General features: G+C 37.7%; 1 protein-coding gene and 1 long non-coding RNA gene across 2 annotated transcripts; one reads left to right on the top strand and one right to left on the bottom strand.

Moving 5' to 3' along the window:
• Positions 1-39509: 39509 nt before the first annotated feature.
• Positions 39510-45640, top strand: LOC149147797 (uncharacterized). Its single transcript, XR_016262942.1, has 4 exons — positions 39510-39838; positions 40612-40821; positions 44530-44791; positions 44914-45640. It is a non-coding gene; the product is annotated as an uncharacterized LOC149147797 (long non-coding RNA).
• Positions 45641-69393: 23753 nt separating this feature from the next.
• LOC149147796 (uncharacterized) lies at positions 69394-71825 on the bottom strand. The gene is made up of 3 exons (XM_089442894.1): positions 71549-71825; positions 71140-71298; positions 69394-69446 (listed from the first exon to the last, which is right to left on the bottom strand). The coding sequence occupies exons 1-3, from the start codon at positions 71740-71742 to the stop codon at positions 69419-69421; spliced, it is 381 nt and encodes a 126-aa protein (XP_089299020.1). The 5' UTR covers positions 71743-71825; the 3' UTR covers positions 69394-69418.
• Between the last annotated feature and the right edge of the window lie 264 nt (positions 71826-72089).

Genomic DNA, 72089 nt, shown 5'->3' with positions numbered 1-72089 from the left:
GTGTTTCAGTCAAATTCTAACCTAGTGGTTTTCTCTCATGAAGACTATACACCTTGACTTTTAACTCAGTTAGATTTTATGATTCAGGTCATTGTCCATGGTAAGAACATTCATTATTCTATTGTGGATGATGGAGCCCCGACCTGCATCATGTATTTTTCTTGCTAGAAGGAGATTGGTTCACCCCAACTGAGTCAATCGACCACCACATTAAAATCATTTGATGGAAGGACATATAAACCTTCTGGGATTCTGAATTCCTTCCAAGTGGAACTAGGGGGAAAGTAGTCTCTATTGAAGTAGAAGTTATTGACGAACCTCTTGATTATAATATTCTACTGGGACGTACATGGATTTATTCTATGGTTGTCATTTTTTCGACTTAGTTCCAAATTATTTCCTTTCCTCATAAAGGCGACATCATGGCTATAGATCAACTCACATTTTTCACCTCTGATTCCAATGTTACTAGAAGTATCCCTCTTGTAGGAGAAGTCCTACATTCCTATTAGCATGTCAGAGTTGGGTTGTTGAAGGATTCATTGCTTATGGGAACCTTTTCGCTCCCTCTTCCTCCCTTCCCAGCTCCTCCCCTTCGTTTGTCTATATCAATATGATATGATCCTTTACGATCCTCACTGATCCATGGATTATATCTGATAAAACTAACATAAAAACTTTTGGCAATCGAATGCTGCTTAGCCCCGTTAAGTAAGATTACGAAGCCATCTATTCAGCTTGTGCGAACCGTACGTTTTCTTCGATTAATTGGGTAGAACGATCACTGGATTATGGCACCCTGTATGATCCTTTCTCGCATATATTCTCTACTGATGAAAACATCATGGAGATCATGATGTCAAAAGACGCATTGTGGGATGAATATCATAATCATTCCTCCTTTCTAGATACCATTGAAGATAATATTAGTGGTGTGTACCTACCTAATTTTATTGAATCCTTTACGAATTCTGTCTCCATTCATGAGATCGACTCTGAAAATAACCTTTCAAATACTGAAGAAACGATCCCTCTTGATATTTTGATTAAACCAGAAATAGTAAGAAATTTATACATATGAGTATCGTGTTCTTCATATGAAATTGAGATTTATCGAGCCCTTTTTCATGAGATTAGAGATGTCTTTGCCTGGACATATGAAGAAATGGCAGGTATCGACCCAAACATAGTGGTCCATGAAATTAAGATGTATCCTAATGCCAAACCTGTCCGACATCCCCTCCATTCGATCCATCCCAAGAAGGCTGCTGGGATTTAAGCTGAAATCGAAAAGCTTCTTCGGGATGGTTTCATATACCTCATTCCTTTAACTGATTGGGTATCGAACATTGTTCCTATCATGAAGAAACATGGCACAATTTGAGTATGTGTCAATTATCGAGACGTAAATCATGCTTGTACAAAAGAGAACTACCCAATCCTGTTTATTGACCAGATTGTTGATGACTGCATTGGCTGCAAGATTTATTCATTCATGGATGGATTCTTGGGCTATAATCAAATCAACATTCTCCTAGTGGACCAACCTAAAACTACATTTATTTGTCCCTGGGGTACTTTTTCTTATCAAAAGTTCCCTTTAGGGGCCACGTTTCAACGTGTAATGGATTATGATTTCCACGACATCAAGCATATCATGCAACCCTATTTGGACGATCTCCCAACTCACTCCAAGCATTGGGTTGATCACACCATGCATTTATGGGCCATTTTTCTGCATTGTATACATTATAACATTCAACTTAACCCACATAAATGTGTGTTATGTGTCGGTTCTAGTCGACTCCTTGGATTTGTTATTTCGAAAAAAGGAATTCATATTGATCCTTTAAAATTCCATGCAATTGTTGACTTGCCTGGAACTCCTTCCCTCGTTTAGTTACAAAGACTCTAAGGGAAAGCTAACTTCCCAAGGAGGTTCATCCCTAACTATGGAGAACTGACCAAAGGACTTAATTTCTTGCTGAAGAAAGGGATCCCCTTCCACTGGGATGATGATGCACATAAAGCATTTGATGCCTTGAAAGATGCACTGGTTCAAGCATCTCTCTTATATCCCCCTGGCTATCAGCGTGAATATTTCTGGTATCTTGTTGCCACCATATCTACTATAGCTATGGTGTTGGTCCAAGAAGATGATATGGGGACCGAACATCCCATTTATTATCTGAGTCTGAACCTCAACGATATCGAGATTCAGTATACTCATGTAGAAAATTTAGCTTTGGCGATTGTTCAAGCCGTCAAGAGATTTCACCATTACATTTTGCTATGAATAATACGGTTGATTCAGATTGCAACCCTATGACATACATATTGTCAAGTCAATTGCTGGGGGTCAAATACTCCAAATGGATCATTATTCTCCAAGAGTTCGACCTAGAATTCATCAAATCCAATTCGAAGAAATACTTAATTTTTTTCCGAGATAATGTGCGATCTCCCTTCCCTTGATGTTGAATCTACATTTGAATATTCCATCCTTGACAAGCCATTGTTTATGATCTCACCATCTGACCCATGGTTGGATATTTTCTCATCTATCTCCAGACCCATTCTAACCTAATACCTCTTTCTCTAAGTAGTGATGTATCCAGTACCAATCTTGAAATTATGTGATTATCGACGACACCCTTTACCGTCATGGTATCGATACGATTTTATGGAGGTGCCTCACTCTTGAGGAGGCCGAGAAAGTCTTAAATGAATGCCACTTGGGGGCATGCGACAAACATCTATCTGGTTACACTAGCGCACCAAAATATTTTATGCGTCGGTTACTTTTGGCTCGCAGTCTAGAAGTGTCATGCGTGCAAGATCTATGATCGAAAAATATGTGCTCCATCTGCTTCGTTTTCGTCGTTGGTCCCTTTCCGAAATGGGGTATTGAATTTATAACATGTAACCCTCACTCGACCGGGGGGCATGGCTATATCATTGTCGTTGTTGACTACTTTACTAAGTTTTGTGTTCTGAGGGAAATTGTTATAGATCACGGGAAGAATTTTTAGAATCATATGATGACCGAATTAGCTACCAAATTGGGACTTTCAAATGAAAATTTCACTCCTTGTTATCCGCAGGTTAACAGATAAGTTAAGGATATCAACAAAGTTCTTAAGACTATGCTTAAACGTATGATAGGGGTCCATAAATCGGATTGGCACTTTCTTCTCTTTGCTACCTTGTGGGCATACCAAACCTCAATTAGGACTGCTACCAGATTCACACCATTCCAGTTGGTCTATGGTATGGAAGAAATCATCCCCATTGAATGTGAAATTTCGTCACTGAAGCTAGCTATCGAACTTCTTCCTGCTACTTCCATAGAGGAGGAGCGTCTTTTACATCTAACTCATTTGGATGAAACCCGACGTGATTCTGCTTTATCTAATGAAGCTCATAAAAGAGGCATCAAAGTGAAATATGACAAAAGTGTCAAGCCTAGAGTCTTCTCGGAAGGAGATCTGGTTCTCTTATATGACCAAGAGGCCAATAAGTGAGGTCCAAGAAAGTTCTAGCTTATGTGGCTAAGCCCATACATTGTCAAGTGTGTCCTTGCAAAAGGGGCCTATGCATTAGTAGACCTCGACGGAGTTCCACTAGCGTAGCCTAGAAATGGCATGTACCTCAAAAAATACTATGCTTGATCCCATGCGTAGTACACTGTGTACATACTGTTTATAGGTGCATTGAGTGTGTTTTTCAGAGTTTCCCATGGTTTTTGTTGATTATTTTTACTTTTGGATTGTAGATGTCAATCTCCCTCGAATCGTATATTGGTTATGCCAACCGTGTTAGCCATAGTACTCAAAACCTATCCTCCACAGCGTGGGCTATGTTTTCTCCAAATTGCGAGCTAGTGAGCATGAAAGAGATTTACATTGGTTGCTCTACCAATAATATTGCTGAGTATAACGCAGTGGTTGAGCTATTATCTGATGCTATTTCATATGGTATCTGTCGTATAGTCATCAGGCTTGACTCACAGCTCGTAGTACTACAAATCACTAATATCTATTCAGTGAGAAATCCCGCCATCCTTCGCATGGTTTTGAGAGTGCGTCTTCTGGAAAGACATTTTGATTTCATACGATATGAACATATTTCTAGAAATCTAAACACATTAGCAGATGCCCTAGCTAAATTTGTTTTAGATAGACATTTGCAACGAATGTAGATAACTTTCACATTGAAAGCAGAATAAGAACTAGGAAACACTAGATATATATATATATATATATATATATATATATATATATATATATATATATATATATATATATATATCTATATATATATATATATATATATATATATATATATATATATATATGTATATGTATATATCTATATCTATATGTATATATGTATATATGTATACATATATATATATATATATATATATATATATATATATATATATATATAAAGTTTGGTTTCACAAAATGTGTGCCCCGAGACACATATGGCTATATCACCCATGTAAAAATACATGCAAAACATCTAAGTAGACAAACCAGTGGTGCTCATGATAAAATGACACTGCACAAGCTATCTTGCACAGTAATCAACCAATACGACTAGGCACTCTGATAGTGTGTCACTAAAGTCGCAATGGAAGTTGATCGACTATGGTCTCATCAATCCCATGTGTCAGTCCCTCCATGTGGCACTCCACCTATGATAGGATCTCAGCTACCTCAAGATCTCGTAGTGCATCTCGTTCTACCGCAGTGACCCGTACTGGTCCCACAGTGACCTGTACTCGTCCCACTGCCTCCTCATGTGGTTGTATCTCTATACGACAAAGATATGTAGCACCTATTGGTCGAACATGTATGATATTTGCATGAAAACATCAAATAGTTTAGTCTCGGGAACATAAAAAAACACAAAAAAAAATCATAAAAATTTCAAAAACTTAATGGTTAAGGTATCTTACTTGAAGCATCCCATTGCTCACCCTAAGGCAACTTGAGCTCAGGATCATTACAAAAATCCATCCTTGCGTAAGAATAATCATCGATAATGATGAACTGTTTTCACAACCATCCAAATAAGGCTGGTGAAAAGCTAATTGCTGATGGACCTACATGTCGGCTCACGTGGTCTATCCACCTCCTCATCCATGGGATCCTTGAATCAATGGTCTCAAGTACGATCTGCTGAGGCTGCCATAATGGTACCTGCTCTAGAGAAAAAGAGGCTAAGATTGCCCCATAGCCGAATTTCTTCAATTTCCCCTCCTTTACTTTAGTAAGTTGTTCTTTCATATTAACCAAGACACCCTCGCTCCAGTTGTATATTGTCGGCTCTAGAAACTCTATCCCATACTGCATGTATGATTTTTTTGCTACATGAGTGTTGATATGCATGCCAATATTGCGACAATGAATAAGATCTTTCTCAAGGGTAATCAGGTCATGTCTTTTATGATGATCTTTCCATCCCTAGTAGGAAGGGCTTGAGGTATGACATAGGTAGCCATATATTGTTTCACCATCTCACCGCCACTTCTTCCACCTAGAAGAGAGACCAGGGCTCCTCGCTTTAACAAAACCTCTCAGAAAGTAAATATCCTCTACCTGTATCTCGAGTATATTTTCCCCAAACCTGGATGCCTATGCCTGAATATCCCACGAACAGACAAGGTGTTTCAACAACTCTATTTGTTGCTTCATACCAGGAAGCCAAAAGAATTTCAATAACCCACAGTATTTGAGTTCTTGGATGGTAGCAGGCTCATTTTACGCATTCAAATCTTGTTCCTCATGTTCTCTTTCTCTTCAAATGAATGCCATTTTGTGCTAATGGGTACATGAAACATCAACAAGGAATCCATTAGGCTCTTTCCAATGAAAAAAATAGACAAAATTTGAGGCAAAACTAAAAGAAAACTTAGATAAATGTGCCCAGCGCACCCCAATAGTGTTTACCAAAGTGTTGCACCTCTATCTGCATTATTTCTCTACCTAGGTGCAACACATTTTTTGACATAATGGGGGTGCGTTGGTCCCAGGGCATTTTTTATGAACCCCAGGGGCCTCAAAACTTTAAAAATTTTGCATGAAAACACAAAAATGAACAATGGAAAGATAGAGAAAGGTTTTAGTTCCTACCTGGAAGTGACGACACTTGAAATGGTTCCATGGATTGGCCGCAATCAGTTGTAGAAGATTTAGGGCAAAAGGGCTCCAAATACTCACGGTTGAAGGTAAAATGTGAAATAGTGAAAATGAAAAGTCATTTTGAATATTTATGGTCATTTTCCCATTATTTTATACAATTTTAGTATTTTGATCTAGATACGCTTCATTTTTACTATGAAAAAGTATGTTTAATCCTTCTTGTGGTGTTTTGAGCAGGTTGACTGTTGTTAGCATGTTTTTATTATGTTTTGAACATGTTACTTTGACCAAAGAGTATACTTTTATCTCTTTTTTTGGTTCTATAAACCTACGAAAAAGGAACCCCCATGAAGTCCTCTTTCAGCTCTTTTGAGACTCCCAAAATATGAAAAGATTATCGAGCACTTGTCTTTTCAAACTCGTAAAAGTAAATGAAAAGATGTCTACTCAGCATAATTTTAACCCTTTTCTGGACTGAGATAGACTAACTACGAAAAAGGAATACCTTAGTCGAACATGGCTAATAGGTTCTCTTGGGTATTGTTTTCTATCTTTTCATACCCAAGGGACTACCTACGAAAAGGGATATCTGGAGTTTTCCTTTTCGCCTCTTTTTCAAACTCTCTAAACATGAAAAAGATGTTGAATTTTACCTTCGTTGGATTCGTAAAAACATCAAACATTGATGGAATTGTCAAACATGACGAGGCCAAACCAATCCTTCTTAGGGTTCGTTAAATATACTCGAGGGGATTCATCTGAAGGATGAAATTACAGATCAAGAATATGTTATCCTCCTCAAGGTTGTTAAAAAATAAATAGGTATTGACAAATATGGTTGGGGAAATTGGGAAAACAAGGGATTCCATTTTGCTAATGGTAGCGAGTCGCTCTTGAACACGACACTCTTCCACTTCATCTCTGCGGTTGTTGGGTTGGGTAGTCTGATTGTATTTTGGTTATCATACCATTTTCTGAGCCTCCATTTTGGTTTTGGGTCAATGCTGCCAACTCCATTCAATGTTTCCAATGTGTTCAAGAGAATTCATTCAGTTGATCTTTTCTACAATACTCTTAACCCTTCATTTCATGTCTTCCCTTCCTGATCCATTTCCATGTCAGCATCATTTTGAACATTCTGTCTCAATCATCACCCCCATTTCATGTCGTTGATGGGGGATACATCAAGGCCCTCCTGCGACGGGTTGCTTTCTGTTGACATCAGCACATCATCCAGGAAGTTGACTTAGAAACAAACCTTTTGTACATTGGTTCTCACATACATCAATGGAAAGTTTAATTGCTCTCGGTGACAAGTTTACATCAATGGCCTTTGACCGAAAGATTCTGTGTGGTGTTCCACATCAACTCATTCATTCACACTATACAAATTGTATTATAGTACCTTGAGATTCATTAACATCATCAGTGGTTTCTCTCGCGTTTGTTAATGACTTACATCATTGGACGGTAATCAAATGGTGTATACCATGTTCGACTTCAGCACATTGATTCACATGGTTAGACTCATACATTGATTGGTCCTGTGAATGAGATAGAAGACCCCAAATCTAGTTTCATCCATCCGAGCCGCGATTAAGGAGTTATACAAAGATCACAATGTATGATGGTCGTGATCATATAGACAGTCATCCAGTCATGGTCCACCAGTTGCATCTGTGGATGTGTCTTTTGATAATCATACATGTTCTATTATCTTATGAGCTAAGTATGGGTATGCCTCCCTCAAAAAACAAAGATGTCATGTTTTAAATGTGTTGTAACAGATGAAGCTCACCAATTTTCCTTGATCTTGACTTGTCACAAGGTAAAGAACTTCAGTCATTAGTCATCATATTTTATTTCGCTTTAAGGGGAATTCTGTTATAGGCCATTTTGTCACATCCGATTAGTGAGCCTCCTAATGGATCAATTAACATCCCATTCCCCCTTGTCACCAAATTGCACAAATGCCTAAGCATGTTCCCTTCATCCCCTAGAGTTTTAACCATAAATTGCTTCATCTGAGCCAGTTTGAGGACCAACACTCCCTGTATTCCTACTGGGGTGTGATCACCTATAGGTTGCTCCAATGTGGTCTACGTTGGTTACCAGCATGTTTCTCCCCTTTTCACCTGCATTGGTTCTAGAAATCCGAGAGAATGATCGGGATTCCGAAAGCTTCCCCTTCTAGGAGTTTCCAAAAGTTGTTTCAACTACTTACCTTGGATAAAAAATTCAGATCCCATCCTTCCCTACTTTTGATTTTTCACCACTTATCCTTTGATCCTATCCCTCCATCAAAGCTGGATCTCAAACCCTAGATTGGTAATTGGATAAGAACTCCCAACTTACTCTATTTCTCTATATATTCCCAGCCTTCTATGTGGTTGGAGGTTGGCTTTTGGAGAGTGATTCTGCCCTTATGCTGTTGTAGTGAGTTGTTACCATCTCATGCATTTAAGGTGATTGGAGGTGCATATTGTGACAAGGAAAGGACAAGTCAACAACTTGGAGGAGTTCTTATACAAGATCAATTGCTACTTATGGTTGTAATCTCCTTCAATTTATATTAATGGAAATAATTCATTTTTTTCCTATATGTGATGTTGTTATTTCATATTTTTCAATACCATGTTGATATATTGAATGAAGTACTTAGATGATACTACATATATCTCGTAGTTTCTTGGCTTGTGTTACATGAATACGCAGGTTCTAATTTTGGCATTCGAAGATAGAATTAGAGCTTCCAAGCTAAAGAAGGGGAAAATTCTGCTAAGGATTCTAGGTAGGCCTCACTCCGTCATCTATTTACTTTAAGGAAAAGCATTGTGTTCCTTCTCTCTTTGTTGTTCTAGGTTAGCCACCGACCTAGGGGAGATACTTTTGTTCGCAATCGTAAATCCCATATAACAAAGTGGATTATAGCAATTTATTAAATGTAACTGAATGTGTAAAAATCTAAAAATTCAATAGTTCATCTAGTGCAACCCAGTAAGATGTCATAGTTCAAGATAGTGGCAGGAAAGACACCTTTGATTGCACATTAGCATATACAACAGATAATTTCAAGCTTCTTGTTGGCTCGTGATTGTCTATTGTATCACAAAATGGAATAACTTATTTCCTTGGATATCAGACTCCTATTTTTAGCTTCGTAATAAGAAAATAATAGGGTGCTTATGAGAATATTTCAACCCAAAATAAGTTCAAGTGAAATTATGATGAGACGTAGTTTAACAAACATGTCAACATATATTAAAATTATCTTTTTTTGGTAATTTAGTAGGACTTTTACTTTATCTCTTTTGGGTGTCTTAGTCTAAAAATTAAATGGATCCTTCACCCACTTTATTGCATTTTATTGAAAATTTGATCAACTTGGATATGTACCCTAGATATACTAGTAATGAAAATGAGTGCAGACTTGGTGTACAATTCTGCTAATCTGCTTTCAGGCTTAACTACTTGTCCTTTTATGATTTTTTGTATGAATATCTTCTTGTATTGTTAGTATTGTGCCATATCAAATTATTTCTCTAAATATGTTAATTTAATTAGTAAAAATTTTGAATGTTAAGTTTATGCATAGCGTGGCACATTTTACTGCCTTATTTCTCTGACATGAAGGTCATCACTCAAGTTGTCTCACCTTGAGGATGAGGATAATATCATAGCTTTCCAGTTCACTTTCACTCTCATTCAAGGAAGATAAGTAATACAATAGTATTTTCAACTTATACTCTTCACATTCATGCAATAGATCACATGACAACAAACCTATCCTTAGCTCCTTAAAGCAAATTTACTTAAATAACACATCAACAATTGTACTTAAAAGTTCAATAACATTCCATGCAAATAAAATGCATCGCGTGGAACACCAAGTGTTGGGTAGCAGAGGCCCCGCGTAACGGTTTTGGGGCTTAAAGTCTATAAAGTAGGGCAGTAATATTGTAAATCTCCGAAATATGTAGAGCACGAAATGTAATAGGTTGAGTCAAAGGGTTTTCCGCCCAAAATTTTATAGAATAATAGGAAGTAAGTCATGTATAAATAGAGCGAGGCTCTAAGGGTAGAAGTCAGATTTTGGCTAGAGAACGGTGTTATGGGTTTTTGAAAGTAATTGTGCTCTGAGTCTATACGTCTGGGTCATGAAGTGTTAGTAGTTGGATAGAGGTTGCGCAGCTGTGTGCACGAAGGCTTGATAGAGTCCTCAGCTGTGTGCGCGGACCCCTGCAGCTGTGTGCGTAGGGCTGGAAGTGAATTGTACTAAATCAAGAATAATAATAAAGATAATTTGGTTCTGAAATATTGTGTGGACTCTGAAACATTGTGGTTCTGGTTAATTTCTGGTTTATATATATATTTATTTCGATCTGTGTGCTATGCTTTTGTTCTATGAAAATCTATAACATTTCTGGGTGCGTGTATTGGTTATCTCTATTAAATAGTTGCTTAAAGACTGCAAGGAGTAGATCTAAGATATAACAAACTCATAAATAATAACTATTAAGGAAGTGCCTATCAATTCACGAACCTTCCAGAACACATCTAAACATCCCAAGGGTGCGGAAACCTGGTTCCAACACCCTCCCCTACTACCTCGGGTGAGACTTCAATCTACACTCTGCGAACTGTTGCGAAAGGGCCGGTAGCGCGGGCTTTGTTTGGCCGATAACTCTTCCGAACCCGGTTCAGGCCCCTATAAGCCAAAAAATGCTTCCATTGCCAGGACTAGGATCTACCTAAGGGATGTTTGATGTCGGGACGCTGGAACCCTACGAAGAAAGAGCCTGAGGATTGATTGGATTAGGAGCAGTACGAGTTCATAGTAGGTCCTAGCACACCGACACGCAAACCAGAGGTCAAATATGACGAGTGCGATCCAGTTACTAGTATTCAAAGGAGTAGGAAGTGAAGATCCAGAACAATTTTGGTTCGTGGTAAGGGCAGTATGAGAAGCACACGGAGTTATGGACGATAACATCAAAAAGGATACCCTGGTTAGCACACTGCAGGACCGCGCGCTGACATGGTATATAAAGTACTCAAGCGATCACCCGAACGTGGGAACAATGGATATCCAGGCTGAATTAAAAAAAGAATTTAGCCGGCTGAAATCAGAGACGCAGTTGATCATTGGGTTCAAGGAGATCGCAATGCTGCTTGGTGAAACCCCGTGGGATCTGGATCAGAGATTGAAGGATACAATCCACGAGGCTAACATGACGCTGATGGATGTGTAGCACTGCACGTGGTTTGTGGCATCGTTGACACCACATCTAAGGATGACACTGTCACAGCAAAAGATCTCAACCCAAGCTGAAGCGTTGGAGATAGCGATGAGGTTGCATGAAACTCCAATACAGGATTCGGAGTTGGGAGTTCAGCAAATCCACGCGCAAATACAAAACCTATGTTTAGAGATGTAGAGTTTAAGACAAGAAAAGGTGCCCCAGCCAAAGGCCCGGGAGGAAGTGTGGTGTACAAAATGTAGAAGCCAGGGCCACGATAAGGATCACTGTCCAGTCTTTGCGAACTATATGGTAGTGGGGGGACTAACACTATTGTGACTAGAGGCACAAGCGGGGCCAAGCGCGACACCCTTGCTCTGGTGCATAATCTGTCAGGTGGGAGGAAAGCACAACACGGAAAATTGTCACCTACTGCCAAAATTTAACCAGGCCCCCCAGCAACTATTTTGCAATTTTTGCAGATCGGTGGGACACGAGGAGTGAGACTGCCATAGTTATCAATTATTGATGGACCGGTCACCTGCCTACAAAATGTAGACTGAAGCGCGAGGTCAAGATCCAGCCGTAGCGATAGCGCGCGGCGAGTTCTAGGGACGTGGACGAGGATGAGGAGGAATGGGACCAGGAAGGGGGCGCAGGCAGCTAATCTGTTACAACTGCGGAGGACCAGGGCACTACGCGCGTGATTTTACCAACTCGACCATAATATTGTGCCCCTAATGCGATCAATTTGATCATGAAATGATAGATTTCCCCACACTGATAGCACATATACGTGAGAAAATGGCGGCACAACCCACGACGATGCAGAATATCCAAATGATGAGGGCTGAACCACGCGAAGAGGACCCTAGCGTAAACATGGTACTAAGGAGTGGCACAACCATTAGAGAAGATGCAAGGAAACAACCTGGAGAAAATGGGAAGGGTTGCGATGCTTTGACAAAGGAACTTGACTTGGAAATAAAACAGGTGAAAGGGACATCTAAAGAAGCTCAAAAGAGATTCACAGAAGTCTCTACTCTAGGTAATAGGGATCCAATTGAGTCGGGAATAGATCCCTCTATGCTTACCACCTTTTTAGAGACATGAATGAAGTTTCTACGCGACAATAGAGTGGTTAAAGGACTCCAAGAGTTGATTACTAGGTGCGCAGGATTAGGGGAACCACATCTAGTCTGGAAGCTAGGGAAACATGCCTTGCGCACCGGGTGGGAGATGCGAATGATGACACAAATCGGTGAATATGAGATGGACCAGGTCATTCTAGATCTAGGGTTGGACGTGAATGTGTTACCTAAGCAAACGTGGGAATGCATGGGTAGGCCCGCACTACAGTGGTCTCCTATTCAACTACGAATGGCCAATCAGCAAAATATCTTACTGATGGGATGACTGCAAGGGGTGACAATGGACATTGAAGGAGTAAGTACGCAGATTGACTTTGAGGTAATAGAAATTGTTGATGACAGTAATCCATACATTGCATTATTAGGGATAGACTAGGCCACAGATATGAATGGAGTCATTAATTTAAAGAACCAGAAGATGATATTTGAAAAGAAGTCCCTCCGCATAGTCGTTCCCCTAGATCCAGCTGAAGGAGTGAAGTATACTGAACCCATACGCGACGATGAAGTAGATGAGGACTTGGATAATATTTACAAGATCACAGCGCGAGATCAAGAATGGGTGAATCTGACTGTTGATGAAAGAATTCCATGGGAACACATAGAAGCCTGCATTTCAGATTCAGATGAATAAGATGAACGGTGGCATAACCAGTTGCACGGAGTAACCACATTAAACTGCAATATGATGACAAGGTCGCTGTGTTGTGTAAAAGCTCAGGATCAAGAACTGCCGATGTATGATGGATTGACCGAGGTAGAGGAATTCCTGATCAAGTTTGAGCACACGGTACCAGAACACTAGTGGTTTGATGCATTAAAATGGGCGTTGCGTGCAACGCCTGTGCGGTGGTGGAGAACCCATGAAGGAACCTTTGAAGATTGGAGCAACTACAGGTAGATGATGCAAATAAGATTTGGGAATCCAAAGCTACGACTAATCGAGAAATATGATGGACGTGAAAACCCGCACACGCACCTCACCAAATGGATTAAAACCTATGGGGAAGAGCCCCAACCGGAGTGGGTACACTTATTTTATCATACCCTAGAGGTCATCCCGCGGAATTGGTATACTGAAACAGAGCTTTGACATGGCACGGGTGAATGGGATATCTTGTGTGAAGGTTTTTTGTTAACGTTCCTCTTTGAAGATCAATGGATGGATATTGTGGATGACGCGTTGCAGGTTGTGAAGGGCGCTATTTTTAAAATACCACTAGAACCAGAAGAAATTGTGCAGCCAGAATGGTCGTGACAGTTGAGCCAGGCCTTGGAATGTTACAATGTGCAGGTAGAAGATGATGAGGATGACCCTAGAAACATCAATATTCCAGAAACAGAGGGGAGTCGTGAGGTTCGCGGACCAACAATCGAGGATCTAGACATCACGTGCTGCTGAAAACGAAACAAGTAAACATTGGAACAAAGGAAGAGTCAAAGTATGAAACGCTTGGGGACTATTAGGACGATGCCACTGTGGAAAAGGTCATCGAATTGCTTCGATAGTATCAAGATTTATTCCCGACTAAAATCATGGAGTTAAAAGGGATCCTCGGTGACCTGGGAATGATGAAGATAACCCTAAAGCTGGATGCGAAACCAGTTAAGAAACGACCTTATCGATTGAATCGAAATACAAAGTGAAGGTCCGCGCAACAGGAATAATTGAACCAGTGGAGGAGTCCGACTGGGTAAGTCCTATGGTTGTGTAGGAGAAAAAACAGAAAGGTGAAATTCACATCTGTGTGGATCTCAGGAAGCTCAATGATGCATGTGTTAATGATCCATTTCTGACGCCATTTACAGATGAGGTACTAGAAAATGTAGGTGGACAGGAAGCCTACTCCTTCACGGACGGTTTCTCGAGGTACCACCAGATCAAGATCGTGCTAGAGGACAGGAGTAAAACAACTTTTGCCACTAAATGGGGCTGTTTTTAGTACACTATGATGCCATTTGGACTGAAGAACGCATCGACGATATTCTCGCACGTTGTGGTAGCTGCATTCAAGGAATTTATACATAAGTTCTTGGAAGTATATCTTGATGATTGGACCGTATTTGGGTTAGTCAAGAAACATATCGTGAGCTTACGATTAATGTTGGATACTTGCCGACGACACCAGATTGCGCTAAACCTAAAGAAGTGTACTTTCCTCGTCCCTTTTGGGAACTTGCTCGACCATGTGGTTTGTAAGCAATGTTTGATGGTGGATCCGACAAAGTTTGCTGTTATACTCAATCTGCAAGTGCCGCAAAGTGTCAAACAACTGTGCGCCACACTGGGACACACTAGTTACTATCGAAAGTTCATAAAAAGCTACGCACAGATCACGACACCAATGGAACAGTTGTTGAAAAAGGATGCTACTTATTTTTGGAATGAGGAATGTAACAAAAGTCTGGAGACGCTCAAGGAAAATATGGCATCAGCTCCTATATTGGTTTTTTCGAAATGGGACATCGAATTTCACGTGCATGTTGAGGCGTCGTGTATCGCGTTGGGTGTAGTACTCACTCAAGAAGGAGCAGAGGGAATTGATCACCCAATCGCGTTCAAAAGTCGACGATTGTCAAAAGCTGAGAAGAAATACTCCACTACTGAGCGTGAGGGATTGACGATGGTATACACGCTCCAGAAATACCACCACTATCTGCTCAGAGGACACTTTAAGATGTATACTGATCACTCTGCGCTAAAATACCTAGTGAATAAGCCTGTGTTGGGGGGGCACATTTGTAGGTGGTTGATATTATTTCAAGAATATGAATTCAAAGTCGTCGTAAAGCTAGGACGTCTAAACACCGGCCCAGATCACCTATCCTGAATTGAGAACGGTGAAGAGCCCACAAACTTAGCCGAAGGACTACCAGATGCACAACTGTATGCAGTGCGCGTTGCAGATGGCCATTTTGAGGATATAATCCACTTCTTAACCACATGAACTGTGCCGCAGAGATATTCCATTCAGCAAAAGAAAGAATTGGTGATACGTGGAACATAATTTACTGTTATTGCAGGGCACCTCTACAAAATGGGCAACAACGAAATATTACGCAGATACGTACCTGAATTCGAGCGAGGATAGATCCTGGCTGAAGCACATGGGGGGGTTGCTGGAGGACATTATGTGGGCCGTGACACAACATAGAAGATTCTTTGCGCTGAACTATGGTGGCCAGCTCTACATCAAGACTCGAAAGCGTATTGTCGGGCCTGCGACGTATGTCAATGGACTAGGAAACCATCACGGAGGGATGAAATGCCACTCAAGCCACAAATGACGCTGCAATCGTTTGAGAAATGGGCGATCGATTTTGTGGGGCCTATCACACCTCTAGGAAAGACGGGGGCGTGCTATATCATCACGGTGACAAAATACTTGACCCGATGGGCGGAAGCACAACTGGTTAAAGACTGCACGACCACTACAGTTGCGAAATTCCTGTTTGAGAATGTGTTAACACGATTTGGATGTCCAAAAATTCTAATGATCGATCATGGAATGCATTTCCTAAATGAGACTATCAGTGCACTCACTGAGGAATTTCAGATATACCATCAACAGAGTACGTCGTACCATCCGCAAGCAAATGGGACCGTTGAAGCGTTTAACAAAATTTTGGAGACAATGTTGACCAAGGTATGTAATGTGCAGCGAAATGATTGGGATTTGTGCATATCTGTTGTGCTATTGGCATACCAAACAACATGCAAGAAGTTGACATGCCAGAAACCTTTCCGGTTAGTCTATGGCAAGGAAGCCATCATGCCAATGGAATACATTGTACCTAGTTTACGAATAACAGTGGCAATAGGCATGTCAGACCATTGAGCTTTGGAAGAAAGGATCGTGCAACTGGAGGAACTTGAGGAGGAGCGATTTCTAGCAGGATTCCATCAACAAGTACAAAAGCAGCAAGAAAAATCTTGGCATGATCGCCATATCAAGATGCACACGTTCAAAGAAAATGATCTAGTATTACTATATGACAGCAAGTTTGAGAAATTCCATAGAAAACTCTGAATGCATTGGTTGGGACCCTATGTAGTCAAAGAAGTCACAGATGGAGGTGCAGTCCAACTTACCAAGTTGAATGGAGAGCCTTTCCCAGGCAGAGTAAATGGCAGTCACCTGAAGCTCTACAGGGGTGGGCCAACCACCTGACTAACCGACCGCAGGATAGTCTCACTGCTCCAGGTAGTTGAAAGAGAGTGCGGGCATTAAAGCAGTCTGTGGGGGAGTTGCGTGACAATCAGGGGACGTGCAGAATTGGTATGAGGTCACGATTGCATAGAAGGGGTTGTGCTACTGCGTGGACAAGCAGAGAGGTGACCATTGCTAACACTATTCATGACAAGATGTCTGAGTTATGGCAAAAGGGAGCAGGCGATGGGAAATTAAGAGATGGGGCACGAGCCAGATCTGGAATGATCTGCTGTAGGCTTAAGGTTACAGCACCAGAAAAGGATGGAACCAATGAATTTGAATTTTGAAACACTTATAAATCACAGGGGGGCATCCACCGAACGAGCTGCACTTCTAAGAAAAGTAAGCTATTGTGCCTTCCCACCGCTATGGAACTATTCATTATCTACGCTTAAGGAGTAAGCCTGAGGGTTTTGATATGGCCAATGGAGATGTAGGACTTTCTAAATGGTATGGTGTTGACGGCTGCGGGCACCGCGCAGAGTTCAGCATCAATGGTAGGGGATGTGGCGAAATTTTTTAGACACGAAGCAAAACTGGTCCAGATGTCGCTGCCTAACCCATGGGCTGGACGATGAACCATAAAAGATAAGGGAAAGGCTGTAAATATGGAGACAAATGGTGGAATTGTAGTTAACAAGTTGTCTCTCATGTGCCTTGAAGATTGGGATCTCGCGGATAGCAGCAATGGTCTTGCAAAATTTCAACACAAGCTGCAGCAGACAGTGCGTATAGAAGATACGAAATTGGAAAGTGGGTGCGTTGGTACGAAGAGGTCCCGTATGCGGCACCCCAACTTGAGCTAAAATCCTATGATGGGGTGATCTGTGTTAACCGAGCAGAGCAGAATGAGCATCATTAGTTGTGCGAACTAGTGGAGGCAGTGGAGCAGGAGCGAGAAGAAGAGCTGCAGGAGTCAAAGACGGAGCAGCATAACAGAGTGCGTCACTCATAGGGATGGTGGACTGCGAAGCCTAGGCAACGCGTATCGCCACATTGACAAGTGACTCGGGATGAGTCACGATGATTGTGTTGGGGCCCTGTTGGGTAGCGAGGCCTCGTGTAACGGTTTTGGGGCTTACAGTCTATAAAGTAGGATAGTGATATTGTAAATATCCGAAATACGTAGAACACGAAATGAAATAGGTCAAGTCAAAGGGTTGTCTGCCCAAAAATAATATAGAATAATAGGAAGTAAGTCGGCTTGCCCATGGTTCACGGACCATGGGAATGCATAAATAGAGCGAGGCTTTAAGGGTAGAAGTCAGTTTTTGGCTGGAGAACGGTGATATGGGTTTTTGAAAGTAATTGTGCTCCGAGTCTGTACGTCCGGGTCGTGAAGTGTTAGTAATTGGATAGAGGCTCAGCATCTGTGTGTGCAGAGGACTAATACAGTCCGCAACTCTGTGTGCGAACCCCTGCAGCTGTGTGAGAAGGGCTGGAAGTGAATTGTACTGAATCAAGAATAATAATAAAGATAAGTTAGTTCTGAAATACTGTGTGGACTCTGAAACATTATGGTTCTGGTTAATTTCTGGTTTATATATATATCTGTTTCGATCTGTGTGCTATGCTTATGTTCTATGTAAATCTATAACATTTCTGGGTGCGCGTATTGGTTATCTCTATTAAATAGTTGCTTAAAGACTGCAAGGAGTAGATTTGAGATATAACAAACTCATAAATAATAACTATTAAGGAAGTGCCTTGTTCCAGATCTACGTGGGAGCAGAGTGGCGCGAGGCCGCAGATCGGTTCGCGAACCTTCCAGAACACATCTAGACATCCCAAGGGTGTGGAAACTTGGTTCCAGCACCCTCCCCTGCTACCTCGGGTGAGACTTCAGTCTGCACTCCGCGGACTGTTGCCGAAAGGGCCGATAGCGCGAGATTTGTTTGGCCAATAACTCTTCCGAACCCGGGTCGCAAGCCAACGCCAAGAGTCAGTGTAAATACCCACTTCAATATTTCATTGATGGCAAGCACATTTTACAATATTATATTGGCTCTTAGACATTCTCTACGAAAAGATTTTCTATTTATTCACTGCAATTACATATCAACTACAAATTATATGTGTTACATATAATTTTAAGCTTCCCTCTCGATCTCTTCCACTCCATTTCCTATTGATATGCTTTGTCTTTCACTCTCTTCAAAAACCCTGCAGTGTGTCCTTCAACCTGCAATGCAACCTTATGGGGTGTTAAGGCGTTTAGTCTTCTACAACCTAATACTGTGGCACAATGCGGGGGCCTCCAACTAATTAATCTTTGTCTACTTTTATTTCTGTAGCCTGATGGCCTAAAACTTGACCTTGTAGGGTTTCCACAGGTTTACAACTGCACCTTACAGTTCCCACGACTTATTTTGAAGCACTAGCCTGACACCTAACAATGAAGAACTTGTAAAGGACAAAAACATACTCTTGTTATTCTCAATTATAATCCCACAACTTCATTATGTTTGCGACATATTCCTGAGGGGCACAATATACTGACAAGAAGTTCAAGGAATGTAGAATTTTTAATGCACACATTTGTCTTTGCTACATAATCTTGTTACATCATGTATTGTTAGAGTGCATAATTTTTCACGTGATCCTAATGTACCCAACTTTATCATGTGCGTGTTGGAATCACAATTGGAAAATGAATTCAATTCGTATTAAGAATATTGTACATATAAATACAATGTTGAAACAATTGGATTCAATTTCTAGGGTTTCTTGGACTTTAGTAACTGATAACATAAGGCACCATAACCCTAACGGATAAGGTGTCCAACTTTCCCCCCCTTAATTCAAAGAGGCATATGAGATTCCAAGAAGAGAGCAAAAATGCAGAAATGGATAACATTGAATAACTGAATGTGCTCTTTGAAATGGTGGTTTAAGAAAAAACCACAAACCAAAACAAACCAAAAGTTGGGAGAACTTGAGGTATTAACCTATGGTGGTTTAAGGCTAACCACCAACTCTAGAACTAAAGCTCGAAGCAATTCTTGGAACAATTCCAAATTTGGTTAGAAGCTAAAATCTTCTACTAGTGAAAGTTCTCCCTAGTAATGGTTTGGAGATCGCCACAAACTATAGAAGAAACCAAAATATTCTACAGGTGGTGGTTTAAGGCAGGAAACCAACCAAAAAGCATGTTCATGGAGGATGAATTTGTCTCTGGCTATGGATGAATCTGGCTCCTCTGGATACAACTTTGAACTTGGCTATGGCTAACTCTGGCTCTAGGATCTGGCAGTTGGCTTAGGTTTAGGTTGTGGCTTAGGCTTGCTTGATAAATATTCGAATGATGAATCTTTGAAGCCGGTAACTGACCATTAATTCCCCCTTATCAGATGCAAGGTGAGAATATGAAGAAACCTTCACTACAAGGCTAGTCAATACTTGAGAATAAATTATGTTGTATGATCGATGTATCTTCTTGGTCGTTGAAGACCATTGCCAAGAAGTGATCCATCGAAGGTGATTATTCATTCTTGCAAGAGTTTTATTTCTGGAAAATATATCTGAATGATGAGTGTGCTTACCACAATGCTCACAAGGGTGAAGATCAAAACACTGATATTTCATGTGGTGAACTCCATCACAATGTTGGCGTTTGACAATTTGTCGCTGTTGTGCAACAAGAACAAGTGAATATGGATAATCCTGAATGGATCCAAAGCTGAAAAAATGGATGGGATTGGAATATTTCGGAATATGAAAGGACACATCCTTGTCATATCCGATACCAATCCTATTCTTATTATTTACAACTTCTTCCCAAATTTTGATAAAGGTCATGGGAAGTTCAGGTTGAACCTTCACACCTACATGCAAATCTAATCCTGAAATGGCTGCATTGTTCTAATCAATCTCTGAACAAGAACCAGTTTAGAATTACAAATCTTCTTTTGTAGTTCATCTTGTTGTAGCTGTGACTCAAGCTCCAAAAAATCAATCTTGTATTGAGCATTTTTTAAACAACTTTGAATGTTAGAGAGAGTGTCCTTGTTGATTTTGATTGTGCTATGAACAATAGACATCATTAAAGTATTTAGTAACTCTAATACTCCCTCAAGTTTGGCCATTTTCCTAAAAGACAAATAAAACGAAACTTTGGAAAGGGTGTCAAGTCTTCAAGGTGAGAATATCGCTTGTACGAAGTTAAAAAAACTCTGTATTTTTCACTACTTTAATTCTCATCAACTGATTGGCCCATTTGAATATGTGACTTAAATTCAAACACCAAATAAAATAATTAATAATTTATTTCACAAGAATGCATCAAAACCTTACTAACACTCCATTCTCAGTGTTTTTCTGCACTTATTCCATTGCACTTTCACCTTTAAGATTCGCTTCTTTTAAAGTTAAAGTGGTGAAAAAAAATAAAAGAAGCTCATTATTTTCTTCATAGACCTCCAAGTCCTCTTGTCAACTTGTCCAACTATATTGTGAACCTCAAAATTTCAAAAAATAAATTTTGACTTCCTTTTGCAACATCAATGAAAATACCAATTCAAAGCCACATCTAATCAATATGAACTACTCATGGACAAATTAGGGTAGAAAAATATTGATGGCAAAATTAATGAAGAAACTTTAGTCATAACATCAAAGTTATGGTACTGCGTCATAGTTAATGGAACCTCATCTACACAAGAACAAACTGTAATATCGACATCAAAAATTGTCAAGCCATAAAAAACACAACTTATTTTGACATTTCAAATTGCAGACCCATGTAGGAAATATCAAATCCAAAGGCCTTGAATATACAATGTTCTCCCTTCAAACTTCCATCTAAGAAATGCAGCTGGTATAAAATTTCATTGGATTTCTTCAATTAAACTACCTTAAAAAAATCCAACGAAATAGGTGAAGGTAATTTTTTTTCATTTATAGACAAAGACAAAGCATCAATACCAGTCTGTCATGACTTAAAAGTATAAGTCTTCTCCTCTATGTAGTTTCTTCACTTTGCTAAGTACCACATTTTGAGCCATAAAAAGAAGATCATTCAGAGCATACATTAATACAATTGTAGATAGGCCCGTGAATAAACTCCATGATGGAAAAATTAGGTGCCTCTACCCTTGCATTGATTAACCCTTGCTTCGGGTTATCTCTGACTGCCCGCGGTGTGGCTTAACACATTTCAGTCCAATATTCCTTAGGCAAAGTAACCTTGCGTGGAGTAATAGTTCAATAAATCCTAAGAATTAAAAAGAAATAAAATGAATATAGTTACCATCGTGGACGTTTGTTGATGAATAATCAAGCCCAGTTCTCAAGCGACACTCCATATATTCTTGGACCCACACATGTAAACCATTAGTATCTTTAAATCGTAGAGATTGTTGTCAAACAAGGCAAGAACCGAGAGCTTTAATTAAGTCTTCATGTTCTTCAAGAACAATTTGCTAGCAACATCATATTGGCCTCATTCAAAAAACATAATCCACACTTGCATACTAAGCAGCACCGTCCTCTTCTTTTCTCCACGAATGAAGCTCTATGACCTCTTGTCTCTCTCCCACTATGAGATGTCTCCTCTAGGCATATATTGTGACACCCTCCTCCCACATTTACCCAAGCTCATCAGTCTACCGGGGTAAATATGTGACACAAAGTTACTGACTTCCCTCAGGTGCTATAGGACCCCCAAGAGCTAAACCACCCTTCCAAGTGTCCAAACCATGATTTAAAATTCTCTTTCATTGACCTGAACTCCTAGTCACATGCATAAGCTTGCATCCATGTGACTGTAGGCCTCTAATCGCATGCACAAGCTTGCAAGGGAGAGACTACAATCCCTTTCAACCAGTTTTATGCCTGCAACTGTGAGTTTTGAGCCACTTTTTCAGGCCTAGACTCCAGATCACTGCCCATAACTTGATGAAACTTTCCAAAACAATAAATGACATAAAGACAAAGCCTCTAACACAAAAATTGATCAAGGACTTGACCTAACCAAGTTCAACCATGACAAACATTTCGTCAAACATATGGAAAACATGTAATCTATAGGTCATAAATATACATCTGAACATAGAGGTCTCATACTTATCTGAGAATCATCAAGAAGGTCCAATGCCCTCACATAATAGCTACAATAACATCTATTAGTCCATGCATTCATCAACCATTCATATATTCATCAAACATATCAAGAGCCATAAAAAATATACATGATATAACCAACAAATAACCAGTATATAAACCCACAAATAACCAACATATAACCAATGGAAACTCAACCATAATATCACCATCATAATCAAAACATATGAACATATATCACAATAGAAAGTAACTCTTATTAACATATGAAAATGCCAACCAAGTCAGGGCCTCCCACGTACCACCCAATCATAGATTGGGTTGAACCAAATCTTTCTTTCATCTAATCACCCCCACACCATATTCCAAGCATGAATGTGGAATCTCATGGAATAAACCAAGCAAAACCAAACCAAGGCTTCCAGAGGCCAAACCACCTCAACCCTCAACCAGTGATTTCAAATCACGGTCAAACATCACTAACCATCACCAGATTGATCTCTATCCAAGTTGTCTAAGGCTCTAGAGTGTTTGTTCCAAACTGGCTTCCAGGACTAGTAACTCAACCCACAGTTGCCGCTGAGCTCTAGGCGTTTGTCCAACTAAGGCTCCTAGGACTAGTAACTCAACCCACCAAGGGCTCTAGAGTGTTTGTCCAACCAAGGCTTCTAGAACTAGTAACTCAATCCAAGTTGTTATTAGGCTTCCAGAGCGTATTTCCAACCAAGGCTCTAGGAACTGATAAATCAACCCACAACCATAATGAACATGAGAACCAATTAGAAAACAATTGGGAAAACCCACAACATGATGGCTATCCAGGAAATGACAAAGCTAGGAAAAACCACTGTCAATCCAGGCAATCCTCCATGCCAATGATAGATCATAACCAAATAACCACATGCATGTACCATGCATGCTAATACTAGCAAGGAAATCATACATGCAACTTGATATCTGTAAAGCAAACCCATTGTAGTTGTTGATCCCATTGTCCTCTTGCTCTTTCCTACTTTTCCTTTGACATCTTTCACCAAATCCAAAGTATGCCACAATGCTCCAAGAGTGCACCAAGAAAACTCTAAGTGTGCAAGAGTATGAGAGAGAGAGGATAGAATAGAGAGCTCCAAGCTAAAACTGACAAAATTTTGTGAACTGATCCTCAGAAACCTTTTTACTAAAGACGCCTCTATTTTCTTCAATTTCCATTATTTTCCTTCAATTTCCTCTTCACATGCAACCTGCGACCTTTTATCTTCATTTTCTTCTATTTTACATTGTTTTCATAAATAAATGCCAATTAATTCCTCTTTGCCTTTATAAAGCCTTTGCTAATTTCCCTTAGCCATAATAAACCAAATGAACACCCACTAGGATGTTTTGCCTAACATTCAGCTTAGAATACATGTCTCATGACCTTTGTCTTTATTAACTTTTATTACATGAAATTTTAACTCGGGGTTGTTACAAACCTCTCCCCCTTAGGGGAACACTGTCCTCGATGTTCTATGAGACCTACAACCAACAAGACTGATGAAGACCAAAACATACTACTCATGGAGCTTTATAACTCAGGTCGTTGCAGTATTTACAATGACCATTGCTGAAAAATGACAATCATACCGTTTATTGGAGCTTTATAAGACATCTCATTGCGATATTTACAATAACAACCACATAGACTTATGCACATTTTATTCAACCAAAAAATAATCATACTATCTATGGAGCTTTATAAATCCAGCTCGATAGAATATTTAAAATAATATGCACATATACATATGCACATTTTGTCTAACCAAAAAATAAAAGGATATGATACTCGCATTAGCAACAAGGGAATCCAGAGGCTCACTCCTCCACCCTCAGGAGTAGTACTAGGATTCACTTGCTTCCCAGGAAGTCTAGAATCCATTACTAAAGTCAAATCTGCATCTAATGTCTAGCGCTATAATCCTGCACTACTATCCTCTTAGTGAACAGTTATCGATTCATTGTTCCAGGGCGCACTACCAATGTGCTTCTGATTCCATCTAGCAATGCTAATTACCAAAAAAAATTCGTTCCTCGACCTTCCATTCTCTTCTACACAGTCCCTTGGGAAATTCGGTCACCCCCTTTTGTGCAGTCACACACCTTCCAAGTTTAGTGGGCATCCCCTTCTCTGTTACATAGTCCCTCGAGCGACCCCTCCCCTAGCAAGGTTTCCTCTCATCGAAAGGTCCAAAACCAAGGCATATACCTGCCTCAAAACCATCATACTGGTCATAACATGCTCATGAAAATCAATGGACACTATTCGGTACCAGTGTCCCACAATTTCCCTGCTCCTAAAGTGATTTGCCAACATATTGCTGCCTATGCAAATTCCTTCCATTACTGCTACTAACATTCTTACATTTAGTTCCAACCACCCAATCGGGCATTTCCATGCTTTCCTGTGCTAAGCACATAATTTCCATTAGATTCAAAACGAATTGAAATAAACTCAAATCATACCTCATTGATATCCTGTCAATAAGGTACACCTACAACTTTGTTTACTCCGAGTCACAACAAATCAAACTAGATATTTGTTCAAATCATCATGTAAAAATATATCACATCTAGTTAGCTCAAAACACAACCATCATAATCAAAATCATGAATTGCATGCAATCATCATAATTCAAAATCACATATCACATGCATAATTAGAAACTCAAATAAAATACTGATGCTTATCCTTTAATCGGTCCTTTTATTCTACCTTTTCTCTTTCATATACACATCAGATTGTCTGTCAAACCCAGCAAGCACCCAATACTTCTATTCTCTTCAACCACGTACACATACATATAGTGTACACCACATGTATACAATCACACACAACATACAACACAACACATATACCTACACTTAGTGTACAACACAACACATACACCTGCACCCGACATACAACACAACACATACACATGTCATGGTACCACGACTACGTAATGCACATACACAGTACCACACGTGCACAACACAACATGTACGTCATGCACTCAATACCACATGTACACCAATATCACATGTAAACATGTACACAGTACCACCTGTACACAACACCACCTGCACAATGTGTACACAACATCACATGTACATGACACTACTTGCACAACATGTACAGAAAACCACATGTAAACCACACCACCTGTACAATGTGTACACACCACCACATGTACATAACACCACATGCACGACATGTACACGACACCACATGTACATAGCACCACATGCACAACATGCACACAACACCACTTGCACACAACACCACATGTACAACATGTACACAACACCACATGTACAATCATGCACACAGTGCCATATGTACATAGCACCACATATACAACATGTATATAGCACCATATGTACACAATGCCACATATCCAACATGTGCACAACACCACATATCCAACATGTACATAGTAACATTTATACCCAACACTACATATGCAATATGCACACAACACCATATACGAAACAGGAACACAACACCATATGTACACAATACTACATATGCTACATGTACAGAACACTAGTAATGCCCATCCTAAGACCACACTGTCCTTATCAAGCAACCTTGCTTCTAGTGCCTTATCCATGCTTGTCCAAGCATGCCGCAAAGCACACTGCTTTCATTCGGCTGATGTATCCCTAAACATTACCTGTCCATCACATAAACCAAGGCATAGTATATACACATAATATCAATTCATATCCACATGATACTAACCTCATAAATATGTTAGGGCTAATCCTCCACTTGATTCCTCATAAGACCAGGAACCTCTTCATGCCATTCACCTGCCTAAGCAATCTTTCCTCCACAAGAATGATTCCCAATGACCCTTTTAGACAACAACATACATACATGCATATATACATATAAACTGTTGAAAAGTGTAACTAGGTTCGGTCTTCATAATGACATGTAAATCTGATTTTATATAATGAGATGTAAATAAAGAGAAATGAAATTACTTTATTAACTTGCTTCATGGGTTTCATGAGCAAGGACTTTGTTTTTGAGTCAAGACTCCAATTGAGAGTCTTTAGGATTTATTTGTCATCTAGTCATAAAATGTAAGAGTCATTGTCATGTAAATGAAGTCATGTTACACTTGGAAAAAGGTCAATATTATCTATGTAAAATATCCTCCAATAACTTGTCACTAAACCTCTTCAGGTTAGCCTACGAATGATGAGGAAGCTGCTAGATCAAGTCAGCTTAACTCCAACTGTCAAGTTGGCCTAAAGGGTAGCAAAGGAGATGTATATATAGCCTAACTCGTCCTCCATTTGAAGACAAGAACTCGACTCACTTGAGACAAGTAGAAGTGTGAAAGAAGGAAGAGAAGCAACATTACGAAGAAGGAAGAGAAAGAGAAGTATGAAGAAAGAAAGAGGATTCTTCTGGGTAATACGAAAACAAGGTTTCTTCTAGGCCAGTGAAAAATACATTCTTCTGGGACAACGAAATTTATTCTGGGTAGTAGAATCTTCTAGGACAACAAAAATTCTTGTGGGTAGTGAGAAGTTCTGGGCAGTGTGAAGTTCCAGGCAACATTATCTTCTAGGAAGTGCGAAGTTCAGGAAGCAAGAGAGGGATTCTTCTGGGAGATCGAAGTAGAGATCTAGAGACCGAGTCTCTCCAGAGGAAGTCAGGAAAGACCTAAAGGCCGAGATTCTCTAAGGAAATATGAGGAGAAACAGTAAGAATAATATAGACTAAGTTCTTTAGAAGGAGTTGAGGAAAGAATCAAGATAAAGGTAGAGCAAAGTAAGAGGCAAAGTATCAAGGTTGGTGACAAAGTTCTTGAAAGGATACTAGAGTCAAGGCTCTATGTTATGGTATTGATACTTATCAATTGAAGATCTAAGAAGAAGAATTTGGATCAGGTTTTCCTCTCTAGAGGTGAGAGGTTTTGACCTGGCTGAAGAAGCCTATATAATGTGTCACTTGTCTCTTTTATTATTATGCATACTAGCAATTGTCTTGATGAAATAACACACTAATAAGCTAACAAGGAATTGAATAGAAGAATAAGAAAGTAAAATAACATCACAAGAAATTATCAAGAAGAGAAATTGTTATCTACTACATGCCCTACATTTCTCAACATGGTATCAAAGCTTAGGTGCTAAAGACAAGAAAGGGAAGTCAAGGCAAGTGAGCACACAAGAGACAAACTTTAAAGAATGCACATATGTACAATCATGCACACAATGCCATATGTACATAGCACCACATATACAACATGTACATGGCAACATATGTACACAACCTTGCATATCCAACATGCGCACAACACCATATGTACACAACACCTTATATCCAACATGTGCATAGTACCATCTATACCCAACATTGCATATGAAATATGCACACAACACCATATATGCAACAGGAACACAACACCATATGTAAACAATACTGCATATGCTACATGTACAAAACACCAGTAATGCACATCCTAAGACCACACCGTCCTTACCAAGTAACATTGCTTCTAGTGCCTTATCCATGCTTGTCCAAACATGCCACAAAGCACACTGCTTTCATTCCGTTGATGTATCCCTCAACATTACATGTCCATTACATAAACAGAGACATAGTATAAACACATAATATCTATTCATATCCACATGATACTAACCTCATAAATATGTTAGGGCTAATCCTCCACTTGATTCCTCATAAGACCAGGAACCTCTTCATGCCATTCACCTGCCTAAGAAATTTTTCCTCCACAATAATGATCCCCAATGACCCTTTCAGAAAACAACATACATACATGCATGCATACATATAAACTATTGAAAAGTGTAACTAGGTTCGGTCTTCATAATGACATGTAAATCTGATTTTATAGAATGAGATGTAAATAAAGAAAAATGAAATTATTTTTTTAACTTGCTTCATGGATTTCATGAGCAAGGATTTTGTTTTTGAGTCAACACTCCAATTGAGAGTCTTTAGGATTTATTTTTCATCTAGTCATAAAATGTAAGAGTCATTGTCATGTAAATGAAGTCATGTTACACTTGGAAAAAGGTTAATATTATCTATGTAAAATATCCTCCAATAACTTGTCACCAAACCTCTTCAAGTTTGCCTACAAACGATGAGGAAGCTGCTAGATCAAGTCGGCCTAACTCATGCTGTCAATTCGGCCTAAAGGGCATTGAAGGAGGTGTATATATAGCATAACTCATTTGCCATTTGAAGACAAGAACTCGACTCACTTGAGACAAGAAAAAGTGCGAAAGAATGAAGAGAAACAATAGTACGAAGAAGGAAGAGAAAGAGAAGTATGAAGAAAGAAAAATGATTCTTTTAGGTAATACGAAAATAGGGTTTCTTCTGGGTCAGCAAAAAATACATTCTTCTGGGATAACAAAATTTCTTCTGGGAAACATAATATTCTGGGACAATGAAAATTCTTCTGGGTAGTGTGAAGTTCTGGGCAACAATTTCTTCTAGGCAGTGTGAAGTTCCAGGCAACAATATCTTCTGCGAAGTGCAAAGTTTAGACAACAAGAGAGGGATTCTTCTGGGAGGTCGAAGTAGTAATCTAGAGACCGAGTGTCTCTAGAGGAAGTCAGGAAATACCTAGAGGCTAAGATTCTCTAGGGAAAGCCGAGGAGAAAGAATAAGAATAATAGCGACCAAGTTCTTTAGAAGGAGTTGAGGAAAGTAGCAAGAGAAAGGCAGAGAAAAGTAAGAGGCAGAGTATCAAGGTTAGTGACAAGGTTCTTGGAAGGATACTATAGTCAAGGGTTTGTGTCATGGTATTGATACTTATCAATTAAAGATCTAAGAAGAATAATTTTGATAGGGTTTTCCTCTCTAGAGGTGAAAGGTTTTTGCCCTGGCTGAAAAAGCCTATATACTGTGTCACTTATCTCTTTTAGTATTATGCATACTGGTAATTGTCTTGATGAAATAAAACATTAATTAGCTAACAAGGAATTGAATAGAAGAATAAGAAAGTAAAAGATCTTCACAAGCAATTATCAAGAAGAAAAGTTGTTATCTACTACATGCCCTACATTTCTCAACATGGTATCAAAGCTTAGGTGATGAAGACAAGAAAGGTAAGTCAAGGCAAGTGAGCACACAAGAGACAAACTTCAAAGAAGGATCAAATCAAGTTGAAGTACTCCAAGCAAGAAATCTAGATCTTCATCAGTCTAAAACCCTAGATCTACATCTACTATATTGAAGTCATATTCAAGAAGGAAAACAAGAAGAAGGATAAAAAACCCTAGAATCTCTTCTAAGATCATCACTCGAAGAAGTCAAAGCTCTTCAAATTGAAGGAAGAATAGAACACTCAAGAAGGATCGTGAATCAATCTCTCTCTCACAAGAAACAGATCCTGTCTCAACATCAAGGAGGAAGCATACAACAAACTCTCAAGTAAGTCTATGACTACATACGATAATATTAAAATGTCCTTTTGCAAGGAAATAAATAAATTGGTTGGGGTTGCAAATTACCTTGCATGGAAGAAAATGACATACCTGAATCTTATTGAAAACGAGGTCATGAATCACATCAAAGGATCAATAATAAAACTTGCAAAGGAGGATACTCAAGAACATTCTAAATACATGAAGGGAGAAGTGAGAGCACAAAGGATTCTTATAGAATCTATAAAAGACTCTCTAATCCCATATGTATCAAAGTTCGAAACAACAAAATCTATATATGACAAATTGGCAGAGTTGTTTTTGGTAAGTATTGCGGGAGAAGTAATTTCTATAAGGCAAGAACTCTACAAAATAAAGATATAAAGGAAGACGGAATAACCTCATACTTTATGAGGATATCAAAAATTCAGGATCAACTACAAGAATTATGAGAGGTAATGTTTGATAGTGAGATGACCATAGTGGTGCTGAATGCACTACTGGAAGAATGTGGTAACTTCACTTCAAGTTCATATGGGAAGAAAGACACTACTCCATTTGAATATCTATGGTCACTTTGTAATATCGAAGAAACGAGACAGAAGGCAAAGTTTGATGTTGGACCAAGTGAGCAGAATCAAGCATATGCTGCTACAACAAGAAGGAAAGAAAAATTTGGAAGGTTTGGTCCTCAAAAGAAAAGGAGGAACATGGATAAATTAAGATGCTATGGATGTTAAGAACTAGGGCACTATAAAAGAGATTGTCCTAAACATGGTAAGGACAAGAGAAATAGGGAAGAAGCTCACATCGCTGAAGAAGTGAAAGAACCCGAGTCTAAGAAGTCGAAGAATGAAGAAGTAAAAGATCTCTATTATGACAGAGATGATCTTCCTCACAAGAAGGTAATTTTCACCTGTAAATTATAGATAAGATATAATACATCATCATAACATCATGATAGAAGCATTAAAAGTAAGAGCTTATGGCATGGGAAGGAAAGTATGTATGTGATAAATCTTATAGTTTACAATAGAATAGGAAGCTCTTAGGAAACCTCAGTGATATGTATAGAAAGAAAATGAAGGTCATCATAGAATAGGGTCATCGTACTGAAACTATAAAGAAATTTTTTTCCAGGTGAGGATATGAAACATCATCAAGCCTCTTTGATGGAATTATCATTAGAGGATTCACTAATCAAGAAATAAAGTGAAAGGTTTTCAACAAGAATTCCATCTCGTGAGATTCAAGGAATTAATATTTGATGACATCACAGGAATAACAAGATGAAGTTCCCTCGTTCAAATGAAGCTGTTATAGGAAGTTTGGATGACCAAAAGAAAGACAAGGTATGTATGCTTACACAGGTTATGGTAAAAGTCATATAATTGTAGATTATATGGATTACCATGGTCTAAGAAAAGAAAAGGATCTCCTCCTCCAAAAGTTTGCAGCAAAACACAAGTCGCACTAGATGAAATCAAAATAATATGTTCTCATATGAATCATGAGGAAGCTGACTATGGTCAGGAATTAAGATTGGAAACTCCTGGGAACAAAGTGTGAAAATATAGGAAGAGATCGTGATGATATGAAATGAATATAAAAGGCATTCAACATTCGAAGTCCAAGAAATTTTGACTAAAAAATCTCTCAGAAAGATGTGAAGATTCTGATGAAAGTCGGAAAAAGATAGAAACCCTTGACAATGAATATTAGTGGGAGATGTGTCAATATGCATGAAGGATGCTGATACTTAAAGAAATATGTCATGGTAAAGGTAACCTTGATTTGATATGTTCATTGATTATTTTTGAACTAATAACTGGATGAGCTTATGTAGGTGGACCATATAAAAGGATGTAATGTCCTTTCGAAAAATATGGTATGAAAGCAGAATAAGATGAAGCAAGGGCAGATGAAAGATATGATGAATCACTTTCTGATGAGTTGAAGACATGAATAACTCATGAATAAAAGTGATGAATGAACTGTTCCCTATGTAGAAGTCCCCAAAGTTGAAGACTCCTTAACAAAGAAGAAATTCATGGCATTAAAGGAAGGAGTTCTTCAAGTAGTTGATTGTTCTAAGATCTCCATAAGAGAAGCCACGGAAAATCCCTAGTTAAGAGGGAGCATGATAAAGTTTTCTTACTTGGAAGAAACTTGGAAATTCCTAAGCAGGAAGCTTAGGTACATTCCTTTGTGATGGAATGAGTACATTCCTTTAATGGAATATATCCTTCTGGTTTGAAAAGGAGAGATAAACATGTTGTTATGTTCTTCACCTGGGAAGGAAAAATGGAGGATTGTGTAATCATTTGGAATCTGATACTTTTTGAGGAGATAGGGCATCCAATAGTAAGAGTAGTCGTGGAGGACCGATATTATTTGAGGTTTAGGGAGTCCAAGATAAGAATAGTCCTCATGGAGAATACCTTGAGAGAACCTGGCTGGGGTATGTTCTGAGAGAGACAATGACGAGTATGTCTATAAATCATTGATATCGCCAACATTGTGCTTTGATCTTGTGGAGAGATAGATCTGTTAGTCAAGGCTTTGCTATGTGACAATCCTGGTTGGTATGATGCTATTACAAATGAGTTACAAATCCAAATTCTTCTTAAGAGATTCTTTAGATTGAGAAAGTCCAAGGTACCATTATGAATACCTCCCTAGTTAAGAGGGAGTGTTGAAAAGTGTAACTAGGTTCGGTCTTCATAATGACATGTAAATATGATTTTATGTAATGAGATGTAAATAAAGAAAAATGAAATTATTTTATTAATTTGCTTCATGGGTTTCATGAGTAAGGATTTTTTTTTTAGTCAAGACTCCAATTGAGAGTCTTTAGGATTTATTTGTCATCTATTCATAAAATGTAAGAGTCATTGTCCTGTAAATGAAGTTATGTTACACTTGGAAAAAGGTCAATATTATGGACAAGCTTGAAAGGGAGATACTGCAGTCTTTTTTAGCCAGTTTTGGGCCTACGACCACGAGATTTGAGCCACTTTTTCAGGGCTAGACTCCAGATCACTGCCCAAAACTTGATGAAACTTTCCAAAACAATAAATGACAAAAAAACAAAGCCTCTAACACAAAACTTGATCAAGGAATTGACCTAACCAAGCCCAACCATGACAAACATTCTGTCAAACATATGTCGAACATGTAATCTATAGGTCATAAATATACATCTGAACATAGAGGTCTCATACTTATTTGAGAATCATCAAGAAGGTCCAATGCCTTCTCATAATAGCTGCAATAATGTCTATTAGTCCATGCATTCATTAATCATTCATATATTCATCAAACATGTCAAGAGCCATAGACAATATACATGATATAACCAACATATAATCCAACATATAATCCAACAAATAACCAACATATAAATAATGGCAACTCAGCCATAATATCACCATCATAATCAATACATATGTTCATATATCACAATAGAAAATAACTTTTATTAACATATGAAAATGCCAACCAAGTTAGGGGCTTCCACGTACCACTTGACCAGATATTGGGCTGAACCAAATATCTCTTTCAACCAATCACCCCCACCCCATATTCCAAGCATGAATGTTGGATCTCATAGAATAAACCATGCAAAACCAAACTAGGGCTTTCAGAGGCCAAACCACCTCAACCCTCAACCAGTGATTCCACCTCACGATTAGACATCATTAACCATCACCAGATCAATCTCTATCCAAGTTGTCTAGGGATCTAGAGTGTTTGTTCCAACTCAGCTTCCAGGACTAGTAACTCAACCCACAACTACCATTGGGCTCCAGAGAATTTGTCCAACCAAGGCTTCCAATACTAGTTACTCAACCCACCAAGGGATCTAGAGCGTTGTCCAACCAAGGCTTCTAAGAATTGTAACTCAACCCAAGTTGTTACAAGTATTCTAGAGCATTTGTCCAACCAAGGCTCCAGGAAGTAATAACTCAACCCACAACCATAAGGAACATCAACACTAATAAGAAAACAAATGGGAAAACCTACAACACCATGGTTATCTAGGAAATGGCAAGACTAGGCAAAACCACTGTCAATCCAGTAAATCCTCCATGCCAATGATATATCATAACCAAATAACCACATGCATGTACCATACATGCCAAGACTAACAAGGAAGTCATACATGCAACTCGATACCTGCAAAGAAAACTTGTTGTAGCTCCTGATCCCGCTGTCCTCTTGCACTTTCCTGCTTTTCCTTTCCTTCTTTCTCCAAATCCAAAGTATGCCACAAAGCTTCGAGGGTGCTCCAAGAAAACTCACGAGTATGAGAGAGAGAGAATAAAATAGAGAGCTCCAAGATAAAATTGACAAAAGTATGTGCACTAATAAAGCCTTTTTCTTAATGAGGCCTCTATTCCCAATTTCTATTATTTTCCTTGAATTTCATCCTCACATGCAACCTGTGACCTTTTACCTTCCTTTTCTCCTATTTTCCATTATTTTTATAAATATATTCCAATTAATGCCTTTGCCAATTTCCCTTAGCCATAATAAACCAAATGAACACCCACTAAGATGTTTTTTCCAACATTCAACTTGGAATATGTGTCCCATGAGCTTGGTATTTATTTTGCCTTTATTAACTTTTATTACATGAAATTTTAACCCAGGGTTGTTACATATACAAGGAATAGGAACAATGCTAATTGATGAATGGAATCCTCTCATGCCACTTCAATTTCATTTTTTTACACTGCTACCACCATCTAATTCTACGAAGAGGGTTTCCAGACCAAAGTCTGAGATGGAAGAAATGCCCGAAATTTTTCTAGAGAGATCGCAACATAGGCCCACACGTTTCACCCACTGTGCCACTACAATTTCCGTGATTGCTTGCATGGCTTTTCAATTATAGTGGCAGACACAAAATGAAAAAATAGTTTCAATATTAAACTTGAAAGACTTAACGATCAAGATTAAACCTTGTAGCAACACATTGATTGAGATCATACTGCAAAAGGTTGGACATCATTAGCAGTTGTAGCACAATTTCCTCGACGATCATTCTTCTCCATTTTCCACTGGACAAAACTACCATCGATGAACCTCCGCTCGTTTTGTAAACCTTGCAAAGTAGAGCAATGGTAGATGCACAAAGTTAACTGGCTTTAGAAAGCGTCCAAGAAGGCCACAAAAACTAGTGGCTCAAGCTATTCAACAGGAAGGCCACAAAACTAGTGGCTCAAGTTATTCAACAAGGCATATATACCTTTGCTCTGATACCATTGTTGGAATCACAATTAGAAAATGAATTCAATTCATATTAAGAATATTGTACATATAAATACAATGTTGAAACAATTGGATTCAATTTCGAGGGTTTCTTGGACTTTAGTAATTGATTACATAACACACCATAACCCTAAAATATTAGGTACCAATAGTACGTCGGTATATTAGTTGTTGAGCAATAAATGCATCTAGGAACTTGGTGCAACTGTATGGGAGAAGCTGCTCGATCTGGGCTTCAACTAAGCCATTAAAGCCATCAAAGCATAGAGGATTTTTGCAAATTGACTGCCATACCTGTAGCAGTACAATAGATATCTAGGATTTCTTTTAACTTGCATCTATCCATATACTATCGCCAAAAAGCATAACATTGACAAAAAGAAGATGGAATAGATGTCAAAAGTAGTGTTCTGCCAATTCTAATACCTCTTAGGGGCTAGAGCTCCTTTTCTTTTTGCCTCTGTTATGGCCGAGTCAATTTTAATACCTTTTAAAGCACCTTCTATTTTTGGCTTCTATAATATTCTATTTTTGCCTCTGTTATTTGTCCAAAATAATTGGGGCTTCATGTGAGATTTCTCCCGATTGACTTTGTTCGATGAAGAATTTTATACCATATTATGTTTGGTAAATTTGACTTGCTGAAAGAGTTAAGATTGTTAAGTTAATAGTGGTGGTTTTGGTCTCTTGACACTAGTGACCTTTGGTATTACATGCAATTAAAGTTTTTAAAAGGTTTGGGGACTCTCTATTGTAATGTTCTAGAGTTGAGTCGAAGGTTCACTTCACTGGGGCTAGGTGTTGGTCGACTTAGCTTCTTTTAAGTCGAGGAGTGATTGCTAGCTGGTTTTTCCCCAGTTGGAATTTTCCATGAAAAATCATGTGTGTCATTGCTATGTGTATAATTGTATTTTAATTATTTTCTTCCCCTATCAAATTTAATTATTAACAAGTGGTATCCGAGAAGCTGCTACTTGGTGAAGAATGCACTGTAATGTTTTGTCAAGCTGCAAAGGGGTTGAGAACACCGTATGGATGGCCCATCTAGAGACAACATGAGATTGTTGGTTTAGAAAGTATATGTAGAAGCAAAGACAAAAGCCAACATAGATGGAAACTATATCAGGATGTTGATTTCCATAAAGTGACATGAGGAGAGCACCTAGTGTGAGCAAGTGTGCGGAAGTGAGATAATGTTAGCTTAAGTGCTGGGACGACAATAATCGGGAAAAAAATAAATTACTTTGGAGATGGAAATTTGTAAACTACATGTAAATGAGCATATGTCTATGAGTCCTAGTTAGGCATGTATACCCCTACCCTTAAAGTCTTTATGTAGACCTAGGGGGCTGGGGAGGAGAGCATGTGGTTTTTCTAGATTGAATCCGAACAGTTTCCCTAGTAAAATTTAAAGGTGGGATTGTAACAATTGTTAGGTAGACTTGACCTAGTGAAAGAGTCAAGGTTTTTAGGTCAACAATGGTAGTTTTGGGCGTATTGGTGGCCCATAATATTAAACCTATGGTATTACATGTGGTTAAAGCCTTTTAAAGGCTTGGAGATTCTCCCTTGTAATGTGCCAAAGTTGAACAAAAAATTCACTTGGCCAAGGCCAAGGTGTTGGTCACCTTGGCTAAGTCAAAAAATTGTTGCTTTTAAGCCATGAAATAATATATCTATTGTTGAATTTATTTATTTATTTTTTCCAGGATAAATCATATGTGTCGATGTTAAGTATATTATTATTTTTAATTATTTTCCTCTCACATCAATTTGATTATTAATAAATTCATTTCCAAAATGCGGAAATTCCCTGCTCCCTACATGAAGGCTTATGGACAAATCAAGGCTTCAATAACTGCCATGTTGCCTTCCAATGCACAAGAGTCTAACTCAAGAATGGAATGGAGTCACTTGCAACAGTTTCGGTGAGTTGCATCAGTTGCATTACTATTTTAGGATTAATTGCAGTGAGGGGCAAACATTGATCCTTATGTCTAATTCATTGACGGGGCCTTTGACTATTTTTTTTTGCTACATCTGGCTCCCTAAAAGTTTTGTACTCGTCAAAGGACAATCTCTTTGGTAAGTTCCACATTTTATATGTCACAAATGTGATTCATTGTATGTATTTAACTTAAATGATAAATATCTAGATTCAACCTTAATACCCAAAGATTTATTAGCTTAAAATGCCTTCTTTGGGTGTGTGTAATTGAGAAGTTACAATCTGATTTTGACTTATTTTTCCTTAATGACATCAATATTATAGAAGCAGGAAAGGAATAAATCTCCAGCCAGTTCTTTAAAAGAATTAATATAAGTAAAGCCTTGGAGACCAAGGTTCAAATCTCATTGAGTATAGTGTCCTGCTATGATCTCGGCTCAAGGAATAAAATCCCCTTATCCGTGAGTCTCGATTCTCGTTAAATTATAAGAATTTGGTATATCTGGCTTGCAGGTTGTCAGATATACTCTTGGTGTTATAGTGGCAGCAACGAGGGTTGACCCTGGGTCTCCCTTAGATTAGTCCAAGCAGTTACTGATTCACCATATGATAAAAATAAAATATAAGTAAAGCCTTCCTCCCAACCAATTTGTGCTAAAAGAAATCATAAGGCTTACTATGCTTTGTCAATTGGAACTCTATTATAGTTATCATAGAGGAGAAATCCCTCTAGAGTTTAGAACCCTCGTGTTCCTTGAGGTATTATTTATGTGCCTAACGCTCGTTCAAATGAGATTCTCTATGAGCATGCAAGATTGAAAAATTGGTATCAAGTTTCTATCACCCAAAATAATTTTTTTTTTTTAGCAAAAAAAATCAAAGGAGTTTGTCAATTTTTGGTATCCCACGTATATATCTCTATACAGGAAAATTTTAACTTGATCATTACCATAAAAAATTGGTAGTTTTTCCAATCTCAATACCATAGATATATATCAGAGAATGGTTTTATTGGTATTCTTCACGCTTCCTGATTTATCTGTTAAAAAAAGGTAAGTTGGTTTTCTTTCTTCCGCAATATTTCTTTACAGGAGAGATTCACAACATAAAATTCTCTGTCCCTATTCGCTGTGAATGAGAAAACAACCATCGAAAGGCCCCATCAAAGGGATATGGATGCACGTAAATTTGGATATTTTCGCACGATTTTGAACTTTATTTATTTTTATCAGAAAATAATTGACTTACCCCGCAAGCAATGGCACGCGAGTTTTGCATTGACGCAATGGCACGCATATCGCATTCTCTCACATTAAAAATATTGTGGCCATTTTAATTACCACCCTGCTTGGTTACTGGAGATTGGCATATCAGTGTGAAAGAGTCCATAACAATTCGTTGCAGGATTAATGGAGGCTGAAGTAATCCCTAATAATGGCACGCGAGTTTTGCTTTGACGCAATGGCACGCAGATCACATTCTCTCACATTAAAATATTGTGGCCATTTTAATTACCACCCTGCTTGGTTACTGGAGATTGGCATATCAGTCTGAAAGAGGCCATAACAATTCGTTGCAGGATTAATGGAGGCTGAAGTAATCCCTAACCTTCCAAGGGATGTCGGGTGCGAGTGTAATGCCCCTTGCTTTGCACCATATCGTAAGACAGGTGTCCAAAGAGTGGGAGAGAGAATTGAGGAATCCTCAGTTTTATGTGGACAGAATAAACTCGGAAAAGAGCGAAAAACTCATATGTATTGTTCCTCAGGGGAAAAACTCATATGTATTGTTCCTAAGGGGAAATCGAATGACCCTGAGGAAAACGTTTTCACTCTGTATGATCCTCAGGAGAAATCCTGGTTTTCAGTACCATATATTCCGCAGAGCGGAAGAGCGAAAAACTCATATGTATTGTTCCTCAGGGGAAATCGAATGACCCTGAGGAAAACGTTTTCACTCTGTATGATCCTCAGGAGAAATCCTGGTTTTCAGTACCATATATTCCGCAGAGCGGAGAGCCGCTCTGCGGAATATATGGTACTGAAAACCAGGATTTCTCCTGAGGATCATACAGAGTGAAAACGTTTTCCTCAGGGTCATTCGATTTCCCCTGAGGAACAATACATATTAGTTTTTCTCTCTTTCCCGAGTTTATTCCGTCCACATAAAACAGGACAAGATAAGCTCACTGTGAAAGAAGGCACAAGATAAGCCATCATTATTACTGTATTGTAAGATACTTCAGTGCTGTGTAAAAGAAGGCACAGCAGGACAAGATAAGCCATTACTGTGAAAGAAGGCACAACGAGACAGATAAGCCAAAGGCATTGATGCAGCTAGGTTATGAATTAAGGTACTGACAATTCTTGCTGTATTCTAATTTGCATTTCAATATCATAAAATCTCATTTTGTTCCTTCCAATTTTAGTCGCTGTTTATGGATGGACAGAGCGTCCATCATTGAACCCATCAGTTTATTGACCAAAGCCAATCCAGTTGTGATTCTGGTAGGTCCAAGATCTATACCGTCAGTGCCCATTAGCCCTTTGCTTTTTGAAATTAATTGGGAAACAACAAATGGGCTTGTTGTTGATTGCAAAGATTCTACTATGCAGATTAGATGCTGGAGTCTGTCTGTAGATTTATAGGCCGAGTTTGGTATTGAAAGAAAAAATAAACCCAGTGACTTTCAAGTAGGTATGTAACATCCACGACTTCCGGATTGAGTTCACATTACAAAGGGTTTTCTATCCAGATTAATGTTGGCAACAGAATCGCCATATCTCACAGTTTAGGGCGATATCATATCTCTGTGTCGGTGTCTGCTATTCCCTAATTCTTCGTATTCATGAAAGACTGAAAGAATCGCTTGATATAATGTTTGTAAATGCCTTTCAGCTGACCGTGCTAGATAAATTTCAATCAGGGTTTTGATTCTTAGTGAATATTCCAATGTAGAATTTCCACTTATCTGTGTCAAGAAAATAACCCATGGCCAAAGTAACGGAGTCCGGTCCTATTTAGAACTATTTACTAAATATTTCTTAGTATCTTACTTCTAATTTGTTTAATTTTGTCCTCTCTCCCAATATTTTATGTTCATCTAAATATAGGGTTGTTTGCCAGGTAGTTGCAGATTGTTTGGCTTTCCACCAGTGCGATTCTGCATTTCAGGCTTTCTTCAGACTCTCTATTGAGAATACCTGCTCAAGCAGCATCTTGGTTGACTCTAATATCCATCATACGAAAAAGATAATTGCAGTTGTTACCAGTCAGGGCTGTGGGACAATCATATTTGTCCTAGGGATTCCAGTTTGCTTCGAGAAAATTTTCAAGGTACTCATTCTGGTCTTATGTCAATAAATGCTGCTACTTGGAGATTCCTATTTAGCAGGTCTATTTAATGGCAGGCTGGTTAGCTCTTTATTTATGACAAAGACATTTTCATACAAGGAGAGGTTTGTGAAAAACCTTATTTATGACAAAGACATTTTCATACAAGGAGAGGTTTGTGAAAAACCTTATTTGCACTGATAAGAAATCGATGTGCCTTCGCCCTTGCTACAACCCATCCTGGTGCCACCGACGTTGTCGCTGTCTATCTAGCAACTATATTATCTTTCTAATGAAAACCTCCAATGCCCAAGGTTTTATATTTAGCAGCTGGGGTAGCTGCACTGCGCAAAGGGCCTGAAAATTGATCCAAAGATATATACACTCCAAATATTGTGGCAAGTACCGTGTATACTGTCTACAAAAACATTTCAATTTTTAAATTTAACGGTTTGCAGAACCTATGCATTTTACTGAAAATTTTAGAAAAGTAAGCCTGTCTTGTCCCATTCAAGACAAGTCACATAACACAAGATCATGCCAAGCTCTATCATATGTAAGTGTTTCATTCTTTTAATCAAACAAAGCTCTCCCAGCATCATCACTCCCATGTCATATCTTCTCAAATCATTTCAGTTTCCTATGTTTGTCAAGGAGTTGTCGTAGCTTCTAAATCTGATTTGCTACAACTGCCCTGACCTCTTAAACTCAATGTATGTCTGTGTCCTATGTTTATTAACTGTGATCCAGATGTCATATTAGCATCTACACAGTCCATCTCTTGAAAACATGGATTTTTTTTATTTAAAGTTCAACTTTAACGGAAAGGAAGAGATCAAATCACTGATATGTAAATGCAATTGATGATTTGCATAAACATAACAAAACAGTAAAGGGGACTAGCTCAGTCATCAACTGCAGAACCCACCTCCCATTTGCTGAAGTGTTAGTAAAACCAGGTTAGCTCTTGTTCTTCAAATCTTTTGTGCTGGATTTTCTTGATACAATGTAACTGCTGTATACATACCATCATGTGTTGTCTTCATGGAAAAAACATAATATTTTATAAAGTCCAATAACAGTTTGTTAATCCAAATAAGTACTACTAGTGCAAGCATTGGCAAAATATTAGAAATACATACACAGCTAACTGGATCTATTCGCTAAGGTGACACAATACTGGCATTGAGTGGAATTAAAGTGAACAGGCATAGGTGTATTAAAGCATAAATTTGTGTATATTGCAAGTGCAGACTGAAACATACAACACCTTATTGTCAATTATGCCATAGTTTTTTCTTTTTCTAAATGCAAATTATTTGAAAACCTCCAATGCCCAAGGTTTTATATTTTCTATTCCGCACTAACAAAAAATAGGCAGATTAGATCAATCCCCCGAAGAGTCAATCCTGAAGTCATTTTTCTTAAAAAAGGTTCTAGTTCTAGAAACAAAACAAAGGGAAGTGAAGTTTCTTTTTTCTTTGAGGTTGAGATGAAAAGTTCAAATCAATTCACTAACGCTAATAAAAAGCATTCGATAAAGAACTGGATAATCCATTAAACAATCAATGTGGGGTATAAAGAGAATCTTTTAGGGGAAAAATTGCCAGTGTGTTGATTGGTATATGACAATTTTGCAGTTCTTGTGTATTTTTCTGTTGACTGTCCTCTAGGACTAAGACACCCTAGTCTCCATGTCGAGAGTCAAGAGGACTGTTTCCGCTTAAGATAGAATTTTGTAGTTCTTGTCTATTTTTCTGTTGACTATCCTCCAGAACCAAGGAATCCTAGTATCCATATCAAGAGTCAAGAGGAGTGTTTCTGCTGAAGACGTTATTTGCCCTTAAAGGAATTGGTGACTGGAAATAGGTTTATAACTCTATTACAATTTTGTCATGTCAATTAAGCTGATTGGATCCATGCCTTCTTTACTTGAAAGGTGATGGGTGGTAAGGTGGACATTTATCTGAAATGAAATTTTATTAGCATCCACGGAAAGCCCTGAACATCTACATGAGGAGTAAAGCAATTACAGTTTTACGAAGAATTTATCTCCCCTTTAACTCCAATCTATAAAGGATCTAAAAGTATATCCGGTTACACTGTATATATTCCGTGTCTAAACTGTCTAAACATGTTCTCTGATATTGCAAGACATCTTTCATGTAGATGGCAACTTGCTTGGCAGACAAGCAAAGCAAACTCTGTATAGTCTTCACATCTCACTTTATTAAGCGTTTTTCTCTTATCTGGTCGTCTCTTGCAGAGTTCAACATCACATGTACATTATCTTCAATTATTTCAAATCTTAATATTGCTATAGAGATGAAAGTACACGCTAGATTTGTAGATATCTCTTCGTAGATAATAACAGATAATAGCATTTGAGCTCTTCTGCAATAATTATGTGGATTGACAGAAGAATTTCAAATTGAATGGAACAAGAAGGGGCAGCTTATCTTCCTTTTCATACAGGCTAGCATCATAGAAAGCTTGGCATATCCTTCCAAACATGGTTCAAAATGGAGGATTGGGCAGTCATGTATTAGCAAATGGATAAACTCTGAATATGCGGAGTCATCCCATTCTTTAGCTTCAGTTGCAAATAAATATGATGTCTCCGACATGCAAGCATATTGAAGAGGCGAGGTACATAAGAATGACCACAATACATGTTATTGAAGCAAATCAAGACTCAAGTACTGTGCAGCATGCCAAACCAGACAGCTACCAGTGTCTTGGGTGGTTCTTCAATCCGGAGCTCCAGACAGAAGAACCAAGTCCAGCAAAAGCATTCTTTATGGATGATGGACTATAAGTAGCTACTTTGGTTCATATTTTGTGGAGAAACATCTCAGTATAATGAGTTTCATCAGTTATAACTCATAAGGCTATGTAGTATGAAGCAGTTGTAATTGCCTTACAATTAGATATGAACCCAGAGACAATTAACAGGAATTAGAAATTGCATACATGGAACATAACATGGTTGAGTATGGTCCCCAGTAAAAGTAGTATGGAATCTTGAATTATGGCATTCTGTCTAGTTTCTAGGATCCCTGGATCCGGGAAGACATTTGTACATCCCCTAAAGTCCCTTATACAATTATTCCAACTAATATCTGTTATATCGCATCTATACATACATGATTAATCCTAAAGAAAATTGCCCCATCTGGAATCTCTCCCCCCCTTCCACCATAATCATAAATAGAGATGAGTTATTCTACTTCTGTCATGTTAGACAGAGGGTTAGCCTCATAGCAGGTTTCTGAATGCCTGGATCCTCATAGAGCAGATTCTGAAGATTGATAGAATTAAGATTAGCCACAAGGTTAAGCCCTTTAATTAATTAAGGATCAGGTCATTTTGAATCCCAGTTTAGTCTTTCGGTAAAGGATCCATAACTATGTTTTAGAGGTTTTGAATTTTGAGCTATTTCAATTTGATGTATTGAAGTGTTTTAAACAGATACCCTGAATCTTACCTATTACATTAATGTATTGAAATGTTATACTCCAATAGATACTTGAATTTTATTGCATATTTAATTCATTTTAATATAACAGAAGAAAATGGTTATACTCATCTGATGGAGTGAGTTAATATGTACACACTACAGAAAATTGCACTTCAAGTGGTGTTCGATATTTATAACATGAATTGTCGCTCATATGTTTAGTCAATATTCGTGTTCCCTCATTTGTATAGGGATTTGAAGAATGAAGAAGTGGGACTTGATCAATGAGTTGGAGGTTGAGGACCCAAAAGGAATGACAGAGTTTTCGGTGGAAGATTTGACATGGACGGAAGTAGCAAGAGACCAAGTCGCGTATTGTCGACTTGAGGATTTTATAAGTGGAGAGCAATTGAGGGAAAGTACACCTACTCAATTTGTTGCTAAAACTCGATGAATTAAAGATGTGAAGGATATCAAGAAGACAAATTCTTCAACATATCTAGAATATGTTGTGTGAGTCTCTCTCTCTCTCTCTCTCTATATATATATATATATATAATATTTTGATTTTAAGTTCACTATGTCAAACATGCATAAATATTTTATTTAATTTTTGGTAAATTATTGATCACCAGATATTGGTGTGCCTATGGTCCAAATCGTGTACAAGCCAGCAATGTAGCTGAAGTTCGAGTGTTCTTTTGAGGAGATATATCAAGATATGGGGCACTCCTTTGAAGCCCAAACACAGTATCTACAACAAGAAATTGGGCGTGCTTGTGATGGGAGTTATAACCAGTAGCAGGGATAACTTAACAGCAGAGGAAAGGTGCTGATTTGATGCTACTTTTGGGCCTGTCCACATTCATTTATGACAGCAGAGGAAGGCACAGTACTTGAGATGGTTATTTCAATTATTTTTGGATCTGTAGTCCTGCTGGTATAAATAGTTACAACCAGCATTAGAGGTTCATGAGGGAGTTAACTTTACTGATTACATGAAGGGCACCCTCAATGAGGAGTTACATTAGGGTGACTTGCTGGAAAGTCATTATTTACTTGAGTTATGCCAGCCAGGAGGGCACACTCCTTGGCTGTTACTTTAGATCTGATAGCGTTTAACTATGAGCAATATTTTAATTGAGTGACAAAGGCATTTCTCAACTAGTTGTAAAAGAGGAACTTAAATGCATACTTAATAAAGCTTATGACAATATAGTTTTGTGCCAGTGTCATAAAGGAGTTTCTGTGATGTGGGAAACAACTTCAGTTGCTGTAGCTTGGAAAACAACTATTGCAAGTTTTATCACTGCTTAATGATCACCAAAAAGTCCCCCAAGGCATGCTTAGTATTTGTATTGAGGGAATTAAAATATAAAACTCTTTTAATAAGAAAGTTCGATTCACTATTTGAGAAAGGCATGGAGAATTTGTTTTTGTGTATTTACATGGGTCTGGAATGTGCATGGAAATAATCTTGGATATTTGATGAGGAGCTCTACTGATCTGTGGGTGTTGTAGTTCTACACATTGTAAGGGGTGTTTTTTTGTGGCCTCATGAGATTCTTGAATGTTAGTTTAATGGTCATATCATGTTTTTATTATAAAGTATTGATGTTTTGTATTAATTTAATAGTTGATTGGTTATAAATTAATTGTTAAATGATTGTAAAATAAAAATGTTTTAATTGAATATATATAAACAGTTACCCTACGTAACAGCAGAAGTACATTGTTCTTTGAAATTCCAGATAAGCTAGGCATTCCAGCTCCATGTCTAAAATTCCCAGCTTACAAAAGACTGCTAACAAAGATTTCCAACAGTTCACACAAGTATAAATCCTGTAAAAGCTTCCTAGTATTAGTAAAACCTTGAAATACATCAGAAAAATAAAAGATGTTACAGCTGTCAGCTTCTTCCATTCCTTGGGTAGAGTGCACTGGTTCCAAATCTCCTATTTCCATGGCTTCAAAGAGCTGCCACACAGTGTCTTCTTCCCTGATTTCTCCAATCTCTGCAGAGTCCAAGTTTATGTGATTGGAAGCACCTGAAATATCATTCTGACTTTACTGTGTGCTTCTTAGGAAAGCACATTCCATTTCCAACTGCATCACCCTTTGATTCAAATGGGGCAGAATCCCCATAATAGTATCATTTTGTGAAGAAATTTGGTGATCATGAGTCTGTAATTTCACTGTAATTGTGCCAAGGGCATCCCTGTTGTCCTTGATTAACTCCTTGTGCACCTGAAAGTCTCGCTTTACCTCTTGATTATAAATATACAGGACAGTCTCAGAATTGATGTGCTCAGACAAAGGAGAATAGGCCTGAAAATGCAGAAAACCTGACCCAACTTATATGAGGGTTTGCCACTACAAATTTAAGTCTCCCAATGCAGGATGGGATGCCACAGATAATGCCAAGGGCCAAAGAATGGAAAGATTCCTCTAGTAGTCCAATAAATTAGAAAGAAAACCCGAAAATTTGGAGGAACTTGTAGTCAAAATGAGCCAGAGGTGAAATGTACAGAGGTAGCCAGAACTCTGAATAGAGCTTAAGATGAAAAGGACAGAATCCCACTTGAAACCAAAGCCTGGTTGCAGAGGATGACGAAGCAGAGTTATTTTTGTTGGTGAAGAAGGGGAAGGTAGATTATTCACGTTAGGGGGTATGTGATGACAAGTATGCAAAAGGGTAGAGGCTATAAAGAAGAGATTAAGGATTTTGAAGATGGAAGAGCAAGCATTGCCTGCCAACACTCTGATTGAAGCACTTGATGCTTTAGAAGAGCTCATAGAAGCAATATTGAAACAATGAACCCAAATGAGGTGTGAAGTTTTACTTTCTTGAGGAGATTTAAAACCTAGATGTAGTAATAGATTGGGTTCAAGAAGCAATAATTTGACATTGAGGACATAGTTGAAGATTGACCCAGAAGAGTAAAGTTTGTTGAGAAGAAGATTAAGTCCCAGACAACGAGTTGAGGGAATTATTAGGCCTTGTTTAGGTGATTTTATAATTTAAAACAAAAGGATATGTCAGTGCAAGAGTATAGAGAGTAGTTAATGAAATTGCAAATTTTAGGGGAGGATAGGTAACCTATACTGATCAGGGCCTTAAGAGATGAACTTGAAAGGGAATATAAAGTATGAAATCTCTTTTGAATGGATGGGACCAAAATCTTGTGACTTGAATCTTGGGAAATGGAATTAAGTGATAACTCTTATCGACGAGAAGTGGGTTCCTTTATGGGACTTGGATGTTGCACAACTCACATGAATAGAAAGGATGCCAATAAGTTTAGAAGGGAAGTAATGGCTGAAGGGGTTTAGATTCCTTCTTCACCATATATGGACTGTCTCCTAATGGTAGAATTGGATCTCTCTAAATAAGATGGAAGAGACAATACACCTACTATGTGGCCATGGACGACCAAGGAAAATGTTGGATGACGAAATTTGGTGAAGCAGGAATACCTCTATAACTAAGTTGCATGATATGGGGAAATGGAAACCTGAATTTGAAACAGAAATGTGATGGAAATGTGACCCCTCAAATTAGGAAACAAGGAAATTTTGAGTTTTAACATTATGGTTTAGAATATAGATTCATGATTTAAAAGATACTTTTTTTATTTCAGATCCAAAATTCTGGTCACGCAGTTTTTACTCCAAAAGTAATAAGCAATAAGATACTTTTTTATTTCTAGAGGCTTCTAGAGATCTCCAAAAAATGTGATTAAAACCTAATTACTAAAAGAATTAATATTTAATTACTTTAAAATGAATTTTAGTGGGCTGTGGGCCAAAAATAGGACACATAAGCGCATTGTATGGCCCAACACACATTGTATAGATGCTGAAACACATCACACAGATGTTGAAACTTGGTCTACAGCACCTGAAACAAGTTTCAGCTGGGCTGAAATGTGTTTCCACAATGTGAAACAATAGGCCACACAAGTGCGCTGGATGGCCCTACGCACGTACAAACATTGACATATGTCATATGGATTTTGAAACTTGGTGAATGACGTTTCAACAATGTGAAATGTGTTTCAGCCTGGGATGAAACATGTTTCAACAATGTGAAATGTGTTTCAGCCCCACTGAAATGTGTTTTAATGATTTTTTGCCCCATTGTGAAGGACAAATTTTAAAGATGCTCGACCCGGATTTGGGCGGCATGATACTTCAATGCACAGTGTCCACTTTTCCACCATTCCGTGAGCTTAGAAGCACTGCATAGTGACAACAACAAAATAGATTCATGTTAGAATACTTTAATATGATAAAATATCCTGATTGAAATTGATTATTTTTATTCTACCTCAAGTTTGAATGCACATCCTTGAAAAATAACACAAAATCAAATATCAGTGATAAGACTTTGGGCATAAAGAGAGCATCTTTATTTTTCTATTAGCATAAAGAGTTAATAATGCACGCACATGTTAATAATGCATGCATGCTCATGAAAATGAGGATGTAGCATGACAAGAAGAAATGAACCATTTAAGACAAACCTTGTCATGCTATCAAGGATTCTAAGGATTTCAAAATATCATCTTTTAGTAAGATTGACTAAAGAAACCCTGGAAAATGGTTTTTCCTGTTACATTTTCAAAAACATTGCTATATCCAGCGATTTCGATTGCAGTTGACTGTTAGTGTTTTCCAGAGCTACTGCTGACATCTTGAAAGAGGGATTGCATTGGGTGGAGGGTTCCAAATAGAGAGAACACTCCTATGCTTATCCAGACCTCCATCAACAAGAGGCAATATCCAAGAAGTCCCAGTAAGATGGTTTTTTTTGTTGGAGTTTGGAGTTTGGAGTTTGGTAGTTTTTGTGGATGTGTCTACGTATGAGGTCTTGCTTAATGAGTTGGTTAGCTTCTGGCTTCATGCTTGCTATATGAAGATGGGGTCTTGCTGCTTCATCTGGGCGCCTGCTTCATCCCAACTTATTAGTTTCTGATTGGGCTTGAGAGGAAGGGCAAGGACTCTGGAGGGCTGAAGGCTTGGGATCGAGAGCCTCCTTATCTTGTCCAAGCGTTATGAACGGGTTCCTTATCTTATCCAAGCGTTGGGCCCGGCTTACTTATAGGAAGGATAAGCTCATATATAATAGGTTGGTTTCGACAGGGTATTGACCTGAAAACCCATCCGCTTCTTATTCGCTCTCTACTCTACTCCCACCCACCTTATGAATTTCAGCGCTGGTCCATAATTCTCACAACCTCTGGCATCAGGTCCATTATCTCTCCTGCTAGTCTTGGCTGAGCAAAAGAAACGTTCTCTCTATCTTATCCCACTAGATTATCCCAGCTCGGGAAAGAGATATGTCACAAGCCCTACCCTTCCTTCTAAAGCCCTACCCTAAATCATGTGTGCTAAATGTTTCCTCCTATGGCCACACAGTGTGAATCATCAACTGGTATACTTATTTGATAGGATTGCATCTGTAATTTCAACAAACATTTTTGGTTGAAGTGATTCTAATGTCTCCACAAATAGTTAACACAACTTTCTCTTCTTCCTTTTGATTCTAGCCATTCCAGCCTATGGATGGTCTCCATATTTTTTAATTCTAGCCATTCCAGCTTATCAGTGCTCCTTTTGCTAGCTAATGCTCTTATATGATGGATGAAAAATAGTAATCCTTCTGCTCCAAGGTGCTGAACCAACATCTCTTGCAACAGCCCTAAACCCAAGTGAGTTTAGTTGATTGTGTTTTTTAAAATGCCCTCTATTATGTTGGAATCTCGTGCTTAACCTCCACTTTTCATGGAATTTGTAAGAATTTTCTTATTTCTTTCATCTAGTTAATCAGAATGAGATCTCTATTGGATCTAAGTAATAAGGTCTCAACAGTCAATTTGATTTGAGGAGTCAGTGTGATCAATCAATGAGATCTAAGATGGAATGAGTTACATTTATTTAATGTTTAAATTTGTGATTATGAATTAATAAAAAATGAGAGTGTGTGTTTAGTGTTCTCCATTTTTAAACTTTGTCCCTCAGTATTCATGTTTTTGTTTTTCATGTCTTCATTTTTACATCGTATCAGTGCATATGCTGACCATGCTTCCACTACACTGGTGGTAGCAACATTAGCAACATTAACATCAATTTCTCCTTTTATCCTTTTTTTGGATGAGTGAGCATCTATGGTTGGAAGTATGTCCAACTCATACAAGTCTGCTGCAACTTTTTGGAGGTGATGCTTTCAGCTTATGAAGCTACAAGCTGTCAATGTTGCTCAAGGAAAATGGGTCATGGAGCATTGCAAGTAGTACTAAGCCCAAGCCTTTACCACCACAAGATGTTGTAGAAACTGAAAGGTTAAGAAGTGAAAAGCCCATGCAACTACTGTATTGAATATTGAAAATTCGATTGTAGCTCAAGTAAAAGGGCAAAAGAAGCATATGACAAATTAAAAACTTTCTATGAGAACAAAGATTGGCCTGTTAATTTTTCAAGTAAAAATGCTAGCAGAAAGCATGTTGGCAGATGTCATTGAGCAACTAGTAGATGCTGGGTCCAAATATGAGAAGGAATATAAAATTTTAATCCTCCCAGATAGTCAAGCGAAAGAATGGATATCAAATGCAACACATACAATGAATTGGGAATTTAGTATTGGCAGTTACAATCTCACAAGAATGTAAAATACAATCATTTTGTCATATTAAGTCGACATCTAGACAAGGATTGTAGGAAAAAGTGTACAGGAGAAGTAATGCCAAAGTGAATCAAATTAAAATGGGAATTTTACTCAACTCATGGAAACAACTTTCCCTTTTGCTGGATGCATTGGAACCTATAAAAGATATACTATTCTGTAAGTTCCTTTTAATGCTAAAGTATTCTTTATGTCTGATTACTAATTAGCAATGGTGGGTTGTTTAAGGCATTAGGGTTAGTAATTTGTATAAACTTGAAAATGTAGCAGACGATGAATGTATATATGTGTGCTAAATGTTGTACAAAAGTAATGAAATTATCCTGTTCCTTTAGCTCATGGGAGGTGGAAAGAGCAGAAGGGTGACCTTAAGAGTTGTCGAGGCTTCCTAACCCTGAGCGTTTACACTTGCAGGTCCCGAGGAGGTTGAGTAGACTTAGGTTGGACAGTGGACTCAGATTTCTCTTTAAAATATGGTTAATGCACTGCAGAGATCCATATTTTATTTTAACCAGATTTAGTGATGCCCCTATTGTGGTTGGAATTCTACATCGAATATATGAAGAGAACAACAACAATATTGATTCTGTTGAACAGCGCAGAGTATAATTTACCTATTAAAAATGGAAGAGCGACCTTGCCTGATCAACAATATCTTCACTTGTCTATATATGCAAGAATGAGCTTGCCGGGATTCAGCACTGTGAGCGGACCTGCGAGGTGAGCCAGCGCCGTGAGCGGGATGCAGTGTATGCTCGAGAGGGGTTGCAGAGGAGCTTCGACGGGGGAGTTCATTTGGAAATGCGCCAGCACGACGGGTGCCAGCTCGGAGGTGGTGGGTCCCTCGCTCCCAGAAAAGTTTGATGCGATGGGCAGTCAAGCTCCCGGAGAAACGATGGATGGCGGATGGAAGGGCATGGGCATGGATGGTAAAGGGGGCCTCCATACGGGCATTTAATGCCCTATGGCAGGCTAGTTAGCTCCTGCCTGGATGGTAAAGGGGGCCTCCATACGGCATTTAATGCCCTATGGCAGGCTGGTTAGCTCTTGCCCAAATTTACACCATTAACAATTAAAAAATAGATGAAAATTCAAAATAGTGTGAAACCATTCAAATTTACACCATTAACAATTAAAAAATAGATGAAAATTCAAAATCGTGTGAAAACATACAAATTTACACCATTAACAACACGCTCTTAGCTTCCGTATAGTTTAGCATCTTTTGAGGGCTAACACTGGGTTGTACAGTGAACGACCAAGAAATTGCTTTATTTAATAAAATAATGAAATTTTATTTAACAAATCGTTTTTTTAATAAAATTATATTAAGAAATTTATTTTTTAAATGAATAGTGAATTTAATAATGAACTTTTATTTAACAAATAATTTTTAGTAATAAAATTATATTAAAAATATTATTTTTAAAATTTATATGTTTAATGAGTATTTATTTTGGTTATTAATAAATATATGGTTAAAAGGGATATCTATAGACATATCACTCTTAACAGTCATACCCATGGTAGACTTCTTAAGGATTTCTCAGGGATATATCTATAGACATATCACTATTAACAGTCAAACTCATGGTAGACTTCTTGTACCATGGGTATGACTGTTAACACTCACAAAAAAAAAGTGATGATTATCAAATCCAAGAAGACACTTACCCTAATTTTATGTATGAGAATAGTAACTTGGAGGAAGTGTCTTCTTACAAGTACCTAGGAATTCATATTCATCACAAGCTTAACTCAAACTATAGCATTGAGAAAAGGATTAATGGCGGCTTGAAAGCTTATTTTGGTCTGAAAATAATTGTAAATTGACAAACCTCGTAATGTGGGATAGAAAGAAGTTCCTCTTCGAAACTTTAGTCACTCTTGTTATCTTATATGGATGTGAGGTTTGGGGTTGCAGCATCTCTAAAGAATCCTTGAGAAATATTGAACAAATCCAAAAGCATTTTATAACGTATAACCTCAAAATTAAAAGTAATACACCCTATCATATTTTCCTTATAGAACTGGGTCTTTCCCCTTTGGAGAGCCTAGCTATGACTAGGGGTTTGTTGTACAAGCACAAGCTCAATAACATAGGAGACCATAGACTTCCTAGGCTAGCTTAAAATTCCAGCCAAAACCACCTAAGGCTCAAACGAGGTTGGTATAAAGACACCAGGCTTGGTTAAACCATTGGGAGATCGACGAGAATGTTGCATTGCAAAACATTAATAACATAAAAAATATTATTACTTCTAAGTTCAAAGAAAAAATGTGGTGTGAGAAAGATTTAGCAGCTAAAAGAAAATTAAGATATTATAAGGAGGTCATCAACCCTACCCTAGAAAATCAAAAGTATCTCTTGGTTTTAACTAGCTCAAAGAAGAAAATTAATATAGCAAAGATTAGAATGAACTCTCATGAGCTTCGTAGTGAAACGGGTCGTTGGGCAGTTCCTAAAACACCATGGATAGAAAGAATCTGCCATCTTTGTGAGAATATGAACATCAAGGATGAATATCACTTCCTCTTAGAGTGCCCCGCGTACAACCACATTAGATCTCAGTTTCATAATCTTTGTTGCAATACTGACCTTCCTAGCCTTTTACGATGTCAAAATTATCGGAGGCTTCTCTTGAAGATTTTTGAGCATCGGAAGAAAATCTTAAATCCAACTAAATAATTCGTTTTCTTTTTACGATGTCAAAATTATAATGACCTCCGGAGGCTTCTCTCCAACCTTTTTGAGCATAGGAATAAAATATTAAATCGAACTAAATAATTCATTTTATTTAGCTCCGATAGACCAAAGTTTTGTCTCAGTGGATGTTAACCACCACCACCACCACCTTCATCATCATCATATATATAAGTTAAATAGCATCTTTGAAAGTGTAAATGGATTAAAATCTTCAATTAAAATTTTAAATTGTATCTTTGAATGTGTGGATTTAAACTTTTAAATTTGTGAGTTTAGAACATCCGATCTAAATATTATTTTTATATTTATCTTCTTAAAATTTTTAAATCTTGTAATAAATAAGAATCGTTAAAATTTAACTATAAATAAAATTATTAATTAATTTAAAATGATAATTTTATTATTAAAAAATTATATATATATATATATATATATAATTTTATAATTTTGTTTTGTTATATATATATATATATATATATATATATTTCATTTTATAATTTTGTTTTATTATTGTAAAAATATTGTTATATTTGATTTTATATAGAAAAATTTTCAATATGTGTTAATGTCCAATATATCACCTAGATATGGAGCATTTGATCACCATCTATCCAAGACTCCTTGGATTTTATTATTAAAAAATTGTATATCATAAATAATATTAATTTTTAAGCAAAATTTCTGGGTAGAAATCTTATATCTTATGTCATTTCTACGATAAGACTTTGCTTAATTCATTATGGATCACAAAAGGTTGAATACATAAAATTTATTTATTTATTTATTTTTTTTTAATTTGAGGTTTTAGTAATTTATATTGTTATTATGAAAAATAAATTAATTCCTACTCATTTTAAAGAAATTACACCCAAAAAACCCACATGAAATGCTTCCAAAAAGTCTTACTAAAGACAATACCTATAATTATTATGAAAAATAAATTTATTTTAAAATAAACAACAAATATTTATATATAGTTTTAAAATATATTTAATAAAATATATATTCAAAAATGGTATTTCATCAAAAATGTTATTTTTATTGATTTCAAACAATTCATCCTCAATCTTCACAAAAAATTAATAGAAGACTTTTCTACTATTTAAATATTGAGTTGTGCCATTTTTTGAAAGTTTTTTGGTGAGTTTTTTCGGTTTAATTTCTCTAAAATCTCACAGGAATTTATTGAAATCCCAAGTTTGATGGGTAACCCTGCACAATCAAAATGCCCTAGGTGTTTTTCAATGGGCTGAATCCATATATACAATCAAAATATCAGTCTAAATAACTGAAATTTAGATTTCACCTCAAATTTTTTGGGCTGATTCACATACCAGAAAATCCAAAAAATCAAAAACAACTATAAATATTATAAATAAATTTAAATATTTAAATAGAAAAACCTTTTGAGCACACCACTCACATCTCTAGAATGTAGTAAAGCTGAATACTTAACTTTTTTACGATTTAAATGTAATAAATAATTTGTGATATCATGACACACCACGAGCATATTTGGCCTTCATCAGAGTATTCAGCTTAACTCGATGGCTTTCGTCAATTTTTTTTTTTTTTCTTCGACGACGAAAGCCATCGAGTTAAACTGAACGGCCTGACTTCATTCCATATATATATATATATTTTGACGAAAGCCATCTAGTTAAGCTGAACACTCTGATCATTGGAATCCATTTATGCAAGTTGCATGCATGATTAAGAAAGCTGTACTAATATGGTGAAATGCGATTCGGTAATATGGATGTGGCACGCAGCAGGAGGGAACGATGAAAGGTGGCAGCAAGGCGCAGAGTTTAGACCATAGCTCCGGTACAGGCGAGGAAAGGTGGTATGTAAATTCATTCTCCTATCCTAATGCTCTAGAGATAGATAGACGTAGGAATTTCTGTTATTCCTCATAGATGTCCATGAAAACGAAGTCGAAAGGTAGATGTAGGCAGGTTATAGGCATTCCCAGATATGGGAAGAAACGTCTTTACTCCACCAGAAGTGCTGGTGTCCCGGGAAGAAAGAACTATGGTTCTCTGAGGAAGGAAAAACCCAAGCCCAGGAAAGGCTGCAGGGTGGGGAGGGTAGCTAAGTCGGGAAGATTAAGGATTCCTGCTGGCGACAGGAACCATGACACTGTCTACCATATAGGCAATTCAAGAAAGGCCAAGAGTAGAACTCCACCAGAAAAAAGGTGGGAAAACAGTTTCCCCCGACAATCGGGGAGAAGAGTTAGTATGGCTAATTACATGGAAAACCATCAAGAGGGGCATCGAGGGAAGTACAGAGAAGCAGAGAGTGGAGGGAAGGAAAAGGGCCGACTTGCAGGGCAGGTCGCGGAGTGGTCTGGGACCTCTTATCATAAGAAAATTTGGGATCACCAGATTAATGCAAGGGGGGTAAGTGAGTGGGTTGAAGTAGAAATTCTCAACAGAGTTACTGACTTGTGGTCTCTTGTCTTGATAGGTAGGCAAGACACAATCAAGAACAGGTTCCAGGCAAGCAACAAGATGGCTCCGAAGAAAGAGAAACAAGTTCGGACCCAGGAAGAAGGATCGAGCAGTAACCCGAAGCGGCGTGGAAGGAAACCAGAGGCCGAGCAGAGAATGTATATGATAAATGCTTACATGGCCGGGAATTCCCCCGAAACCCGGGAACAAATAAATGGGTGGGAATGGGAGCTGAGATCCATCAGCTCGAACAAGGAGATTCCACGGGGTGAATGGGAGGATTTAGTACCAGATCCAGGAAACACTTGGAGCCGCAATTCTCTGTTTAATAAGTCGATCCAACATTATTGGATTATGAAGCACGTAGTAGCCCGTGCTATGGAAATGAACCAGGCAGTCCGGGAGGAAGAGGAGGAGGAAAGGAAGCAGAGGGAGGAGCAGCTAAGGAGTCAGACACAGGAAGAATTGGAAAATATAAAGTCCACGCTCCTGAAGGAAATTGCTGAGGTCCAGACCCAGGCCTCGCGCAATAATCTAATTCTTGGAAAAATGGAACAAATGCTGCAGGAGATGAAATGGGTTTTGGAGCATAAGAACGTGACTCCTGGTACAAGTGCCATGGTGCCCGCCCCGGTTAATTCTTCAGATGAGGACTGATGAAGCAGGTTTCTCGGTTAGTTTTGTTTGAAGTACCGTAGTAAAAGAACTGTTTCTGGATGTTTTATTATAGACTAATAGATAGAATAATTAGTAGAGTTCGAAAGAACAGATATGATAGAACCAAGGATATGAACATTTTCAAATTTTGGTCTGGATATAATGCTGAGAGATGGCTGCCTGGTTTCTGCGGGCAAGATAGCCCTCGTTCCATTTTTTAAATATATATCCATTTAATTTATATAATTAAATTAATTTTAATTTAATTAATATTCAATATTATTATTGTAAATAAGACGTAAAACTGACATTCCTATGATCTAATTCTCATATTAAACCATAGAAGTTGATTGGAAACGTGGATTCCAATTAAACATAAATACGAAGACTCCGAAAAACAGTACTACAAATAATGACAATATTAATTTTATAAATAATATTCCCATACAAAAGTAAAATTACAAATTCAAATCCATTCCAGTAAAAAATTACACATTCAAATCCAAAAAAGAATAAAAATAGAGTATATATACCTCTATTCACAACTTAACGGTTACCTTTTAATGACTATCTTCAAACACTACAGCAGTTTTGGTTTTTTTTTCGAAAGATCGTAAAAATTTATCCTTTCTCAGGTTTCAATACCATGGGTTTCACCAAATTAAGAATCACTTCCACAGGCCGGATGCAAACCTCACCAAACTGTTCTACCTACAATATTTTCTTGAAGTTGATTTTATCCTGTCGCAAAATAAAACTACAGCCTAAGCATCAATGAATAGACACGCATGTCACCAATACTACCAACATTCCTCTTCAGCCTCTGCTACAATCAGGGCAATGCGCTGACAAATTTCATAATTATCTGGAGACTATGGAGATCCCAAATCGCATGCCTTAAATTTTAAGACTTTTGCTTCAAGAAAAGTAACCTTAAACGCATTGAAAGTGCTTTTTTATACAATACCGAAAACCCTGTAACACAACCCAATGAAGCCAAAGAAATTTAAAACTTTAATTGGAATGTTGTAATAAAAATGAGAAATATTCCGGACAAACACGCAGGAAGAACTGAAAGAGGTTTGTATACCTTGAAATTTCTTCAGGAAAAGCTGAAAACATGCCTTCAAGCCACATGGTTATCCTGGCTGAAAGAGGATCTAAAACAGGCACTAGGCCATAGGTTCATACGCTGCTTCAGTTTTCTTGCAACAAATTTCTGGTTATGGCTGTCCATAGTGGCCTTTGCTGCTCCCTTTAAGTTTCTAGCTGCCTGCTTCAAGATTTCTTTAAAGGATTCCTCCCCTAGTCTCCGAAAGGACCTTTTCAGCTTATCTTTAAAGCTTTCTTCGATACAAAACTTGTAACTCCGAAGAAATGCTTGTCTGGCTAAATAATTCTGATTTCCCCTGAACCTGTAACCGAAATAGTAAGCGTCGTCTTCAGTGGCATCAAGGAGTCTCACGGAGTCCATGCTTGAGTGATACCAGTTTCCGGAGGACACATATGTTTCATACACTCTCCCGACACACATAGTTTCTCTGTTCAGAGCCATGGAATCCTTCGATTTAAATGACCATTTCAGTGATCCTCCATAACCATAAGGTCACCGTCAATTTGGAGAATATTTGACGACTCCAACGAGGAAAAATAAGTAATCTCTATACCCAGCTAGGCGATCAAAATTTGACTGTGTAGTGACTGGAAATTTAAAACTATTAATATCATCTGCAAAAAGATACAGTCAACTAAAATTTATTTGCCGGACAAACCATAAATTGACTATCCATCATCAAACTTGGAGGAATATGACGAGAATAGAGCGATGAAGCAAAAAAAATAAATTATATGCTGACACAGGATTCCGAGCCTGTAACGAAAAGAAGTCAGAATCGTTGCCAAAATTCTTCCCAAGAGTTAATAATGAACGCATACCCTTTTAACAGACATTTTTGCCAAAAAATAAATTGCAAAGAACTCATCTTATGAACATCTAAACTACTTTCACCGTAGACTCTAAAGATTTTCTGCGTCATGTAAGTTGTACATATAAAATACATTCTGGTGCTTATTTTACCTGGCTTACAAAGACTGACCGACAAACTTTTCAGTATTTTCAAAGCCGGCCAAATATGCGGAATAATCTTCTTTCCATTTCATTTCTTTAGCTCCTTACTCTCTTTCCATTTACAAGGCCCAAAACTGAAAAGAACGACAACAAAATTTGATTTCACCTTTTAGCATCTTTACTGGAGGCCAAATATGCCAAATGTTTGCTTTCCATTAATTTACTCTTTTTCCATTTACAAGCCTGTACACCAAAAAGGCAAAGCAAAATTACATTGCACCTATTAAGCCGAGCGACTTCCAGAATTCATCCGAACAAAAGCTCCGAGTTTCAGCAAAGGAATTCCTCTTTTTCTAGCCTCCTCTAAATTTCAAGGTGTAGGTTGAAGTTTTTTTGGCATCATTTAAACTGCTTTAAAGCCCGGAATTCCTGAAATTTTGCATCTGGTGAAACACGGCATTTTTAATTTGAGAATCCTCGTTTGGCAGCCAGCGACGGCACCGGTCCTTAATCCTAAAGATACTAAACTTTCCTCATCATATTTTACTTTGGGATTTGAAAGGCATTATGCTCTCTGTAGACTTCAGGGTGATTTGAAAGGCATTATGCTCTCCGTAGACTCCAGGATGATTTGAAAGGCATTATGCTCTCCGTAGACTTCAGGGTCAATCGCATGCTCTGTGCACGCATTTCAACTACCTTTTATCACACGGCCTTTCGCGGTTTTATATTCATTTAAATGTCTTTAAGGTGTGCATCCAGAAGGGCGGATTTTATATTCTGAAAAACTCATCGGGGCAATAACGACAGTAGTATCGTTGAAATAAATTGATAAACTAGAAATTGCACCAAATGTTGCAATGGAAAAATAACATTAATTAATGTTTCTCTGACAATTTTTGAAAGGCAGAAAAATATCAAGAAAAGGCAAGGACCATGCTATAATGAAAACTTACATCTTGCTATCTTAGAGTAGGACCAAGCTCTAATCCTTGAACTCTATTGGAAAATTTCAGTGAGCACAGAGTTTCTCCTATGTCATTTTCATGGGGACTAATTTGTACAAATAAAGTCTTTGTGCATCCTCCTGAGTGAACATGCATCATATTGGTGTTAGATGTTGTGCAAAGACTTTGAGACAAGACAATATCATACCATCTCTATAGGAGCTCATTCCTTCTACCATCAGCTGCCAAAACATGGCTCCTCCACCTACTCTTCCCATGCTAGCAGAAGAATATATACAGTGAAAACTTACATCTTGCTACCTCCGAGTAGGACCAAGCTCTAATCCTTGAACTCTATTGGAAAATTTCAGTGAGCACAGAGTTTCTCCCATGTCATTTTCATGGGGACTAATTTGTACAAATAAAGTCTTTGTGCATCCTCCTGAGTGAACATGCATCATATTGGTGTTAGATGTTGTGGAAGGACTCTGAGACAAGACAATATCATACCATCTCTATACATTCCTTCTGCCATCACCTGCCAAAACATGGCTCCTCCACCTGCTCTTGCCATGCTAGAAGAAGCATATATTTGTTTATAAACCATATCAAATAAATTGTCTCTCTAGTCAATGCCGAATCTTGGGTCTTTAAAGGATTTCTCAAAATCTACAAACAAAAATAGTTTCTTCAATATTCTACTTCCATCTTCTAGATGGTTCTTTATCCAACCTAACCGAACAGTTAATAAATAAGGGCAAACTTCTCTTTGTATTCAGACTGATGCCCTTCCAAACGAACTTGCTTTATGTACAGACATATGCAGTGAATAATTAGGAATATGTTAATAAACCCCAATTATTCTCCAAAGCGATAAGAAAATAAGGGCAAACTCATTTCAGAAATTCTTAATGCTACCGTTCCATCTTCACTTAGATTGTGGTGGAAATAAGAAGCTTTCCCGAAGGATTACAGGAAGAAAATGAGACAACATTAAGAAATTCAGTTGAATTTGGAGGAGATGAATGTGATGGCAAGGCAAATCTATTAAACTTTAATAATCAAATATGTTGAATAAATCTTCCACCATTGGAAGAGGAACATTTAATCCCATGAAGCCATTGATGCATTGGGCTGAAGGTCCCTCACCAATTTGAAGAATATATGGCTCTCTAATGATATTTCTCAAAGGAAACCAAGAAAACAATGTTTTGAAACCATAGGGCGTTTATTATTAGCTCCATATTTGCTAAAATTTGCATTTTCTGTCTTACAAACATTCTAAAGCTAAGTTGTCTTCTTGCATAGACGCAGACGAACAATTTGCAAATGATGAGGAGAATTAGGGATTTAAAAATATAAATTTGCATGCCTGCTAGTTCCTAAAGAATATCCCAATAACTCTAGCACATATAAAGAGAAAATTCTTTCTAGGAAAAGAAAAGGAAAATCTGTTAAACTTAAATGATCAAATATGTTGCATAAATCTGCCACCAACGACGTTGAAACAACACATTTACATTAGTCTCACGAAGAAGCATGAACCTGCCAAGTTCCAACACTAAAATATTTTTTAAAACATATATATGGAAATGTGTTCATCTCTTCATTGGATGCATTGTGCATTTGATATTCATAAGTTCTCTTCCTAGGTGCACTTACTCTTTCTTGGCACACACTTGTATTTGATTCTTGGTGACATGCTTGGTTTTTTCAACACATGGATATTTGCTTGTTGGCACTCTCAGTCTGCTGCTGAGATTTGAAAAGTGGAATGACAAAAACCAAAAGTGGAATTGCGTGGGGGTGGTTCCCTAGTGGTGAGCTTCACCAATTCAAATATGCACCTAGTTGACTTAAAACCCAAATAAACCATACGCCAAATTGACTTGAACAAAATTTCATATTTCTGGCACATTTATGATCCTCTTAGGTTAGCCATTTTCTTGGCTATTTTCGAACTTAGTTTTTACTTGTCTCTTCCAGTTTTCTCTGCAAACCATTGCACAAACCACTACCATTTAATGGCCCCTCAAACAGTAGATTCGATGAACTTTTTACGAAGCGAAATCATACCAATTTCCAAGGCTAATTTGTGCTAAAATTTATTGTGTTTTGGTTGCTGCTTCCCCAGCGAAATTGTGCCTCTGTCAACGACATTTCATGGCCCTTCAATATAGTGATTTGATGGGTGCCTTTCCAACTAAAAATGTGCTCCATTTTGTCGCGACTTGGTTGGTAAATTCTCAGCAAAATCATGGATCTAATCCTAGTGAATTCGTCCTCTTTTTATACTGCATTTTGGTCACCAAAACACCCAGCAAAAGCGAACCTCTTGGCTCTGTCAACCGTGTCTGCAATTGTAAACTTGTGATATTACCTCTCTGACATTGCATATTACATTTTTTTCAACCTTCACTAATTTCATCTTACTGGGCCCTGGTTGTCCACACATCTGCCTCTACCCACAACTTAGCAATATTTTCATTATTGGTTTGATCAAATATCACTGGTGATATGTTTCTCCCACTGTCATTGTTCATTGTAAGCAGATTTATTACATCTGCATTCAAATATTTCAAGGTAATGTCCTATTTTATTGTAGAATCGATTGACAGAAAAGAGACACTTGCAGTCACTATAGGAAAAGCGTATCATCATTTGATATATTGATTGATCTAGATTCTATAGGAAGGGGAAGCTGGGTAGAATGTACCATATATGTGAGCTCTAGCTTGAATTTCACAGCCCCAATATCTCAATGCAGCATTAACATATATACAATTACTAAGGTCCATGGGTCTGCAAATGCTCTTGATCCTTTCTATAACATATTGTCAAGCTTCTCAAAATTAAGCAAGTTGAGACAAACAAATAACAAATGCGTCATCCTTTGAACCTTGCAATGTAACTAAGTTTGTAGTCGGAATCATGATTGGCCTTTGGAAAATGTCCTTTCGACCAGTGAATTCAACACCAAAACTAAGGATTGTAAGAAGATACATCCTTGAGTTCTCTCCACTGGTGAATGACTAATTAATTAGAAGTATAGAATATCTACTTCTATTTGGCAATAAAACATATTCCTAAGGGATCTTTGATATGACCAATGAGGAAGTTTAATCTAGTTGCCACCGACAATATCACAATCATAAAACGAAGTCCAAATAGAAAATTGCTTGCCCATCCATTCACTATTCCATCTCATTGCTATGAACATATATGCCTCACATTCATTACAGAGCCCTGACATTCTTATGACTACAATTCAATGACTTTTGTTGATGCAATTAAAAACATTGTATGATAGATGCAGCAAAAGGTGATAATTCCCATGTCATAGTACTCACACTAAGGTATGCCATTGATAATCATTGAGTAATACAACCCTATAATATCTTGAATACAGCTCGACTATGATGCAAAGAATACAGTGAAAAAATCTTTGGGCCATATACCAATTGTTATGAGAATAAGAACACCCAATAAAGCTGGTGGATTTCTGGAAAAGCTCAAAAAGTTTAACTGTATTATTTTGCCAAGAAAATGTTACAACATCCCCAATCCAATAAATCATTCATGGGAGTTTAAACACCCTAAGTAGATAGAAGCTTCCATCTTTGACCTGCTTCTCCAATCCATGAATGCCTTGATAAGAATTTCTTCTAGGGCTTCATCTTCCTCAACTTCTTTGGGGAAACTCTATGTTCTGCTCCTTATTACTTACATAATGAATATATGTTGCATCACCAATTCCCTACATCCAGAAGCTTCTTTCAATGGTGCATGCATAATTGCTACCAAAGGACAGGCTAGATATGTGTTCAACAAAATAGCAACAAATTCTTCATTGGCATGTATGCAGAGGATCTTTAGTACAGATAATGAGGAAGACGAACCCTTCATTATGGCCTTCTCCTTAAGAATGTGTATGTCTAAGCTGCGTTGTCTTTTGATTTGGAAACCTTTTCAAGCACATGACATTCTCACAATAAATACCATCTAGAGGATTACTACACATTCAAAGTCATTATAGCCATCCACTCATCCTCCATAACTTATATCTTTATGGGGAAAAGAAAAGATGATACCTCCCAAAAACGAAATCAAGAGTTGTTCCAGCCTTGTACATTAAGAGCAGCTACTAGATCTTCAACATTGTTGCCAAATACAACAGAATTATTACACTGACCATCATCGATAACAACTTCATGACTTCCCACAACCGCATTCAATCTGAAGAAACAAAGTTGAATATCTCGAACAATTGCATTAAATCATCAAACTGGGTGTAAAAATGGTTCCATTATGACATAAATTAAATTGTGTAATTTGTAGGGATTCAAGACTAATTTCCAATTAGCATGAGGCCTTATTATGAATGTAAGATCAGCAATTTTCAAGCATAAATTTCTATGATAAAATAGTCACTGCCATTCAGGGTACAAATAGGTCTGCTAGGAAACTTGACTAGAAATCACTATTAGCAAATTTCACACGAGTGTTGTGCATAAGAAAACTATTAAGTATCTTAAAAACACGATTACAAATAGCACGGGAAGGTAAGGAATACATCAACTGAATAAGATATTTCCCTTGATATCATGCAAACAACATATCCATACTCTGCCATTGCAGAAACAAGTGTTCAATTTTTCTTTCTTTTCTAAAAATGCAAAGAATGTTACCTCATTTTTAAGAGCTGAGTCACATTTTGTAAATGCTAGACCTGGGATCGATAGCACTCCAGAGAACTCTGTTGAAATCAGTAATCACAAATGTATCAATGACATTCCTTTCTTCTGCCTACAAAGATAAGCACCCCCAATCACACCTGTATGAAGCCACTGGTGTGTTGGGTTAAAGGTCCCTCACCAATATACGGCTCTCTAATGCTATTGTTCAAAAGAAACCAAAGAAAACATTGTTCTGACACCATAAGGCGTTTATTGTTACCCCCATATTTGCTAAAATTTGCATTTTCTATCTTACAAACATTCTGAAGCTAAGTTGTCTTCTCTGAGCATAGATGCAGATGAACAATTTGCAAATGATGAGGAGAATTAGGGATTTTAAAATATAAATTTGCATGCCTGCTTGTTCCTAAATAATATCCCAATAACTCCAGCACATATAAAGAGCAAATTCTTTGTAGAAAAAGAAAAGGCAAATCTGTTAAACTTAAATGATCAAATATGTTGCATAAATCTGCTACCAACGACATTGAAACAATACATTTATATTGGTCTCGCGAATAAGCATGAACCTGCCAAGTTCCAACACTAATTGCTACCAAAGGATAGGCTAGATATGTGTTCAACAAAATAGCAACAAATTCTTTATTGGCATGTATGCAGAGGATCTTTAGTACAGATAATGAGGAAGATGAACCCTTCATTATGGCCTTCTCCTTAAGAATGTGTACATCCAAGTTGTGTTGTCTTTTGATTTGGAAACCTTTTCAAGCACATGACATTCTCACAATAAATACCATCCAGAGGATTACTACACATTCAAAGTCGTTATAGCCATCCACTCATCTTCCATAGCTTATATCTTTATGGGGAGAAGAAAAGATGATACCTCCAAAAAACGAAACCAAGAGTTGTTCCAGCCTTGTACATTAAGAGCAGCTACTGGATCTTCAACATTGTTGCCAAATATAACAGAATTATTAACTGACCATCATCAACAACGAATTCATGACTTCCCACAACCACATTCAATCTGAAGAAACATAGTTGAATATCTCGAACAAGTGCATTAAATCATCAAATTGGGTGTAAAAATGGTTCCATTATGACATAAATTAAATTGTGTAATTTGTAGGGATTCAAGACTAATTTCCAATTAGCATGAGGCCTTATTACAAATGTAAGATCAGCTCTTTTCAAGTATAAATTTCTATGATAAAATAGTGACTGCAATTCAGGGTACAAATAGATCTGCTGGGAAACTTGACCAGAAATCACTATTAGAAAATTTCACACGAGTGTTGTGCATACAAAAATTATCAAGTATATTAACAACACGATTACAAATAGCACGGGAAGGTAAGGAATACATCAGCTGAATAAGATATTTCCCTTGATATCATGCAAACAACATATCCATACTCTGCCATTGCAAAAACAAGTGTTTAATTTTTCTTTCTTCTCTAAAAATGCAGAGAATGTTACCTCATTTTTAAGAGCTGAGTCACATTTTGTAAATGCCAGACCTGGGATCAATAACACTCTAGAGAGCTCTGTTGAAAGCAATAATCACAAATGTATCAATGACATTCTTTTCTTCTGCCTACAAAGATGAGCACCCCCAATCACACTTGTATGAAGCCACTGATGCGTTGGGTTAAAGGTCCCTCACCAATATACGGCTCTCTAATGCTATTGCTCAAAAGAAACCCAAGAAAACATTGTTATGACACCACAGGGTGTTTATTATTACCTCCATATTTGCTAAAATTTTCATTTTCTGTTTTACAAACATTCTGAAGCTAAGTTGTCTTCTCTGAGCATAGATGCAAATGAACAATTTGCAAATGATGAGGAGAATTAGAGATTTAAAAATATAAATTTGCATGGCTGTTAGTTCCTAAAGAATATCCCAATAACTCCAGCATGTATAAAGAGCAAATTCTTTGTAGGAAAAGAAAAGGCAAATCTGTTATACTTAAATGATCAAATATGTTGCATAAATCTGCCACCAACGACGTTGAAACAATACATTTATATTGGTCTCACGAAGAAACATGAACCTGCCAAGTTCCAACACTTAAATATTTCTTAAAACGTATATATGGAAATGTGTTCATCTCTTTATTGGATGCGTTGTGCATTTGATATTCATCAGTTCTCTTCGTGGGCGCACTTCTTCTTTCTTGGCACGCACACAATGTTTGATTCTTGGTGACATGCTTGGATCTTTCAACACCTGGATATTTGCTTGTTGGCTCTCTCGGTGTGCTAGCTGAGATTTGAAAAGTGGAATGACAAAAACCAAAAGTGGAATTGCGTGGGGGTGGTTCCCTGGCGGTGAGCTTCAGCAATGCACAATATACACCTAGTAGACTTGAAACCCAAATAAACCATATGCCAAATTGACTTGAACAAAATTTCATATTTCTGGCACATTTATGATCTTCTTAGATTAGCCATTTTCTTGGCTATTTTCGAAATTAGTTTTTACTTGTGTCTCTTCCAGTTTTCTCTACAAATCATTGCAGAAACGATTGCCATTTAATGGCCCCTCAAACAGTAGATTCGATGAACCTTTTACCAAGCGAAATCATACCAATTTCCACAGCTAATTCGTGCTAAAATTTACTATGTTTTGGTTGTTGCTTCCCCAGCGAAATCGTGCCTCTGTCATTGGCATTCCGTGGCCCTTCAATACAACGATTTGATGGGTGCCTTACCGCCTAAAAATGTGGTCCCTTTTGTTGTGACTTGGTTGGTAAATTCTTAGCAAAATCATGGATCCAATCCTAGTGAATTTGTCCTCTTTTTACACTGCATTTTGGTGACCAAAACACCCAGCAAAAACGACCCCCTTGGCTCTGTCAACCATGTCTGCAATTATAAATTTGTGATATTACCTCTCTGACTTTGCATATTACACTTTTTTTCAACCTTCACTAATTTCATCTTACTGGACCCTGGTTGTCCACACATCTGCCTCTGCTCACAACTTAGCCATATTTTCATTCTTGGTTTGATCAAATATCACTGGTGATATGTTTCTCCCACTGTCATTGTTCATTGTAAGCTACTTTTTTGCATCTGCATTCAAATCTTTCAAGGCAATGTCCCAGTTTATTGCAGAATCCATTCACAGAAAAGAGACACTTACAGTCACTATAGGAAAAACGTATCATCATTTGATATATTGATTGATCTAGATTCTATGGGAAGGGGACATTGGGTAGAATGTACCAGATATGTGAGCTCCATCTTGAATTTCCCAGCCCCAATATCTCAATGCAGCATTAACATATATGCAATTACTAAGGTCCGTTGAAGGTTCTTCTTCCCTCAAGCATTGGATGGACTGAATTCAAAGATAGGAAAAGGGTCATTTGAAGGTTCTTTCCCTAAGCATTGGATGGACTGAATTCAATTTCTTAAGGATCACTTTCATAATTTATCTGGAGAATGGAACTATCAAGCTGATTATCTGTCCAAGAAAACTCTTCTGAAGGATGGTCACATCTTCTTTAAATAATGAAGAGACATTAGGTTATTCAGGAGGGTATCAGTTCAGATTCCAAGTGATCTTCACTTGGCTCACATCCTTTTTTATGTCAAGAGGTTCTTTCCTTTCTGTCTGCTTATGAACAGTCTAATTTTGTTTATAAATAGTCAATCTTTCTTGTAATATGGAGTTTAAAATGTCTCAGTCTATCTGCTATGTATCATTTTCAGCAATTTCATTCAGTTTTTGCAAAGCTTTAAGCTATTCTTGTCATATTTGTTTTTGTCCATACCAGACAATTTTGTGTGGGTTACAGTAGCTGACTTTGAAGTGTATATGCCTTTGAAGTATTTTAGGTTATATATGTAACTGTGCTCCTCTTTCTTAATGAAAGGTAATGAAAAGGATGTCTTCTCCTCTGGAGAAAAGATACACAACCAGGGAAACTAATAGGGGCAGGAAAGTGTTAACAGAAGATCTTATCCGAAAGATGAAAATTTCCTAAATGATTTAGGTTTCTGAAGTAAGAAAAGCTACCGCAATGAATGATTCCATGATTTAGAGTTCTGAAAATAAGCAAAGCTAGGGCAATGAATGTACTGACCTGGAGGGAGTTGGAGCAGACGGATTCCAGAGTTAATGAGAGTCTGGTAAAGCTTCATCTCAGCCGGAGAGAAGAATGCATAGGTAGAGAAGTGATAGTCATTCAAGGATCTGCAGCCATCGTGCGCTCCATTAACATCGATGATGTTAAATTTGTGAAGTAAAGCAGAGTCTATGGAAGTAACAATGAAAGGATCGAAAGGAGGAGGCAGGGGACAACTCTGCATATCCCACCACAATGATGATCTTCCTGCGGCTGTTATCTCCATATTCTTCTTCCTGTCAATTCCTGCCTACTGGTATTGATGATCAGAAAATGGAATGTGATAACACTTCAAAGGAGATTGATCACACTTCAAAGTAAATGGGAGCTGAACGGTTTAGAGGGATTGATCAACGGTTTAAGTATTTGTAATCGTCTAACATCTAATCGTACGGTGTCCAAGGATGACAGGTAGGCAAAGAGGGGGATGGGTTTCAGAGAGAAACGCCTTACAGCGTAATTATATAATTGTATGATCCGCTTTAAAAAAATTTAATGTGATTTTTTTCGAAAATGTTTTAAATATTCAATCCAAAAATATTCAGACAACTTAATAAGTAAATTTTTTTTTCTAAATCTTTGTTTTCACAACCCAATTATATGGCACAGCCCAAAGATGCATAATTCTGTGATTTTTTTTCTTGTACTTTTTACCGAGATAAGTTCAAATCAAAGTTTCAGGTATTCGAACTTCTCCACAAAATCAAAAAAATAAACTATCAAAAAGTTAGAAACATGAAGGGATCTAAGATTTTTACCTTTTTAACAGGAAATTTTCACTTCAGGGACCTCTGATTAAACTTGAATATCTGCAAAATAGAGCAATTCGTGAAAACTTAACCGATACCAAATTTGACAATCGAATAACCATGAAAAACAACCCGAAAACATACCCAAAATTCATATTGATGTTCGCACCATAACAATAAGAGCTATACAGATGCCCTTTATTGTAGGCACTACTGAGATTACATTGAAAACACAAATTCTATCGTCGTAAAAAATGCTCTGAATCGATAAAAGAGAAACAGATGACGTGCAAAAGTCTACAAAAATAACCCAAACTCATTACCATTGTCATCTCTAGCCCTCTTTGAAGCAGGAAAATTGAAGTCTACCCTCTTCACGAAAACAAGATCAAAAGGAAGTCTTAAAGACAAAATAAAAGGGATTTTGTAAACCCTCCTTAACATTAAGAGATTTCTTTAAGATCTGCAGCAATACGAGCATATAAAATCTGCAACGAAAGGTCTAGGGCTTCATGAATGATGAATGCTTCAAAGATATAAAGATATAAACAACTCTATGTAGAAGAATTATAGAAGAGATAAACTGCGGGTGGAGGGTTTCTGGAATTCTCAAAGAAGAAGGTGCAAAGATTGTTAAATCCATTGGATATGAATTTCCCAACCTGCAAAGAACACAAAACTCAATGACGAGAAAATGAAATTGCAAAAATAAATTGAAAAGTTGTTGACAAAGTCCAAAGAAGAGGTAAATGGAGCAAATTAAAGGTCGGATTCCCTCACAGCAAAACGCTGGAACCCCACCTGCAAATGACAAGGCCTCCAGACATTTCAAAAGGAAGTATTAAAAGACAAAATAAAAGGGATTTTGTCAACCATTCTTAACGTTAAGAGATTTCTTTAGGATCTACAGCAATACGAGCATATAAAATCTACAACGAAAGGTCTAGGGCTTCATCAATGATGAATGCTTCAAAGATATAAACGACTCTATGTAGAAGAATTATAAAAGAGATATACTAAGGATGGAGGGTTTCTGGAATTCTCAAAGATGAAGGTGCAAATATTGTTAAATCCTTGGATAAGAATTTCTCAACTTGCAAAGAACACAGAAATGCAAAACATAGAATTCAATGACCAGAAAATGAAATTTCAAAAATAAATTGAAAAGTTGTTGACAAATTCAAAAGAAGAGGTAAATGGAGCAAATCAAAGGCCAGATTCCATTAAAGAAGAACGCTGTAACCCCACCTGCAAATGACAAGGAAGTATTAAAAGGAAAACTATATTGCCATAACCTGCTGATTCGAAATCCCGAGTCTTCCAGATCGATGGTAGTCTTCCAACGAAATTATTTCCACCAACAAATTGGTTATTTCCCAATATATCCACCACCATACCATGTGTTGCAACCCTTAGGTTTCTGAAGTAAGAAAAGCTAGCAACTTTATCCTGCCAAATACACCACTAGAGCTAGTTCCATTATGTTAACCCTGGCTAAGCCAGAAGGAAGTCAAGGACAGTATTAATATGAAACAAAATTCCCGGCATGGATATGCCATTGTAGTAGTGAGATATGCAATTAGAAAACCATGATGAAAAGACAATGGATGTTTTAACATCAACCTAGGGGCTGAAACCTATGACAAACAGATATTCAATCTCTTCGGCTACTTGATGTTTCTGTAACATGCAATATCTCTGAGCTCTTCGAATAAAAGGGCAAAGAAAGAAGATATGTGCTAAACAGGCTGACCTGGAAGAATACAGCCTCCCCGTGATTGCACACAACACATCGCACGGTTTTAGTGCGTGGAAGTGTAGGATCTGAAGCCACGTCCTGTAAAATCTGTGTGCGCTCACCTGCCGCATGATGAATCTCATTTCTGTACACACAATTGTTTTCTGCAATCTCCTACACAAAATCCCACAAAGGTGTGAGTCTTTTATTCCACCAAAACTCAAATACCTAAATCCGCGTTTCGCCCCTACTGTACTAGCTCATGCGGGGCGAATGTCGTAAGCTGGCTAAATTGCATAATAACACTCCAAACAGGGGAAGACGCAATAAAAAAAAATCAATGCCAACATTTCATTTAATGTCAAACCTCTAAAGTCTGGGTAAGCCACACCATAGCAAGGTAAAAGCTTGTCTTATAACTGACCTGATGATCGCAGTTTCGGCAGGCATACAGGAGAATCTTGTTTTCTCTGTCTTCCTTTGGATACAGCCATTCAGGGATCTGCAGCCATCGCGCGCTCCATTAACATCGATGATGTTAAATTTGTGAAGTAAAGCAGAGTCTATGAAAGTAACGATGAAAGGATCGAAAGGAGGAGGCAGGGGATAACGCTGCATATCCCACCACAATGATGATCTTCCTGTCAATTCCTGCCTACTGGTATTGAAGATCAGAAAATGGAATGTGATAACACTTCCAAGGAGATTGATCGCACTTCAAAGTAAATGGGAGCTCAACGGTTCAGAGGGATTGATCTACAGTCTAAGTTTTTGTAATCGTCTAACATTTAATCCTACAGTGTGCAAGGATGACAGGTAGGCAAAGAGGGGGATGGGTTTCAGAGGGAAACGCCTTACGGCGTAAAAATGGATTAAAAAAAAAAAAAAAAAAAAAAAAAAAACTGATTTGTTTTTAGTGTGAATTTTTGAAAGTTTTTCTGGTGGGTTTTTCCGGTTTAAATTTT

Source organism: Pinus tabuliformis, chromosome 9 (assembly GCF_031772625.1).
Source record: "Pinus tabuliformis cultivar Carrire ecotype Pingquan chromosome 9, CPIR1, whole genome shotgun sequence".
In the NCBI taxonomy this organism is placed as follows: Eukaryota; Viridiplantae; Streptophyta; class Pinopsida; order Pinales; family Pinaceae; genus Pinus; species Pinus tabuliformis.
Note: the sequence above shows the minus strand (reverse complement) of the source record. Positions and strands in the feature narration are given on the sequence as shown.

Bases quoted from the DNA above. Each gene is read 5' to 3' on its own strand.
- LOC149147796 (XM_089442894.1), bottom strand. From the start codon at position 71,742: ATGCAGCGTTATCCCCTGCCTCCTCCTTTCGATCCTTTCATCGTTACT. The intron at 71,299-71,548 runs GTCAGTTATAAG...GATTTTGTGTAG, and splicing joins GCCGAAACTGCGATCATCAG to GAGATTGCAGAAAACAATTG. The intron at 69,447-71,139 runs GTCAGCCTGTTT...TCTATTTTGCAG, and splicing joins GGGAGGCTGTATTCTTCCAG to ATATTCAAGTTTAATCAGAG.